This window comes from Aristolochia californica, unplaced genomic scaffold (assembly GCF_029961685.1).
Source record: "Aristolochia californica isolate CCGP_79_NKW_82.1479 unplaced genomic scaffold, dmAriCali1.0.hap1 SCAF_8, whole genome shotgun sequence".
Taxonomy (NCBI): Eukaryota; Viridiplantae; Streptophyta; class Magnoliopsida; order Piperales; family Aristolochiaceae; genus Aristolochia; species Aristolochia californica.
Window position 1 is genome coordinate 38733161 of NW_027182279.1, and position 66678 is coordinate 38799838.

Consider the following 66678-nt stretch of genomic DNA (forward strand, 5'->3'; position numbering starts at 1 on the left):
ATGTCGCCGACGGAGTCTCCTGCTTCTCCGGTGGCGAATCGCAGCCCGTTAAGCTCTCGAAAACCTGTTAAGCTCTGTTTCTCAGCCCCCCCGAATAGAGAACCCTTGCTGAAATTTTGCCGACAGAATCTCCTGCTTCTCCGATGGCGAATCATAGTCCATTGGGGCTTCGTCGCTTGGAGAGTTTTCGAGACAGCGTGCGGGGAGAGAGCAAGAAAAAAAGGAAAATGAGGACGCGCGAGAGAGGGGGGTGCAAGGAGAGAGAGGGGAAAAGGAAGCACCGCACATCCTTCATCTCAAAGAAGATTAAATATGCCCTTCTTTGAGATAAAGGATTTTAAACCATGGAGATGAAGGACTGCTTCATCCCCTGCATCTAGATGAAATGTCATCTACGCTCCACTAACGACTTAAACTGTTGAAGGGCGTCATGCGGTTGAAGGTCATCTCGGACTTCAAGTTGACTAACGCCCCCCCCCCCCCCCCCCCCCCCTTAGAGATGAGTTACGTACCCGCATCGTGCAAGGGAAACCAGACAAAAAAACCAAGCCTACCAATAGAACTTTAACTGAATATAAATACAACCCAACCCATAACCACCCCAATTAAGGAGCTATTTGAATTGAATACATGTCAATAGCTTTCACAATTAAAAAATAAAAATAAAAGGAAAAAGTATGCTCTAGTTGCATTTCACACCATTAATAAACCTTATCTTAAGGCAAAATAAATGATAAACAAAGACAGGTAGCCCCACGTAATCAAAGTTGATGTTTGTTCTATGATGTGATTCATTGACCCATTTGTTTTATACTAAACAGAATAAATTAATAGATAAAAGGATATTCCATATTCAATTATCTACTAATTACCCGTTTATTATAAGTGTAAAATCATAATTTAATCCACATAAGAACGTTTAGTTATATCTCTTTGATTTAAATATGGTAGAACACTCAATGTTGAAGAATGTTTAGTTAAAGTTGAATAAAGAATAAGAATGCAAAGACATAAAGTTTTAATTCGTTTAATTATATAGTTATTTTTAAATCTTTTAATTACAATTTAATGATTATACTGAAAATAAATTCACCCAATGGCTCCAAATCTCAACATGTCCGTTCTCATTCTCCCTGTTTTTCTTCCAAATCAAATTTCCAATTATAGGCTGGAATTCCATGTACAGTCCCGACAAAAAAACTTCAATTCTGACGTTTCCAAAACTGGGTCCTATGGGCGCTCATTAGTTTCAGAAGTTGCTTTATTCAATGAAAGCATCATCTGCTCTTGGCCCATCTCTTGTCAGGAAGACCTTGGACGTTGTCTCTGAAGTTCCTATGTATGTCTAATAGCCGATCAAGATTTTGAAGACCGGGGGAGATAGGAGGATTTTGTGTACTGGGTTGTTGACATTTGATCATTTGAATTTTCAGAAGTGATCATGTGGTTGTTTAGCTGGAAGGGTCCTTCGGGGTTTTCGGCTTGTTCCACAGCCGAGGAAGTTACTCGAGGAATTGATGGATCGGGTCTCACTGCTATTGTTACTGGTAAGATTTATTTGGGAGTTGTGATTTTATTTTATTTTAATATTGGGAGGAATTTTAGTTTGATTTTTTGTTATTTTGGGTTGTTTGAATTTCAAAGAGAGGCAAAACTAGCATATGTGCTTAAGATGGCTGCTTGGTCTTGAGATAGATGCACTCGGAAATAGTGTTCTTTGTTGTGCTCATGTTTTTTATTTTTGTGGATTTGGAATTTCGAGTTGGTCGACTTGGTAGACAACTAATTGATAGAATCGTGTTTCTGTAGCTCTTTTAGAGTTTGGTTTTCTCGTAGTTTGTTCTTTGGCTTTTCCTGGCTCTGGATTAGTCAGAGAAGGGATCACTTCAGTAAAAGCGTACTGACCATGCTTCAAAAATCAGAATAAAGTCTCAGTAATTAAACATAGCTGTTACTTTTTTTGCGAGAGGATGGTGTGATTAAACTGACAGCGCTGGGTAATGGTTTTGCATTTGAGTATTACATACTAACGAAAAAACATGATCTAAGGATAGTATTGTTGAAAGTATATATATTCTGCAATTGCTGTTTTCATTTCAGGTGGTATGATATGGTTTTTTCTTCTTATTGAAGGATATTTATACACCAACTGTGTGTCTATGCTGTCTTTTCTGAAATTTAGATGAAATTGTGTATTTCAATGAAATCTCCCATGATTGACTATTTCTTTTTTGCAAGAAGGAACAGTTTGCAGTTCTTTTCTCTGACAAACCAAAAAAGATGCAAGCTTGTGAAAGATTTGAATTATGAATTTTGCCTTCTCTTTGCTCTTAATTGACCTTCTTTCCTTTCCAGGATGATAATGGTTTTTGCACAATGAACATTTCTTTTTGTTTCGAGCAGGAATAATGTTCACTTCTTTTTTTCTGACAAACCAAAACATATACAAGTTTGTGAAAGATTTAAAATAAGAATTTTACTCTCTTTGCTCTTTACTGCCTTCTTTCCTTCCACGGCGATGATAGTTTCTGGATTGTGATGGGTAAACTTATATGACAATAGTTTAAGTAGGTGAGTCTACAGTCCTGCCATTTTTAATGTGGGCACCTTATTCTATGTTAAGTTTTGGATAACATATGGGATTATTTTATGGTTTGGTTTAAGGAATGTGATAAACCATCTTACTTGGTTTTGCTTTTCTTTTTTCTTTAATAGCAGTAGGTCTAGTAGACCTGTTAGCATTGTTGAAGTTTGGCCTTTTCTTTTTCTCTGGCAAATGTGTAGCTTATGTGTATTTGTGTAGCATGCAAGTAACTGTGAGATATTCTTTGCTAAAATGTTTATGAGAGTTTGTTATGAATTTTCACTAGGCATGTTTAGATAAAATATGTTTTAGTTTTTTTTTTTTTATTTTTTTTTTACATTTAAAAAAAAAATTAATACTATTGGACCCAAGTTGTTTTAGCCATGATGTATGGTTTTTTGTAGACAATAAACATTAAATTGTTTGATCTCGTGTTTGTGTCTATTTAATAGGAAAACCATGAAAAGAAGTGGGCATCTTATGTGTTTTTAAATTGTTGCCCTTGCTTATTGCTTTGCTGCTGCACAGGTGACTTCAGACTGATTTTTATGCATTTTGGCTGAGGCTGAAATTATCTTTTCCTTTTCTGATCTCTATCTTTGAGCACAGATTTTTTGTTATGGAGCCTGTTTTTTTGGATTGTATTGCACAATGCTATAAAATTTCTGCTCAAATCTCTTAATGGTTTCAACCTCCGCATTGGTATTGAATTTTGTTTCATTTATTTGTGTAACAAAAAGGTTAAAACCCTGCAGATGACAAGGTGATTCTGAAAAAAAACAAGAGTAAAAGTGTTCCAGACTAGTTATAAGCTGGATTACAGGCAAGACTCATCTCGTTGGATGTGTAAAGCAAAGCAATAGAGAAATTTTTGACATCTGCAACCAACAGTCTGTTGGCATCACCTAATCATGGCAGATCCTTCTAGGGATGACCCCAGCCCACTCAGAATCTCTATAGCATACGACTGTAAAAGTAAAAATCTTTGTGTATGTCTTTCTTTTGCGCTCTCAATAATAATTGAAGGGCTCTGTATGTCTTTCTTTTGTGCTCTCAAATTCATCATCATAGGAATACAATGGGAATATATGAAGGCAGTGTCTCTTGCTCAGGTATCTCTTCTGAATTTGAGCTCTGATCTTCTACTAACCTGGCTACATACAAAAATGTGAAGGCATTTGTGCTTCTTTCCTTCTTTATTCATGTTTTCTGTCTTGTCCTTTGTTTTGTTATTATCTGATTATGGTACAATTCATGTACCATCAGGAAATTGAAAATCATGTAGGTGGAATCTTTCTGGGACATCCTTTGACTTTGTTGGAATATGTAAAACAGATTTATCTCATTGGCTTTGATGTTCATCATATGAAAAATAGTAATGTTAATAATAATTAGCTTTGATGTATTCTGAACATAATGTTCATGCTTTTAGTACATGTGTTTGTTTTGGAGCGAGTTTAATCAAGTTTTACTTTCTTCCCAGTTTTATGGTGGGTCAAGGATAGGCTTTCTTTCCCAATGAATCTTTGGACACCTACAATAAGAGACATCTAAATTGATACAACAACAGTTGTGATTTTCTTTTCTTGGCCAACTTATTGCAGGAGCTTCAAGTGGTATAGGCACTGAGACAGCACGTGTTCTTGCACTTCGTGGAGTCCATGTTATAATGGGTGTGAGGAATATGACAGCTGCTGCAAATGTGAAAGAAGCTATTATGAAAGAAATCCCAACTGCTAAAGTTGACATAATGGAGTTGGATCTGAGCTCTCTGGCATCAGTGAAAATTTTTGCATCAAAGTTCAAGTCAAAGGATCTTCCACTCAATATCCTCATGTAAGAAATTTGCAGAAAGAATTTACTATAATAGCTTGTATAGTCTCTTTTCCTGTGATAACTCTTGGTTGTTCAATATGAACTCCATTTGCTGCAATTTAAAAGTTCACCCTTCAATGATCATCAATGCCCTTCATGCATCATTTGTCTTCAACTTACAATAGTCATTGATCGAGAAGAATACCATCAAAATCATGCAACATTCAATTTTGAATGCAAACTTATCATTTACTGGACTTTATTTATACACCTGCATGAAGATTTTAGTTATGTTCGATTTGGCAGCAATAATGCAGGAGTTATGGGAAACCCATTCACTCTCTCCCAAGATGGAATTGAGCTTCAGTTTGCAACAAATCACTTAGGTAAATTTTGACCTTTGTTTATCTGTGAACAATTTCTCTATCTTCATTGAGTGATTAGAACTTATTGTACCATATGATGCCAAACTAGCCCCTAGTCTTCATGTATATATTCATGTCTATCTGCACCAACTTTATCACATTCAGGAGAGGTAGGGTTTTGGTCCCACCAATAAACCTCCAGGCTTACATTAGTGGCCATCTGAGCAAATGGTGAGAAATGTAGAACACCTGTGTGTAATCTGTTTCACTACTTGAGATGAATTTGTTGTAGTTGACATGCAAATTGGAAAAGAGACCTGGGGAACATAACTCTGAATGTCTTTGATCAAGCTGCTGCTTTCTTTTCATCCTTACATTATACCCATGCCTTGATAAGAGAAGATATAAATATCCTGCTTCATTATTAGTAAATGTTGTATTATGGTATATGGAGCACAATATTAAACCAGATGATGTCAATCTTCTTTGTATTTTGCAGGCCATTTTCTTCTAACCAATCTCTTACTAGAGACAATGAAGAATACTGCATGCAACAGTAACATTGAAGGACGTATTGTTAATCTTTCATCTGAAGGCCACAAATTTACATACAATGAAGGAATTCGTTTTGAAAAAATTAATGAGGAATCAGGGTAATATAGCTGGAAGTACTTTTGCCTTATGCTTTGACTGTAAAGAAAGATTTTTTTTTTTTTTTTTTGAGTAAAACTGTAAAGAAAGATATACTTTCGATTAATCTGCTTTTCTATCACTAATTTTTTTCTGAAAAGTATGTGCAGAAAACTTTGAATGCTAAAGACCACTAACCTTTTTTTTCTTTTTTGTGAAATTGACCAATGACATTGATTGAACATCTCCATGCATTAATTGGTGGTAGAAGTGTAGATTGTTGTGAAGTACTCAAAGTCTGCTTTAGACAAGTTCATAATTGTCCCATAGGATTGTCAAAAAAAAAAAAAAAAAAAAAAAAAAGACCCCACTGTAGAGTTACAAGTGAGCACCTTAAACCTTTCATGTTTTAAAGCAAGCCTTACTATGATATCGCAAGTCACCTATCGCTTGTTCACATTTCTTTTCATGCAAAGTACATATATTTTAAAGTCTATATGAAGATGTGAAAATTGGATGAAATTTTCAAATGGGTTTTCCTGTCTGCTCTATCTTCAGGTACTTCGCTATCTTTGCATATGGACAATCAAAGCTGGCTAATGTATTACATGCTAATGAGCTGGCCCGGCGTTTAAAGGTATCCAATTTATTTGTAGGTCTCACTGTATGAAAATGATTACTGATTCATCAATGAGCTTTATTTATTTTTCCTGAAATTCATTTGAAGAACTGGCATCACATGCAAATTCCCTGTGGTACTGCTCTTTTAACCTCTTGCATCTTTGTGAATCAGGAAGAAGGGGTTTCAATAACAGCTAACTCACTTCATCCAGGTGCTATTGCTACCAATCTTCTGCGTTATCACAGCTTTATAAATAGTGAGTATGCGAATAGATATCTTTTTTGGGTTAATGTCGTATCGAGTTACATACCATTTCATGTTTTGGGCATCATGCAGGCATTGTCTCAACATTGGGAAGATTTGTACTGAAGGACATTCCACAGGTAAGATTTCATTCATGTCACCTGAGCAATGAGACGGCTGTATCGTCTTTTGGCCTGCATTAGAACCTAATGGGCCTCAAGTAAAACGAGGGTGACATTTTTTTTACCTCCAATTGATAACCCAGTCAGCTTTAGACCATTTCTCCATTGGCTAATCATTTGAGAACATGAGCCTCTGTTTCTGGACACAATCTTCCCTGTGTGTCTCGTCCCCATCACAGTGGTCAAGCTTTTGACGGCTTCCGACTCTTCTGATTGTGCATCAGCTGTAGACAGTTTCACAGCACAAGGAATGTAATCAAAATAGATTTCTTGAGCCTCTAACAGCATACTAATTTAAGGCAATACTCTAATGGTGATTTAAGAATAGCTAACTTCTCATGGAGTAATTGTATTCCTAGAGAGAGAGAGAGAGAGAGAGCTGTGTGTTAACGTTGTTTAAATTCTGCTCACAGGGAGCTGCAACAACTTGTTATGTTGCTCTGCATCCAGAGGTTGAAGGAGTCAGTGGAAAGTATTTCAAAGACAGTAATATAGCGAAAACAAGTGCACAAGCACAAGATGAGGAGATGGCGAAGAAGCTATGGGACTTCAGTATGAATTTGATAAACTAAAGTTTAAATTTTGCTTGTAATAAAGCTTTGCCTTCACATTCTGAAAAATATTAGTGTTACAAGTGACAATGGTGTTAAGTGATATGAAATTAATCAGGACCTTTATTATATAATACCCTGAGAATTCGCTACCTAAGGCAATTCTTCCCTTTTATTAGAATTCTAAATGAGCCTTATCACTCATGCCTTTATTTGTCTTAGATGACCTTATCTTAATACATTTGGATAGATCACAAACTCTCAAACAAAATAACAAGCCAGCCAATTGCATGGATGCTGCCTGCGCACACGCACCTCACCTTGCCCCTGCGACCACCTCCCGCACTTTGAACCCTTTGGGATTCTGAATTTGATCATTATTATTCCCTCTCCTCGTATGTTTTTCCTCCCTGTCCCATGTGTGCAGGTCGAAGAAGCTTCACCAGATCTGAAATTTTGTTTTTTTATTCTAAAAATAACATCAAGATAATATCATCCAATTATCAAATCAGATTGATCCAAATTCAACTGCCAGTGACAATGCTAGAATGGAACAGAAAACCACCATCTATTGGAAGTTGGATAATCTATAGGTTATTTTGGGTGTAGCTAGTGTTTGTGCATTCTATTACTTAGTCTCCGATTTTTTTTCATTTCAGAAACATTCTGCACTTGGACTTCAGGAGAACTTTACAATAGATATTGTTCAACCTGCAAAAAGAATTCCACCAAAATGACCCTAAATTTACTTGTGCAGATCTGTTCCCGGTTACTATGAAGCTTCAGTCGGAATCCTGAACAACAAGATTCCAAGGATTTCCTTTTACCAAAGGCAGCCTACTTTGTGGACAAAGCTCCAGTTTGCTGATTGAAAGATTTCATGAGATATAAAGAGTTCCTGCAAAAGAAAACCACCTTTGTAACTCTTTTAGGTTGACAACTGCATTCAACAACCATTCTATAGAAATCTTCTCCATTGCATCATTTTCATTTCCTACACTGGGGCCCGCAGTTTCCTGAGTTCAAGCCCCCACAGCCTTTTCCTGTAGGGGGTACTCGTTGATATAGCACTAGATAAGATCCAACTTCGGAAAGAAAAGACAGCTGAAAACAACAGAGGACAAGGCAGCTAGAATTTTCTTCTATTTCCTGCAGAGATGTACATACAACAACAGATCAAGAAGAACAGTCCATAACAGTTATAAATGAGCCCACTTCCTCTACAATAAATTACAAATCAGTTTAGGGCACCACAGATCCAGATGTGCCTTCTCTGCAGCCAAATCAGGAACCATTGAAATGCATTTCTTCAGCATCTGTACAAAGGCCACAGACCAGACACAAAAGAAAAGGTAGCCCAATTCCTACTAACTCCAAATTTAGTCGTTTCCTTTTCTTCTCTTCTGTAGATTTAAAAATATACAGTTCTTCAATTACCATGAACTGTAGGAATTTTTAATGCAAGAAATTTGTGGATTATGCATCATTAGGAGCCATTTCCTCCTACACAAACACAGATGTTCAAAAACCAATCAGTTAAGAATAAAAAGAATGATTTTTAAAAAAGAGCAGGGTTGAAAGGACATTGGCATCAGTGGGAAGGTATAGTTCAATTAAAAACAAAGCAGAATATGAGTTTCCCATCAAGAACCAAAACAAACCAAATACAAATAAAGAAGAAATCATAAAAGACATTTATAAACCAAAAGAAACAAATAAACCACCGATATGCAAATTAGACCATACACCAGTTTCAAAAAACCAAAGAAAAACCAAATAAATGCTTCAACTGACTAGTTCAAACTGAATGCTAAACATAGAAGTGCAAGTGCTTACCATATTGTAGAGATGGACAGGAAAACCACCATAGCTTCATATGATCCAAATTTATTCCACGGGTACCGCTTTTCTGTGGGTCTTTATTGAACAAAATGGGTTTTTCTCAATAGCCTTTGCCACTAATTGATGAAGCCAACTGCATCATAATCAACAAAATAATAAAATTATCCTCAAGGCCTGCTTCTGTCTGCTGGCTATTCAAAATCATATACCACTGGCACGACAGAGAGATGGTAAACTAGGACTGAGATCAAGTGAAGGGTTTGACTTCACATGATCCCTTAACAGTTGTTGAGACACACGATCAGCTAACACTGATTGCCCGTCATACAGCTCCCCATGGGTTGACCTCCCAAAATGCTTCCCAAGAATGTCATTTTCTGCTGTCATGAGTTCCCGAAAGGCATGAGACTGGGGCCGAAATATATCCGGATTGGGTTCATGATAGCTGGATCCATTAGCATATGGGCTACTGGGGGACCTGGGCATGCTGCTGAAGCCTTCATGGAGATATGCTGACTGCTTAAGGTGATGGAATGGAAGAGCTCCATTGCCCCCAGTCAGAGGAGTGGATGAACCAGAAGTAGTTCTGGGGCTTGAAATGGGTGAAGGAGAGGTCCTCCCATTAATCTGTTGAGCAGATCTGGACTGAAGAAGGGGACTTCCTGTAGGGGATACGGGACACGAAATATTCCTCAGCATGCCATTGTCACTGTTGGTCAAGACAAAATTTTAAGAACACTGTTTAGTAGAATAATTATGAGAATAAAGTCTTGTTTTGCAATCACCCCATACACAACCTTGACAAACGATTAAGAGAGAGCGAGAGAGAGAGAGAGAGAAACCTGAATGCTTGGTATGTTCTCCCTACTCTAGGTTGTTGGAGTGCAAGCCCCTCCATATCCAATGAGGAGAGATTCCTTGCATGGCTCCAGCCCTGAATAAAGATCACAATCATGGTGCATTACATTCCAACCAAAATAACCTTGTAGCCAGCAGCATAATTTTATAAAGCACATAGCCAAGAGTTTCTCATAAAGAACTCAAAGATCCAGCGTAAAATTTCTCAACCCTTCTCAATGAAGCAGGACAACATTGTTTGCACATCCTAGGTCTTTGGTATTTGCTTCATTACTTTGGCAGCAGGATAGCAATCAAAGGCAATTGGATGAGTAGAAACTTTCTCATACCATGGATTTAATTCCGTTAGAAACTGTAGGTGATACTTCTACAGGTTCAGGACCTGGAATGGGCCTTTCTAGTGGGGCAGCATTTTTCACAAAAGGGTGTTCCAAAAGCAGAGCAGCAGTAGGACGGTGGAGTGGATTGCGTTTTAAACACTGCCACACAAAATCCTTGCCTTCATCTGACAGATGATAAGGAATAGGTGGAAAGTCCTTACTATTCCCAATTTTAAACATGGCAGCAACCTACAGGAAAACACAAATAAACAGTAAAGCAGTAAGTTCTCACAATAGGCAGGAGCTAGACACACTCAGTACATCAAGAACCAACCATTGGGTATATCAACAATATTATACAAGAACTCTGTATACTGTAATCCATACAAATGAAAGATAAGCCGTGCTCCCAGTTTTACCATTTTGCCAAAAAACCAAACACAATAGTTTTAGATATTGCTGATCTACATGATGCTCTAACAAATAATGAGTTCATGCATTTCATCCCCAATTATTGTCTAAATATAGGGCAGTCCATGTTTTCAAAAAAACAGAGCATATGAAAAGTTTTAAACACTCAAAGTTTACTAACCCCTTCAAATTGGCTCCAAGGTGGTTTTGTTGTAGCCATCTCTATAACAGTACATCCAAGACTCCATATATCCACAGCAAGGTTACAGCCATTTGAATTTTTTATCACCTGATAAGCACAAGTCAGAAATCTAGAAGTTTCAAAGTGCAAATAATAACACACAGACAACAGCAGAAATAGTGCTGACCTCAGGTGCCATCCAGTAAGGGCTTCCTTTGAAAGATAATGGACATGATTGGCCTGTAATCTGATAAAGAGCCAAGAAAATATATGAGAAACAAGCAAGAGTACACAGATCCCAAAATGGCTCAACATTTGAATGCTAAGAACAATCCAAAACTTCTATATATATCATCTCGGACTCATACTCCCTAAATGATCAATCATTATAACCATTCACCTAAGTCTCATAACAGGACTTCTGGCACAGAAATCCATCCCTAACAAGGAGTCCTTTTTGGTTGTTATTTAAACCCACAGTAGGTGCATTATATTTTCTTTTTCTCATAATTCTCCCATACATCATTCTCCCTTGAGAGATTAAATGGAGCAAAAATCGATACCGTAGAAATCATGCACAACTAGCAATCTTGCACAGTCCTATAGTAAACTAAGTGTATTATATAAAAATCTGTAAGCAACTTTTCAAGATTCAGAAATCACTTCTACTCCATGGGTTACATTCTGGTCGAGTGACATAAGTGCTCCCCCAGTACAAGGGGTCACTCTCAGAAGTGGGAACTCAAGCAATTAGATCCACTCCCCCTAAAGCAAGGCACAGATGATTATTCATCAAAAGGCAAGAAAACTTACATGTTTGGCCATCCCAAAGTCAGCCAGCTTAACACGACCAATAGGATCAACAAGTATATTTGCACCCTTAATATCCCTGGATAAATAAACCAGGTAAAAACCTAACACTAAAACAAGGAAATCAGAATTTGAAGAAACCGTTTGTTTAACAACCTATGCACTGTATTTTTAGCGTGTAGATAAGCAAGGCCTGAGAGGATTTGCTGTGTATAACTACGAATTGCGAGTTCACCAAGCTGCCCATACTCTTGGAGAAGCTTATGGATGGACCCACCAGACACGTACTCCAAGTAAATATACAATTTGTCATCAACCTGTTAAAAAGTACTGATGCAATTAACTTACTACCAAGACATTGAAACTTTATGGCTTAGAAGATAAACTTTCAGAACAATTTTGAGAAAAAGAAGAAAAACATCCAAAACTTGAACAAAAGTAACATCAAAGAGATTGAATTGTTGAATCAAACTTGAGTAATAGCTTGATAAGGCAAGTAATACATGAAAGTAAGAAGCGCCAAGTCAATCACATCAAACTCAAATTAGGTAATTCAATGAAGCTTATGAAGCATACTGTTTCAGATCCATAATACTGCACAATATTCTGATGTCGCAGGCGGCTCAACAGAGATATTTCCTGTAAAATAACAACTAAATAAGATACAATGATTTCCAGTAGAAATAGATGTAGAAGATTAGCATAATTATGGAGGAAACTTCTAATTATCCAATTGGAAATGTCACTTACTTGCATCAACTGCTTGGCACTTTCTTTTGACTTAGCATCATCAGAAAATAGTGTAACCTCCTTCATTGCACACATTTCACCACTGTCACTAAGACCAATACAAAACAATAAGAAAGATAATCCAGCTGAACAATTGGAATGCATTGAAATCCCAAATTACAAAAGTTCCCTCTTGCAACCCCACACTTTCAAAATATACACAGATAAAGATACATGGCACACATAATGGTTATGTAAGAAGACAGACCAAATGCAAGGAATGAAAAACAGTGACTTCAAAGCGTTCCCCATGAATCCTAATCATTCAATCAAATAAAAATAACCATAAAATTTGATAACATTTACCAAAAATACAACTCATAACAATAACCATAAAATTTGATAACATTTACCAGAAATACAACTCATAACAAAATAACCAGAATATAAGTTTGTGCACTTCCCAGAATGTGGGAAGTTGCTGTTGTATATCCTTCTCTTAATCAATCCCATCATTTCAAAAAATAAAGATAAATAAAGCTCGTATCGTTTTAAATATTCCTGAACGAAATAAATAAGAGAAGAGTACCAACCTGTTAAAACCTACATAGACATGCCCAAAAGTTCCTCTACCAAGAAGCTTCCCCTTCTTCCAGCGTGACCCAGGGCTTGTTGGATTCTCAGCCCTTCCTGGACTACGTGGAAGCGATGGTGATGTCGTAGCTGCCAAATTTGATGGAGAAAAGGGAGAGGAATTGGAGACTGTGATTGGAGGCAGAGGCAATCTGTGACTCTGTTGCTTTCCATCATCAGGCCAGGTAGTGGGTGATTCAGGACCACCTGCCCGTGGATGCAATGGAGTGACAGCTCCACTTTGTATTCTGGAACTGGGGCCCGGACTAGTCATCCTTGGGCTTGGTATTGGAGAACATTCCGGACTACCCCTGCTGTGCTGCCAGAATAGTTGCCCAGATAAATCCCCACCCATGGAATTATGTCCAGAATTATGTCCTGAACCAGGACTAGAGCATTGACCAGACCCCAGTAGGCCAACATCAGGGTAAGGCTTTGATGACCAGAAAACACAGCCAGCAATTTGCTCAGGGCAAACAACTCTCATAGGGCTTCGAGATGGACTCGACATTGAACTGTCTGGAGCACTTCCAAGGCCAAATGTATTGTGAGGAGGAATATGTAGATTTGATGGGTAATGGTTCAGGCCTCGTTTGGGCGATGAAGAGCGGCTCTGGTTGTTGAATAGCATAGTTGGCTTCAGTGTCTCCTTTGAGTTCTTTCGAGTGATAACTGGAGATGGATCCTTGTGCATAACACTGCAGTAGAATAGACGAATCAGAAATAATACAGAAAACATGAACATAACAATGACTGAAAAAAAATTAACTCAAAACAAGGGACCACGACTTATTCACAGAATCCAGTGGACTCCTAGAACTGGAAGGAACTTCAAATGTCAATAAATTGCCACAATTGAGAAATACATGAAAAATAGAAAGCTAACAAATTTTCAAACACAAACTCCCTAGAAAATAGCATTTTTACACAAACCATTTGAAAACTCAAGAATCACTGCATGCCATCTTTTTCCATAAGTTTGACTTAAGACCAGCATGCTAGTTAAGATTAAAACACTCATAAAGTCACTGTTATGTCTCCTCTACAGCATGCAGTTGTTGTACACTAATGTAAAGTGCACATTCATCTGATGTGCAAGCCACTCAACCAGTGTCTTGTTGAGATGGCATGCACACAAGCCCCATACAAATGAATCAAACAGTCATTTTCATGACCAAGTCTGTCCTTTCAGCAAAGAAGTGTATACCCAACACACAGGATATATGAAAATTGAGTTCGATGACAAATATATATATCATAAAGCAGATAAATACAAAGAAATAAATGGAGACTTAGAATTTCTTAAGCCAAATTCCAAAGTATTTTTTCATCAGCTCACAACCCCTGAAAACACAAGCCCTTCAACATTTTCAGGGGTCTTATAAATATACGAGACCGAAGACACATGCACTGTAAGTATTGCTCAAGACTGCAAGAACCAATAGTAAGAACTCACCTTGTAGGACTATTTGCAACAGTCTTTATCACATTTTCATAATCATTTCCCCGAGGACTAGGAATTCTGGAATCAACAGGATCATCACTGTCGATGGAACTACCACTAGAAATGGAAGCAGTGGCTAAATCTCCATCCACATCTGTACCCTCAGGCCTCTGCAGGCTGCGATCGGGCTTTGGAAGAGGCAAATTCACCTTTCTACATTTCTCTGTGCCTGGTCTTGAGAGACTAATCCCAGAGGCAGTCCGACCGAATGTTGAATGGATCCCAGGAAGTGGAAGTGGCTGTGCATGAGGCCTTTCTGCAAAACTTTGGCAGCGAGATACTTGTGTAGATGGTGATGGTGACCTAGATTGTGCTCGCGAGCGAGAGTCCTTTTCAGAGACTGCATCGGCATTGCGTCTTCGGGAGCCAGCTGATTTGATGTTACCCTTGTCATCAGAAGGGATCTTGAACTTTCGGTGTAATGTGTCAATAAATGTTTCTTTGTTTGACTTTTTCTTCACTTCTTTGGATGAGGACTTGCCCCACCATGAAGGCATGATTTGTTTCTACAGGGACTGAAAAGTAGAGTGAAGACTTTCCAACTTTAATGCATATTTAAAAAAATTAAAGCAGACTGCATGAACAATGATCTTCTTGTGGCAAACCAACCCTTTAAAGTGGCGAGGCACACAAGTGTACAGACTTCCAAGTTAATCATGCATGCATTTCAGAACTAACAGCATAAGCCTCCACATAACCTGAAAACGAAGATTACAATAACATATCAAAAATAATAAAAAAGATTAAAAAAAAAAAGACCACAACAGTACTTCTTACTGCAGGCATATCCCAACAAAATAGTAATTGAAGGCATAAGAAAGTAAGTTTGAACAGGTAATCTAGAAGGTAAATGTCATGTCCAGACCAAGATAAAGTATACAAGGTAGCACTGCAGTTGTCAAGAATGTAGCACATTCTGCAAACACTGGCTCGGGTTAGATTTAAACCACAACAACATTATTCCAATATGGATATTGCATGTAAATGTAATCAATCCCAACAACCAACATGAAAAGATATAAGCAAGCTAGTTGGTGTCATCATGTATTCCTCTTGTTTTTTCTTTTTCTTCCTGCACCTCTCTTTTTCATCAATAAAATTTCACTTAATAAAACCCTCTGAATAGATAGATAAGGCAACTTTTTTAAGTAAAACACGTAACACCGTCTACTTGTATGACATCTGAACCCAAACCAAGGTATCATACCAACTGGATCCAAATTCCATAATTAAATCTGGTTTGTTATCATAACCTAGCCAAGAAATCAGGGAACTAGCTGCATCTTCACAGCATCCAGTACCCACTAACACATGCATATCAAATATGAGAACATGCTATACTGGCCACAACATTCTAAATATTTATAGCCATAACTCTTTCACAACATTCTAAAAGCACCCAGTCTCCACTGCCTAGGAAAAAGAATTATTTTTTCCTGGTCAAACGTTGAATTGCATATACTCTTCAAAGCAGGGCCTTAAAGATGAAATCTAAATTTTAAGTAACTCTTTCACATACCAGATATTTTTCAACTAAACAGGACTCTTTTGTTCTCAATTCCAAAAGCACTTATCAGCTCTTTCTTTATGAAATTCAAACAAATAATCAGCAAAAAAATTTTAAAAACAAAACAGTGTATATGTTTGGGTTCTAAATAAAGAAGTGGGTACAAGACCTAGTAAAAGATCGGGAACAGCTCCTAATAAAAAAAAGGACGTAAATTGATATGTGCAGACTTAGTAAAAACATCAAAACATATCACCTACTTTCCACTGACAGAATTTCAACATGTGCACATTCCACATGACAGTCCAAATTATTGTACCATTTGTAAGATGACTAGAGTGGAACCTAATAAGACCCAGTAACATTTAATGCCTTTTCCACCGATCATACAGCCCAGACAGTCATCACATTATCGCACCATTTAGCAAGAAAGATATTTGCACACGTTTCAGGATTCATCTTGTTTCCACAGTACACAGCCAAATAATATTTCACTCGAAAAAAAAGGAAAAATATAATACAAGGCAAGCAAAAATAGTAAAAAGCAAAATAGACAAACAGTGCGCCCACTTGGTAAGAAAATTCACTGTCTTTTTCCAATAAAAAAACGAATTCACCACTTTCACACGGTCAATCTTTCAAATGTACAACATTTAGCAGAACTTCCAAGCATTTTCAGAGAATCAAAAGAAACGGAGAATCACTCAACGGCGCGCAAATCGACTCCAAATGAGCCCCGATCTACAGCAAAACAAACACCCAAAGAAACCGACCTTCCATCCCAGATCTAAAAACGACAACTCACAGTAGACATCCAAACAAGAAAAAAAGAAGGACAAACAGCACTTGAAACGCCAACAATTACACGACAAGATTGCAACTCACCTTCCCATTACTGGACTAACAAAAGCTTCCAAAAAGCGAATTCCACCACCCTCTTGCCTCCACCAAACCCCACGAGTTACAAAATAGTACTCCCCTCCAAATTCAACTCCCCAACGACCTCAAGCTTTCAAAACCTCGTCACGAACATGAAATAAAACCGAAAACCGAAGGACAAAACAGGCATCACTTCCAGATTTCTCCCCAGCAATTCGAATCTCAGTTAAAGAGATCAAAACCCTAGAAACCTCACAAAATGGGGAGTGACAAACGGATGAAATTTCAAGCAACTCGCATCCCACTTTGAGGAAATCCTACGCGTTAGCTCTCGGGCCCAAGAGCACAAAGCAAACTATGTAGAGAATGAGATCGACAGCTCCACAGACAGAGGAGAGAGACGGGAGAGAGTGTCTGAGCTCGGAAGGAAAAATGGAGTTGTCTGAGAGTGGATTATAATATAATAAAAGAAGGGAATAAAATAAGTGGAGGGAGTAAAATATTCGGAAACTTGGTGTATGCGCTTTAGATGGTCTAGAAGAGATCTCATCACACGAAATCTAGGAAATGTGTCTCGGAGTTCGCCCGTGTAAAGGAGGCTGATAGTGGCGGATTGAATTTCCCATTTTACCCTCCAAGGAAGTTAATTACTGCGAAATCTTTCAAGGGTAAAAACATGATTTCCATGTGCAAAAGGGAAGGCTTGATTGAAAAGCCAGGGAATAATTGGTTTTAAAATCATGCCCACTTTGGTGTAGAAGTTTGGAAGCTAACTACTCTCATGAATGGGCAAGCCTATGGATTAAATTGAAGCAAACTAGATGAGTTTGATTAAAGAAATGTGACAGGGTTGAGATGAAGGCTACAAGACTTGACCCTTGTCATAGTGGGTGGTTTGATTGGATTTTCAGATGGATTGTCTATGATCAGTTATGTCTTAGAATTGTCGGGTGAAAGTGAATGTGGATTGAACTTTCAACTTGATCTTATTTTTCCATTTTTTTCATTTAACCCTTGTCATAGTGGGTGGTTTGATTGGATTTTCAGATGGATTGTCTATGATCAGTTATGTCTTAGAATTGTCGGGTGAAAATGAATATGGATTGAACTTTCAACTTGATCTTATTTTTCCATTTTTTTTCATTTATGTTCGACGTTGATTTCAATTTTTAACTTAACTTTACGTTAATGAATAATACAGGAGAATAAGGTAATATTATAGAACTTGGATTAGACTTGAACTAGGTATAATATGATTTAGTATCTTCTTAGAGTTAATATATATTATTATACCTCGATTCATAAATCAATTGACTTAACCTCCCCCTCCCTAAAACAAAGTGAAAGTGCTTTGGTCACTTATGGGAGAGGAGTCACCACCCCCTTCCCCATGGTTAATGCTAACACAAAGAGAGGGGAGTCACCGCCCCCTTCTCCTTCTATCAACAATGAAGAGGAATGAATCTACGACCCTTCTTACCACCTCTCAACAATGAGGATTTTGGGTGAACAATCCACTATCTTAGAGATTCTTCGTTTTTACTAATGGGGGAAGGGCCTCTACTCCCCTCCACTTTGTAGATGTTTTGCATAGTGGAGGGAGACTGAGGACTCTCTCTCTCTCTCTCTCTCTCTCTCTCTCTCTCTCTCTTAGCTTTTATGATATTGGAATGAGACAATGTTCCTAAACATCAACCTAATAAAATATTAATCAATGTTTTGTGTCATTTTGTATTCGTCGTTGTGTACGCATTAATATAAATTATGAATAACAAACCCTAAACTAATTGATTTTAAGTCTTTGTCTATGTTCATTAATTGGACTGACACAAGAGCTCGAGCAAAATGAAGAATCGAGTTACATTGAGAAAGCACCTTGGAGAAGATAGAACAATTGAAGGTAAAGTTTAAGTGCCATAGAAAATTTCAAAAATTACTACATTGTAAAGAGGATAACCATCAAGATTATTTGGGAACATAGGACATGCAAATAATTTCCAAAAATTTATTATTAAAGTTTATATAAATGTTTTGGAACCCTTCATTCAATTAGTTTTAACCTATATCATGCTTAGTGCTTAAAAGTATACATTCCAAACCAGTATGATCGACCATACACATAGCTGCATGATCGCTCATGTAAAAAACAACAAATCTTTAGCATGAAGCATGATCAATCAACCTTTGTACGCATAAATAATCATACAATATATGGATAAGCAGGCTTAGAATACATGATCAATCAATCCCCTTACATATGATCGATCACATAAAATACCGGAAACAAAAGCTATAAAACATAGGCATAATCGATCAACTAGAATCTTATTGGGCCAGTATATAAAGCATAATTGATCAATGTCATAGTAGGATGATTAATCATTCTACTAAAAAGAGTTCAACAAACACTTTGATAGATGCTAGATTAATTATAAAGTCATAAAAACTCCAAAATACAGTCGTGAAAGGACAATTAATCGATCAATGAAAAGGTATGGTCGATCAACCCTTTTATATAGTTTTTTGTACCACGATCTAAAATGACTAGTTTTACTAATAAACTTATAAGTAAGAACCCAAACTCATCCCTGTTGAATTTGTAGAGCAGAAAATAATGCATTGACTGTTATAAACTGAGTACATTGTGTCTCTCTTTGTAATAGAAAGAATACATACCATCGGAGTTGAATTAAACGACCTATGTCCAAGTTACACCCAAAGTACAACTCCTATAGATAAGTCCTAAAGCAATTAAACAATTGTAACATAAAAAAAATAATAATACTAAAAGTCCTCCTTGGTAAGACTTCCCCCATGAGACTCAAATAAAACTCCTCCATATTGATTCTTCCATTTTGATATTCTTTGTGTGAGAATCATGTAAGACTCTTTTATATATGTTGGAGTACTCAACATGTAAAGAAAAAAATTTGGTCTTCAAACTTCTTTAGCTAAAAAATTCTTCATCTTGTTCCTCCCTTAGATATTCTGGTCAAATAAAATTTTTAACAACATATGGATAAAATGCATCTTTCTTGTACTTTTTCTTTTTAATTTCTCCCCCTCAAGCTAGAGATAAAAATAACATAAAGACTTGACTTAGACAATACAAATATAAGAGAAGAAAAATCATCCCTGGTTGAACAACAAAACTCAATACAACAACCAAAAATTATCAAAGTCTAAAAAAAAATCTGCTCAATTTCAAAAGTCAAAAAATGGCCCAAAAAAAAAAAAACTACTCACAATTCAAAGGTAACTCAAGAAAAATCATGACTTGTGTGAATAAAACATTTGACACACAGTGAATGTCAGGCATACTCATGTTCTTTGTAGGTAGTGGGTCTATAAGTATTGTTCTAAAGTGGCAAAAAATAGAGGCAAATAAGACAAAATAGCAACACTCATACATCAGATACAAGGAAGAGCATAATGCAACACTCACACTTCCAAATAAGAAGATGAAGCAGATTATATGAATAGGTTAATGAGAATGACCAGTCTTGACACAAAAATAAAAATAAAACAACTTAGACCAAATTTCTATCATGTCTTTTGAAATTTTCTTAAAAGAGTGCAATAACATTAAGTGGGAGCAAAAAGTTTCCGACAATTAACCTAAAAAATAGAAAATTTTGAGGAAAGCTCAATGACACATAAGGGCAACAAAGAAAGTTGAATAAGAGAACTTGTTTTGTGGGCAAGAGTAGCAAAAATACACATTGGAGTCGGTAACAAAGAAAAATTTATATATGAAGAACCACAAACTATTAAATCCTCTAAGTGGAGCTAGAAACCTCACGATTATGTTCTGGTTGCTAAGTAGTATGGAAGCTCATGTACGTACCCAAGTGATCTTTTACGAAACTACTTATGAAGTTTGAATAGCTTTGAGAAAAAAAAGGTTTTCTCAAAAGAAGAACTTATTTAGAACTAGTGAACATATATAAAGTTTTATACAATGAAAAGAAGGTGTGTTTAAATCCATTATGAAGTTTGTGGGGGGAGTTAGAAGAAGTCTGACAATAAATAAGTAATTTTCATCCTAATGAGTTGGATCAAGCAACTGCCAAAGACCGTAAATTTGTCTCCCTTATGCCAGAAAATTGGCAATTGGAATGATGAAAACTATCTTAAGGGATTTTAGCAAGTGTGAAACATGGTTATGCATCGATTAAACATGATTTTGAAAATATTTATGCCTTAAAGCTCCAAAGCACTTGTGTACCTTAGGATTGAGATTTAGTTGATTGTCAATCATACACGGCTAGAATTTTGAAGGTGAATCTAATTGACTTGAATCTAGTCTTTAAGTCTTAAATCTTCTTAGAGGTAGTTCTTCAAGATGACTTGACATTTCTTATGGTTTGAGAGTTTGTAATGAATTTATCAATTCTTCTGCAAAGACCATGAATTTGCCCCCGGAGGAATTGCATATGAAATGCTTAATTTACAATAATTAATGTATTAAGTTATTTTATTATTATCAAAATATAGATCAGGGTCAACCTAGGTCAACAAGTATGGGGTGACTTGAGCTTGCTCGAGGTAACTCTACCTATTGTTCTACCAACTCCTAAGGTCCTAAAGCTAAAATTTCTAAAACGTGAATTTTTTTCTATTTTAAAGGTTCATTTAATCAATGTTCAAATAAACGTGTTTAATATGAATGGAACCACAATATGACATGTTTGGGTCATGAAAGATTGGTTTCTAGTGCAGGAAAAAATTATTTCTCATCTTCCAAATAGATTTATTTTTGCAAAATTTCATTTTGAAAGATCAAAATCTTTTCTACCATTTGACTTTTAACCAAAACCAATCAAACACACTTAGAATCACTCAACAAATATGCCTATGGCAGAAAAAGATCAAGGGTCCAAAGATAAATTTCTTCACCATTATTTGTCAATTTTTTGGTAAACAACCAATCAAAAGCTCAAAGAGAAGAATGATTGAAAACCAATGCTCATGGAAGATTCAATTTCTTGCTCAAAGCATTGAATTTCTAGTAAGATATTTATACTTTGAGATATAAACAGTTAACTAATATGGCCTAACACTCAAAGGTTGAGCTTGTTCGAGACTCAAAAGAGTGTCTCTGTGCTATAATTTTATCATTAGACTAGATTCATAAAGTTCATGACCTAATCATAGACCTACGTGCTTTCTAAAGATCTTCTACATACATTTATACTATTTTCCATTAAGATCTTCACTACTCTATGAAGGGTGAATTCCAAATTCTAATTTACATATGTAGGCAATTTTGAATTACAATTATTAAATTTAGAACACGTTTTAAAGTACTGTAGCCAACCAAACAAAGATTTCTTATGTCTAGGATTCTATAAAAGTATGACAATCAAACATAAAAGTCATGCACATAATCAAAATCTAAAGTGAAAATTGATTTATAGCTACGCAATGAGATTCTCAAGATCTTAATAGGAATCTAAAATACAAGCGTATTATGAAAAGACAATAATTTTTTCAATGTATTTGTCTTATGAAAATTTCAATATTAACTACCATATACAGGGCAAAAGGCAACACTTCTACAAAGGCTCTAGTAGTAGTAGGACCTTAAAGTTTTCTAATTATATTTTGGATTCTAATTCATTTCTATCACTATATTTCTTTGAAAGCAATAAAACGTATACTTATTGACAAGGGAGAATCGGGTGAGTTGGAATTGTTGTTGGGTTTTCTGTGAGTTGAGAAATAGGTATCAAGTTTTCATGTGAAAGAATTATATTGTTTTAACACAATTTGTTAAGACTTTAATGTTATAGAAGTTTGTTGAAGAAATTTGATAAACTCGTGATGATCATTTATGTTGATTTCGATAGTGCTATTTCTTAGGTTATCTATTCTCCACCTTGTCATCTTTTTATTAATGAAAATGAAGATTGACTGTTTTATATATTGGCTGGTGGTTTAAGTTGCTTTTCCTCTTCTAGGGTCTGGGTGAATCATTTTCTCCCTCCATTTAGTCTTATTTTTTTTAAATGTTAAATTGGACCAAGAGAAAATAAATTTCTATTTTTATTTTTTATTTTTTATTTTTTCTCTACTTTCTATGCTGCTTGTTAGAAGATAGGGCCCAAACCCACACGACCAAGGAAGACCCACATATCCAAGTGTATTAGAAGATGTACCTAAACCCATAAGACCAAGGAAGACTCATATATCTAAGAGATATAGAAGACAGGCTCAAGGTCCATAGATCAAGGAGAAGACTCATAAACCCACATACAATGATTACAGGATGGTAAATAAAGAGTTTTCTCATAGAGATGACATTGATGTAATTAAGTTAAAGTTTCAAGGTTAAAACTCTAAGTTCAGGAGTATTATTGTAATAAAGTAGTTTCATTAATCTATAAAGCGAGTTAGGACATAAAGTCCATATGGTTTTTTCCTAATGGGTCTCTCTCCTTTTTTCTCCGTGAACTAAATTCATCGAGTCCTGAAAATCAATACTGCCAAATGCAGTTCAGAGAGGGAAAAGATTCATTTAGCTTTTTATGGTTTTTTATCTTTAAAATATTTATTTTAATTATTAGTATTTGATGAATAATTATTTTTGCTCGAATCCTCTTGTGCTTTGGCTGCTCGTTTTTAGTGGTCAGTCATCGCTCGGGCGTTACCAACGAAGACACCAGCGTCATCCCCGGCCGAGTGGGCATATACCTGTTCACCGTTTCCACCGTTGATTTGCACGACGTGGTCACCTCAGATCTCAGATCACTTCCGGTGGGTCCACCGAGGACCACCCGGTGAAAAAATGCTTTTCTGTGGGTGCAAAACCCACGTCAACGGTGTGCACAGAAATCAGTGTCTCTCAGGAATCTTTCCGTTGATTCACAAGTCGAGACGACACTTGTCAAATCCTCAGCCTTCCTTCCTCCGGTATATAAGCCAACCGGCAACTGATTTGTTCCCGCCTCGTGAAACCAGTGATGTTCATGTAGAAAAACCTCCATTTTATCCTCTTCAGCGCGAATGGAATTCAGCTGAAGAGGAGCACTGAATTTTCAGAAGAGCCGGAGGTTTTTTGGAGTAAGCAATGGAGTGAGAGTGATGAGAAGTATCATTGCAGTAGTCCTTCGTGAGCTTCGGTCCCTTGGCTTCCGATAGATTTTCAGCTTTATTTGATATGCCTGTCGGAAGCTTGATTTCGAGCCGGAATTTTGGTTCGTTTCTTGTTTCAGGTGCTGTATCTGAATTTCTAATTCTTTTGGAATTTTTTGGTTTGGATTGGTGGAAATGTGACTGTAGTCTAAGGTGCCGGCTAGATTTTCTGCCGCATTTGTATTTACTTTTCTGATTTGGAAGCGCTCCGTCGTCTTTTTCGTGGTTCTGAGCTCAATTGTGAAGATTTGAACTAATAATTTGTACTGATTGCTGGATTTGCGAGTTTGAGTGGGAGAACCGAGTGCAATTTTACTTGTAGTTCTGTTTTTCTTTTTATGCTTTTTGGCTGATTCATTCATTAACTAGTGTTGCTGAATTTACCGATGGTGCTGTTTCTGTTGTTGTCGGCAAGTCTGTGTGGTTTTCCGAAATCAGTCTGGAACAGTTTGATGCTTTTTTTGTCTGTTTATGCGTATGACTTCAAGTTCTTGCATGCAGTTATTCGTTTGAGCTAGAGAGACTTGCCTCGCGCCGAGTTATTAAAGTAATAATTATCGTAATAATAACAACAATTATTCTTTTCATCATCATTGTAAAAAGAATTCTATTAGTGTTATGACTAGTATTATTATGAAGTTGGATAATCGACTAATATATTTAGTTATCTTTTAATGTTTCTGCTACTGGTGTTGTATACCGTACTCATTGATTTTGATTATCTGCTCTTGAGCCTATCTTAAATTTTGAAGAAATAACAAGAGTCAAGATGTGTTTCAATGGGAAGCAATTTGGCCCTCAGCGTACACTTAAACAGTTTGGTTTATCGGAATAAATTAGTGAAATTGAGCTAATTAATAAATAAATTTAGTGGCTTCTCCAACAATTGTATATTATATATTGCTTTAAATTTTGTTTTTTTTTTAAGCATGACTTGTATTCTTTCTTTGTAAGGATTCATGATCAGCTTGCTTATAAGGTGTTGCTGAATATGAGAATTATTTCATTTATTTCTCTTTTTAATTCTTTTTATTTTTTTTATTTTTTTATTTTTCTCAATGATTTGTTTTATTATGATTTTCTGGGTAGATCAATTTCTTATGAGAAATTTCCAGCACACAAGGTCCATTCTTTGGAGGGTCAAAAGTTAACATTCTCATGCGGATAAGGTTGCATTTCGACCATAATATGCTTTTGAACTTCAGCTATCCTTTTTGGAGAGTTCACATCCTACTTCTCATAAAAATTCTTATGGGAATTGATTTCGTAATCAACTTGTTTTGTCTTGTTCTTTCATTGTCTGAACTGCTCAGCATTTCTCATTTTTATTGATGACTAAGTGTGCTTTGATTGTATTGCTCCTTACTCTCTCACTAATACATGCTGCATTTGTTAGTTCAACTTTGTCTGTCAGAGTTTCTCATTGTAAAACCATCTGGTCTAACGGACCTTCTCCTCTTTGACGGTTTCAAATGAAAATGACAGGAAATGCTAATTACAAAGAACAAGCTTCTAGATACCCCAAAAGGGAGAATCCAAGTGTTACTAGAGCAAGACTTTTACATGGAAATCTGAAACACAAGGGCATTATTCCTAGAGACTACACTTCTTACATGGCTAGGTCTTTTCATCCCATTCAGCTTACTGGTCTGTTGAGTGAAAGAACAACAAAACTGAGGGTCCCTTTTCTTGGAGAAACGGACCATCCTTTTTCCAATTCTCTTCAAAAAGGATCAAGTGAAGGGCTGTATCGTGCTAATACTAAATGCAGGTTATCTACAAGATGTGTAAGCTTTCTTTCTTCTGATTCATCTGGAGGCAGTTGGCTCCAGCCAAGAAAGCTGGATAAGCTTGGTATATCTGATGGTCAATGCCAACCATCTGAGTTCCGTCTTGCAACAAGGACCCAAGCTGATTTCAAGTCAGAACCCTATGATATTACTGGACCAAAGCTGGAATCTCTAAATTCTTCCTATTGGTGGGAGCGCTTCCCAAAGCGCTGGGTGATTGTACTTCTCTGCTTTTCAGCATTTCTTCTCTGCAATATGGATCGTGTAAGTAGTGTTCCTGCTTTGCTATTTTAACTGATATCTAATTCATTTTACACCATTATGTCTTTTCTCTGTTTTGACTAAAAATGGTGCTTTAATGGCAATGCTATTCAACTTTTTGCTTGTATCACTGATTTCTAAAGATGATCCATGTTTAGTTGAACCAAATTTTAGCTATGTAGGTCAGCAATGAGATTTCTACATTATATAATGGGGTTCTCAATTCCCATTAAGTACAATGATATAAGAGAATCCATATGAAACTACTACGCCAAGAAGGAAAACGGAGTAGTGTAATAATAGTAAGGATATAAATGAATGATAAGAACTTATGATGTAAATTGGCTCATCACAGTTTTATGATGCTATGGAGCTTGTGCTCCACTCTATGAAAGCTAATATAAGAGTTGTATTGCAGGTAAATATGAGCATTGCAATCCTTCCTATGTCACAGGAGTTCAATTGGAATCCTGCAACAGTGGGCCTAATTCAGTCTTCCTTTTTCTGGGGTTACCTGCTGACTCAGGTCTCTCTAGAACTTCTTGCCTTCTCTTGTTAACTAAAAACTTTGTTATTTCTATTGAACGGTGTGATTTTGTGAATTGAAATTGGACTATCATGTATCTGATGATGAGACAAGTTTGAACATAAGCATTTGACAGTTCCATTATGATATTTTTTTGGGGATTTATTACATTTTCTTTTGGGATTTTCGAGTCAAACATTACGATTTTGAAGTTGGTTAGCAGTGTTTAGTTGTAGCCAAATAGTTTAGTCCTAAGAAAGAAATGAGCATTTGCAAGTAATGACATTTTTCAACATTTTTAAATGCGAGCTTATTGACGTGGGTTTAGCTTTTGCCTACCACAGAACAAGAGAAGGCTTCCGAGAAATAAGTTGGTTGTGGTCTCCTGAACAGTTGGCACACAGTTAGCCATTTCAAATGCATGTGCACTTTGTGCTGTTGTCATTTTCTGATGTTTACGCTTAGCATGGTCTAGTAGATTATTTAGTTAACATCAGGTTCTGTCAAGGATCTCATGTCTGATATGCACACTTTCTTAAGCAAGGATTTCGTGTGTTCTAGTAAACAAGTAATAAGCAATTTGTGGAAGGCACAAAGAATTAGTCTTCCATTTAGATTTTTTTGTGGAAGTTTGAACTTCTGTGTCTATTTCTCCTTCAGGCACAAAGAATTAGTCTTCCATTTGGATGTTTTTTATTCTCTCTCTCTTATTTTTTGGTTATCGCATCTAATAATAATTGTCTTTTGTTGGGAATGTAATCACTTCTAGTTATTTACATGGAAATATTTCTATACCATCCTTTGAAAGCTTAAATTGTCAAAGTTAGTTGCCTGGGATTTCTGCAGATTGTTGGAGGGATTTGGGCCGATAAACTTGGTGGAAAGTTAGTTCTGGGATTTGGCGTTGTCTGGTGGTCAATTGCAACGGTTCTCACACCTATTGCTGCAAGAATGGGACTTCCATTCTTACTAATAATGCGGGCTTTCATGGGTATTGGTGAGGTTGACTTCTTCTCTGTTAGTAATTTCTTTTAGTGCTTCAAAATGGTCTATGAAAGAACCTTTTGCATGTTGTTCTTGTTATAGAATAAGAATGAAATACTTAAGCTTTTTCATGTACATTTTTTAAGACACAAGAATGAAATACTTACACTTTTTCATGTACAGTTTTAGGGGATAACTAACAGTAGTGCTCTATGATGTTATGTTTTAGGCAATTGCCCTTATGATCATATTTGCTGAATGCTGTGGTTTTTCCATGAAGCCTCTTCCTCCTTCCTTGTAATGGACATATACAGTGTACAAACGTCCAACTATAGTGTGATATATTTTATGCACATGCATATATATACTAGAGAGCGAGAGAGAGAGAGATTATCTTGTTAACACTTGTTTGGACAACATTCATCGTTTGATGAATGATATGATGATGATACATACGATAATTGTTCAACCAGAGATAGTCCAAATAATGCCCATTTCATGTGAGTCATTCATGTAGGGATCCAGTTCACGAGATTTGTATGTGAGCTTCACAAGACCACTCGTAGATAATATATATACAGGTATTGGAGTCCAGCATGTATCTTATTACACTTTAAAGTTACTTATTGATATGTTACGTATTTATCATACCACACATTAAAAAAAATACTATTTTCTTTCTGAAAGTTCTACCAGATACTTCGAGAATTAAATTTGATTTCCATCAAGACCTTAGACCTCATATGTTGCTCAGAGATGGTTTATTATTCTTCCAGGGAGTAGCTATGCCTGCCATGAACAATATTATTTCAAAGTGGGTTCCAGTGTCAGAAAGAAGTCGATCACTTGCATTTGTGTACAGCGGGATGTATCTTGGTTCTGTCACTGGGTTGGCCTTTTCACCAATGCTAATCCTCAAATTTGGTTGGCCTTCAGTATTTTATGCATTTGGTTCTCTGGGGACTATCTGGTTTGCCTTGTGGTTGAACAAAGTAAGTGAAGGCCTTGCTTTCTGAATTTACAATATCATGTATTAAGTCATCTGAATCCAGTTATTCATAGTACACACTATTTTTAATGATCTTCATATAAGCTGTTCATCACATTGTTTGTCTCAATTTATTCCCTTAATATCTTGTCTCAAGTTACTTTTTATGCGATCAGGCTCGCAGCTCTCCACAAGAAGATCCAGAACTTCAACCTGAAGAAAAAAGGCTCATTCTAGGGGGCGGTGTAGCAAAGGAACCTGTTTCAACCATTCCCTGGAGAATAATTTTGTCCAAGGCTCCAGTTTGGGCTTTGATAATCTCCCATTTCTGCCACAATTGGGGGACATTTATTCTTCTTACTTGGATGCCTACGTATTATAATCAGGTTTGAGTTATGGAATTATGTCAGTTTCCTTGTAGCAGAATACTTCTATAAAGTACGCACACAACTTGGTACACTTCTGCTGTTACACTAGCACAAAGTTATCTTATTTCCCATTCTTATGCAGGACTTGTATTCATAGTCTGGAAATAGTTTTTGAGGAAAATTTGAGACAAAACTATGAACACATCCACGATAAAACTACTCCAGTCATTTTAAAGGGAAAAAAGAGGAAAGCTGTTGAATTTAAATAAACTACCAAAAGCATGGGTGTCCTGTTGTTAACTCATTTTGCAAGTTTTGCAACTCCCAGGAAGGGTCATTAGATCATCTAAAGATCCACTGTTCTGTTAGCTTCAAAATCTGGAGTAGAGTTTTCAGAAAATTCGGAATCCAGTTTTGCTCCCTCTCTTCCTTCCCTGACTTATTGCTTAATGCTACACATGGAACTTGCCATCAACAGGGAGAGTATTATGGAAAGCAGCAGTGGCTGCTGTCCCTTGGTTTATGCAGGAAGAATGTAACAGCTGAACATTCAGCATAGGTCCTCTTCTTCCCCAAAGCATTCTGGAGAGGCTATTTCGGACAACCCTAATCTGGGAAAAAGTTTATTAAGGCCTTCACCCAATTCCTCTCCTGTTCATTAGAATGCAAATGAGCTTTCTTTCTATATTCTCCCTCATAATCAACCCGTCCAGTTTCCTGTCTGGCCTGTCTCAAAATCAATTTTTGATGGTAGCTCGCAGGGCAACCCAGGCCAACAGGTATTTGGGTAGTGGTCAGAGGCCAGAATGGCTCCATCCTTCTATCCAATTCAGGCCCTCAAGAGAAGCAGAAATCAAAGCACTACTCCTAGGAATCAAGCTATACCTGCAGAAATTCTCAGCCCCCGTCATAGTCGAAGGAGATTCAACCACAGTCATTAGCTGGATGAGTGGATGTATATGTGATGAAGTTAAAGCTCAATGTAATTCTTTAGTGGTATCATGGAAGCACACACTTCATGCCACAAATACTCTCTCAAATGTGCTAGGAAGGCGTCTCCAGATCTTCCTTACTAGTGGGGGGCTCTTTCCTTTAATAGCTTAATTATTTCCTGTATTCTCTTAGCTTATAAGCAATAGAAGCTTCTACTGTTTCAAAGATAAAGCTTGTGGCGAAATATATTTTGACAGCGGCTTTCGATCAAACCCATTAACAAGTAAATTGCAATAAAACCACTGGAGCAGATTGCCCTTAAAAGGATTATTCCTTATCACAAACTGAAGATGTTGTATATGATAAAAGCAACAAAAAAGTTGCATGTCACTCCATATGATGCAGATGGGCACTTAACTCTTTGGAGCTTATGAACACTGACTGCTCTCTTTTTCTATTTATCACATCCATTTTGTTGCTTATATGTGTGGTTATCTGGAATTATGCCGTTGATCCCTAATCCCTATTTTCTCATTTTGCTTGCTTGAAAGGAAAATATCTATAGAAGATTTTGAATAATACAGTTGGGAGAAGATTTGCATAATTTTTTACAACTTTTAAATATCCTTGACTTGATATGATGTGTACACGAATATATTTTATTTTTTTTAGATTGAAAACTATTGCCGATTCTGGTCTAAGATCTATTTGTTTTAGTTTGGACTCTTTGTTATATGAAAATTTAGTTTCTGAATATTGACAGATTGCAATGGGTGTTTTAACAACTAACTCTCTCATTTGTCATTGGTTAGGTGTTGAAGTTTAACCTCACAGAATCTGGATTATTCTGCGTCTTACCCTGGTTAACAATGGCTGTATTTGCAAATTTAGGAGGGTGGATTGCTGACACTCTTGTGAGCAAAGGGTTATCTATAACAACAGTTCGCAAGGTAGTTACTTTTTCTCTGTCTATATCTATTGATGGCTCTTTTGAAATCTGTCTTTGTGTCACTTTTTGGTTTCAATATCTTTTGAATATTGTCTGATGTGTGTTCCATCTTGTTTTCAAATTTTTTTTTCTTCTCACAGTTACTTGTGTTAGCAAAAAAACAAAAAAAGTCACCCAGATCGATTGCCAACATTTCTAAGCTCAGGTGTCATTTGTTTAACTCGGCAGAAAAATGCATGTTTATATGAGAACTATTTTTTAAAGAAAATATCTTTACATCTAGAAAATTACAAGGACAAGTTCTTTTGGGCCAATTAGAAACAATTTTTTTTTCTTGTACTCCCTCTCTAACATCATTTATAAATTATTGGGTCTTGCGGATCCTTTAAAATATCTAAACGATCTATATGTAGAACTTTAATAACCCAAAACTCATGAAATATATCATTGTCTTTCATGTGTAAGTTTTGAGTATTATCCAGTGTTATAAAAGCTGGATTAAAAATGTCTGGTTGAATTTGGATCAATTAGACCTGGTCCTTCCATGGTGGGGTCATCTATTTTCAAGACCCTGAATTGGGTCAAAACCTTGTTGACCAGTTAACCGATGAACCGACTGATCCAGTCTGATTGACCAACCCAATGTGACACCAATTGCTCCCTTCTCCTCGCTTTGGACTCCAGGAGGGGAGGAGTCCTCGCCCTCTTGCTCCCTGCAAACAATTGCAGGGAGGGAGAGGGTCTGACCGCCGATATGGGGGGGGGGGGGGGGGTGGGCGGGCATGATGTGATACGCTACCCCTCTCCTCCCTGTGATAACTGCAATGATGGGGGAAAATACCCTGCCATCCTCACTGTCTTGTGATGGTGGGGAGTGTGATCTTTCCTCGTAGAAAAAAAACTTCCTTTGATCTGAATTTTTTATTTTTTACAAAAGGAAATGATGTCATGGTGAGGGGAAGGGGAGAAGTGCCAATGCCTCTCCCCTCTTTCAGTGTTCCAGGGTGGTTCTAGTGGCTGGTTCGGTCTGTGCTTTATAACATTCCTCCGGGTCTTATGGACTAATAACTGGACAAGAGACTGGGTTCAATTGAGGCTGATTCTGGGTTTTATAACACTTACATTGCTACACTAATTTATTCCAAGATAGAAAAACAAGATTTCATCCGAAAAAGTGATCTAATTTTAATATAAAGTAAATATAGTGTTACCTATTTTATTTTATTAGTAAGTATATGGTATACATCCCTATATATTCCAGTATATTTGGAATTAAAAAATTTTTGTTCATGATTTATATGGTGAATATTTATTGATTCATATGACAATTTGAAGTATTTTTTCCTTCCAATTTTTAGTTCATTTTGGTAACTTTTTGAGTTATATAAATGGAATTTATTGCAATCTATCGGGAAGAGATTAAAGGAAAAGACTTGTCCTTCAGTGGGCTTGCTTTAAACAGAATATGGATAATGGATATGGAAACTTTGTGAAGGGTCTTTTTGATATTTTCCCAAGTAATAAGGTCACTTATATAATCCCCTATATTTAGTGCTGCATATGGATAATGATTCCTCAAAAATCTTAAAATCAGTCAACTAAAGCTTCTTTGCTGGCAGGATAGTATCTAGGATTTATTGGCCGAGGAAGGTATCTCTAGGGCCTTCCTAATTGGTTGGAGACTCCTTCATTGTAGTTTATTTTATTTTTACACTTATACTTTTGCAAAGAAATAAAATCCAGCCACCGTTTAAACGAAAACCTTCTTTGCTAGCAAGTTTATAATTTCTTAATGTTTTAATATTTCGTTCTACTTATCCATAACAACTTGATGACTTTGTCATTCTCGTAGATTATGCAATCAATAGGATTTCTTGGACCTGCCTTCTTTCTGACACAGCTGAGCAACATTAGAACTCCTGCGCTAGCTGTGCTTTGCATGGCATGTAGTCAGGTTTGTATTATTAACCTGCTATTTTTCTTTGTGAGTTGTATAAATTTAGCTGGTCTAGTTTTTTCTACAACTAAGTTGTTCTTGGTTCTGTGCATGTCAATCATTAGTTTAAATCAAACTTCAGGATTTTCTGGTAATGGTCCTACCAAAGTTTTGCCTTTATATCCTGTTACTCAGTTGCTCTTGGAAATTCCTGATGTCTTCTTGATCATTGCTCTCGTTTTCAACCTTTCCCAGTTACCAATATTTTAAGATCCCGTTTATTAGAGGCTCATGTTCTGTTTCTCCACTGCAGGGCTCAGATGCATTCTCACAATCTGGACTTTATTCGAACCATCAAGACATTGGTCCTCGCTATTCAGTAAGTTGTTCGTACCTGTTTCCATAAACAATGTGTGGTTTATGTATGGGTGATTAAGGAAGTTGTTCCTACCTGTTTCCATAAACAATGTGGGGTTGTATGCATGGGTGGGCGTATTGTAGCACATCAGTCCATACATATTGGATTTTGGCCTATCCGAATCACATTGTATTGGTCAGTACAGGTGGATACAGGAGGGACCTGTAAGCCAATACGTCTGATACATCCAATACATCTGATACGTATCACATTTTGAGATCCCCGATATGTATCAGAATCCAATACACCCATCACTAGTTCTAAGTTACTATCAAGCAACATTTGTATAATTATATTCAGAAACTTGTTGAAAAGGATTGTATTGAAACGTAAAAAGATGATTTAAATATCATATAGACAATGAAAGTAATAAAGATGAATTATTTTATTTACTGATTTATTTTTACTATTTTCTTGAATGTTGATTACAACCATTCAGGTTCTAAACCTACATCGCAAGCTTTAACTTCAAAAGGCCCCCAAAACTGTTATGGTGAGTCGAGCCCTACAAGCTACCACTCTATGCGGAAGCTAACTGAAGCTTAGGGAAACCATCCATACAGGCCTAAATTCCTGATTACTTAGGCTATTTGTCAGTCAAAGGTGCTTCAGAGGTAGTCTCTCCATGCCCATAGATAATGAAGCATTTGGGCCTAATAAGAGTAGGCAAACCTTGGCCATGGTTGTTAACATACCGGCAAGAAGTGATAGAGGTACCAAGTGAATCCAACTTATCTGAGTATTCTATTCTTATCATAGATGCCTCATAGCGGCCCGTGAACAGGTCTCTAGCAGAAATTATACAAGCTTGCTCTGAACTCTCTTAGTTAATAAACTTCAGACTTGTTCTGAGGTCTAATCTTTATTACATTCTCCAAAGAGAATGTCCTAATGGAGTACACAAGGAAGCCTATATCACTTGGTCTGGGACTAAGAGGTACCAAGGAAGATTATATGATCTGGACCATGATTTAAATTAATAACAAAATCTAGGCAAATATGGTTGCAACGTGACTGATTTTATTTTTCTTTTGAAACTGTTGCCTGATGTTCATAACACTCCTCAACATTATTCATTACAACCAAATGTTTGTGTATTTGCTAGCTTATTCTTTCCACCCGTGCATACATGAAATGTTTTTGGTGTTTTCTTTATTTCCTTCTTCTGATGAACTTTGCTTCCGAAATACAGGGAGTACTACTGGGGCTATCAAACACTGCAGGTGTACTTGCTGGTGTTTTTGGCACTGCTGCAACTGGGTACATTCTCCAGCGTGGTATGTCCAGCTTTCTTAATTGGGGCGTCTCCTGTTTGTCTAGTATTTAGATCTTCATTTTGAGTGAAAGTAAACCTCCTAACTATATGGTCCAATAGAATTAGCAAAGCTCAATTATTTGACCCATTATCAAAGATGGGTAAAAGTTGACCAACTTACTAGTTGATAAGTTTCAGTTCACTAAACCGATTCAGAGGATTCGATGACGTTGCTCATGTTCCCTGTGTTGTTTTGAGTCTGGCTAGGCTGGGGCCAAAAAATACTGGTGTAGATTGTTGGTCTCCTTACCAAGTCATAGTTCACAAAAAAAATCTACCTATTCTCTCTCTCCTGGATTACCTGTTCAGTTTATATAATTTCAAAATTCTACATTGCAGGTTCCTGGGATACCGTCTTCAAGGTTTCTGTAGCCTTGTATATCATTGGAACATTGGTTTGGAACTTATTTGCAACTGGAGAGAAGATCCTTGACTGAAGCAGGATATCTAATATGCAGTAAGTGGTCAACATACACAACTTCTGCTCCTCTATAAATATACAATGCTCTTAGTTTTGAGGAGAATCTTTTGGAGAGAAGTGAATTATTGGATAACTGAGGAACCACTTCTAAAAGCGTCGCCACTCTACTGAAGTATCCAGGAGAAACCAGGTTCCTAAAACTATCACATAGAAGCCTTATTCTGCTAAGTTTTGCCTTAGAGTTGTTATAAGTGGATTATTCCTGTTGGCATGTGCCAACAGGAATAATCCAAATATACTCATCAAATGTCAAGCTAAAGGTATTTAAATCAATTCATCCCTTGTTTCATCTACAAAAGCATTCAGAGCTTGCTAATGGTTAACTTTTCTATTGCTAACCCCTTTTTCCTGTATTTATTCTCATGGTTTCCTATTCGTACAAATAAATTTTTTGGTTTGATCATTCTTCTATTGACTTTTTCAAGAAAAAAAAAGCTCCTTTTGACCACTTTCTCGAGTTTTTCTGTTCCTGATTGGTTTTTGTTACTTTTAGAGTAATAAAAACTCATTTTTTAAATCCTTTTAACTTTTGGTAGGATGAAAAGAATTCAGGTAATATTTTTCATCAACTACAATTAGCACAAAAGCCAATTTGTTTTTAACAAATGAACATTTTTTTTTAATAATTTCTCTTTGGCACAAATATGCCCTATATATCGTTATGGTTTAACCTAATCGTGTAACCCTAGTTGTCAACGATTTGTCTTTTAATCCGGGAGATGTTAAGTGGGTTATTTATTTTCTAAGAACATTTTAGTGTAAAATAGTGACATATAGTTTGGGTACTTTAGAAGGTGGAACCTTGGTTAAGAAATAGTGAAGTGTAGCTAAGTCTAATGCTTATTATCAAAGTCACATACCAAACTTCCATTTTAGCATATTTTCCATGAAATGTTTATGACATAACTTAGTGTACAAATTAGGTTAACATCATTTCACAGAGTCAAGTAAAGGAGTTTTCATCGAGGTCCAAACCCCATGAAGACAACAATGACATGACCCTTAAATAGGGTAAGCATAATTAATACCTTGAAAGCTCAATATATAGGCTTGAATGTTTTGCTCATTTTGTTAAAACCCAACTAGGGCATAGTGCTTTGAAAAAGACCAGGACCAGTTCAATTTATTCATTAAAGGGAATCAATCAATTTAAAACCCTTAATTAGCAAAAGTAAGGAAAGAGAAGGAAAAAAAAAAAACACGAAAACTGCAGGGAGCGTTGTTGAATGTTGAACCAAGTGGAATGGGCTGCTTCCCTGCTTTTATGACTCGGGTCAATTTTGACAGGCCGATCTGTTGTCTATTCTTGAAAGCTGAAGCTGTATTGATTTTAAACATCATAGATCCTTAGGTCTGTGTAATAAATATGCCAGCTAGATTACATTCAATATCCAAAATAATCTACAACAGAGTTTACAATACTTAGGTGTTAAAATCTGAGACGATCTTGAATTCTATCAAATAGTATTTACTCCTACTTTTTTCCCTTATTAACTCCAGTAGAGACAGTCAAACAAACCCTTAAAATATCTTCATCTGGACCTGAAAGTGAAACCTTGATCAACCCTCACAAAATGCTTCATTGATTCCTTCAAAGAGGACCCAATAATTGAAGGAGAGGAAAAGAAAAAGAAAAAAAAAACAACTTAGTTCTAGAAACCAGTCATGGTAGCCATTAGAAATGCATGGCTTATTGTAATCTTCGAGTTGCTTTCGGAGATAGACTTCACTTTCTTCATCAATCTTGTATCACATGGGAGCTATGAATGAAACCCATCTCTCTCACTAAAACGATTCCATTAAGTCTCCTCTGTGTCTCAAGAGTGGCCCCCTCTTTCTTTTTTCATGGCTTATTATTGCTTGTTTAAACAAATTGTAAACTCCTCCATGCATGGAAAATTATCGACTCATAGAGTTACAAATGAGGGTTTACGTGAGTGACAGTGTTAAAGAATAGTGTTTTTGGCTAGTTTGTCGACATTTTATAGACACTTCCAATAGGCATGTACCTGCTTCAACTAAACTTTTCTGAAAACTACTATCATCTTCCTCATTATATCCTTTTCCCATATACAATAAAAACTTGCCAGTAAAAGATACAAGAGATGGAAATCTAACAATAGTATGAGTAATAGAAACTTCAGTGAGTTTTTTTTTCTTCTTCTTGTTTCTATATAATGAACATCAGTAGAGCAATGTGGCTGAATTGCCAATCCATGTAAGGCAGCCGAGCAGTGTGTTCAACATCTAATAAAATATATATTTAGGTGGACACATTCTTATCAAACAATAGTAGTGAGATTGATTAAGAAAATTAATAAACCCAGCACAAGTGTGCTAATTATTGCCATAAAAGTATAATCTCTGGTAGAAACCCTAGAGAACCCTCTTGAGAGTTGAAAGAAATCCACAAAAATTCTTTTGAAAAGCCCCCCCCCCCCCCCCCACAAAAAAAAAAAACACTGCCCCTTGTCTTCTTCCTCTTCTTCCTCTTCTTTTTTCCTGTTTTAATTATGCTACCAAACCCTATTCTTACCTTAGGCCAACACAGATATTCACAAACACTAACAAAAATTACCTCTCAAGCTGCCCCTACCACCACCTCGCCGGTGCGACAGACGGCGGCGAGATTCTCCCGGCCGTTGATCACGGAGGCGTTCTGCCGCTCCTGGCTGACGTTCCCCACGTCGCCGTTTGTTATATGGTTCACGGCGTCGTCCGCATTTCGGAGGCTGGCTGCGACGGGTGCCAGGTCCCGATGGAGCACGTTCACCTTAAGCCCGTACTTCATGAACAGTGTCAACGACATCTTCTGCTCGACACGGTGGCCAGGCGCCACCATCAGGCGGTGGCGGAGTAGCACCGCGGCGGCGATGGACTTCATCTGCAGGTATGCCAAGTCCTTCCCCAGACAGATCCGCGGCCCACCGTTGAACGCCATGAACCTGTACGATTCCTGCATTCCGAATTTTGTCCCGTCGGCGGAGAGCCACCTCTCCGGCTGGAACTCCGTGCAGTCGTCACCCCAGATCGTTTTCATCCTCCCCATCGAGTAGATGGAGTATGTGACAGACGACCCGGCCGGCACGTTGGAAATCGTCTCGGACGACATGTTTCGAGTCCTCCGGCACGGAAGGGTACAACCGTAGCGTTTCTGACAACGCGGCCCTCAGATAGATCAATCGGTCCAGCTCCTCGAACGCCAGTGGGTCCGACACCCACTTCTCCGGATCGTTTCCACGTGTCAGATTCAGAACGCCGCAGATCTCACCTACGATCTTCTGCTCGACTCGGGGGTTCTGAATCACCAACCAGAAGAACCAACTCAGCGCGACGGACGACGTGTCGCGACCAGCTAGGATGAAATTGAGCGCCACGTGTTGAAGGAACTTGTCCGAGTAGGATTCCTTCTTCTTCATGAACCGGGACAGGAGGTCGTCGTGGGCGTGGTGCTGATTCAGCAGCTCGAGCTTGCGAGTGTTGATGACGCTGGACAGGTAGCCGTCGATGTCCTCGAGGCTCCGGCTCAAGCTGACTTCTAAGCCGAGGCGGAGCCATTTCTTGATCTTCCAGATGATCTCAGGCAGGATGAAGCGTTGAAGCGAGGCCTCGGTGGCCCGGTCGAAGGCTGTGGCGAACTGGTTGTCGGGCAGACCGGGGGCTAGGGTCTCCGGGTCTTTCCCGAAAGCCAGGCCGCAGATGTTGTCGAAGGTGAGCCGTAAGAGAAGGTCCTGGAGGTCGACCGGGCGGTTCTCCTGCTGGGCAGCGAGGAGGATGGGGCAGAACCGGTTTCGGATGGCCCGGCTGACCCACCGGGCCATGGCCTGGCGGAGAGTCCGGGTGGTGAACTCGAGCGCGGCGGTTTTGCGCTGGAAGAGCCAGGTATCGCCGTCGGAGTTGAAGATGCCGTCGCCGAGGAGGTCGTGGAAGACGGCATGCCAGGTGGGGCCCTTGGGGAAGTTGTCGAAGCGGGTTTTGAGGATGTGCTCCACGTTGCGAGGGTCAGAGGTGACGGTGACCAGGCCCTGGCGGCGGGTTAGGTAGGGGAAGGCGAAGATGCATGTCTGGTAGGTGCCGCCGCAGGTGCGGAGGTTCTCGGCGATCCAGTCGTGCAGCCGGTCAGCATTCTCGATGAGGCCAGGAAGGCTGCCGAGGAGGGGCCACACTCGCGGGCCTCGCAGGTTCCTGACCATGAACGTGAACCACAGCAGATAGGAGGCGATGGCTCCAAACACGAACGTCGCCCAGAATGCCTCCATTCTCAATTTATTTTAATGAAGATCCTTCCTTCCTACCCTCCGCCACTCGCCGGAGCAAAAACGAAAAAAACCCAGTTGAATAGCCGCTTGCCGTTTAAAAGAGTAGAAAAAGAACGACAATGCTGCTTCCCCAGCAGCTTGTTGGGGGAGTAATACTCGCCGGCGGACAGAGAGAAGATACCTATTTTCTTAGTCGTCCGAGAGCTAGAGAGAGAGATTGGGTCCAACTGAAGCTTGCAGCTGGAGGAGAAAAGGGAATTAAAAAGCTGCAAATGGGTCCCTTCTTCGGATAAGAAACCAGGAGGAGGAGGAATTTTTTCAGGAGGCAGACTCGACGATCCTCTCGATCGAGGAAGATGACCAAGTAGTGAGATGAGAGTGCAGAGAGCAACGGAGGCAATTAGTGAAGGAGGAGGCAAGTAGAAGACTATATATACAGAGAAAAAGAGGAAGAGTTTGACGTTCATGAAGCATTAAGTGAGGCCAGACTGTTGTTGAGTCGCACCATCTCTCCCTGTGGAAATCTCCTGTCCATATGTGAGCTCCCATTAAATGCCGCCAGAGGTCGTTGGGGAATTTAAGGAAATCGCCGACGGGGCATCAAAACCAGAAACTACCTCCACCACTGCTGCTGTCGCCTTCCGGTTCCATAATTCATTGCCCCGGGCGGAGAATTTTTCCTTCACCCCTCTCTGTCATGTCATCTTTTTCCTAGCTCTGCCCTCCCTTTTTTTTTTTTTTTCTAATCTGTTGAAGATTCGAACTTACATAATCTGATCATCTCCCTTGTTTCTGGGTTTCTTTCACCTCGACGGAGGAAGACCGTAGTTGCAGTACGTGGGAGAGAGGACTTCCCTGGTGCTGTGCGTCGTCGATCGATCTCACCTAATCTTGCTGCAAAAGGCCTTTCTCCTTAAATTCTGGCATTGAATGGGAAAGAGCAGTAAATGAGATTGGTTGGGAAAATAAGTTTACGAGGATGACGAGCCGGTGACCAATTCTCAGGCCCCTCAGGCTTTTCTTCCCCCTCCAAAATCGCTCCTGGAACGAGGGCTACCTTTCTTTCCTGCACCCCCATACATGCTTTTCTTTTTATTTCTACATAATCTTATATACTTGTCACATTTTGAAGCTAGCCCTCTAATTAATTGATAGACCAACACATAAATAGCCTTCACGAAACTCGCAATTACTCGTGCTAATTTTTTATAATTCATGATATTGGTATCCATAATCATGGGCTTATCATATACAACACTTAATCGATCACATGAATGAGATTTATTTACGTGTTTTTACTCTTTCGTAAGAGATCTATGGGACCTACATCTTTCAATAAGTCTACCAAATTTTTTATCTGATGTGTGTGAGAGCAACCTTTGTTTAGTAGAAAAAACTCTAACAGTTGGGATCATGGCAGAGATGGGCAGTGGTTAAGGGGAAAAGTGGGGTGTCTCAAATTTTCATGTCCTACCCCCTTGCATAATATTAATGTTATGTAATGTCATATGTGACATAGCATATAAGAAAATCTGCTACACTCACCCTCTTGTGTTTTTTTGTTTTATAGCAAAATGGTACCTTTGGTGGTCCGAGGACTACTGGACTAGAGAAGGGCCATATTTAAATGTTGGATGGTGAGAAGCGGTTCCCCTTGTGACCGTTTAGAGGTTCGGTGAGCGACACTCCAACAACGAGAAAAGGGGCGTTCGAGTTAAGGTGTTTCTTTTTTCCCTCTCTTATGCTTCTCTCTTCTAAAATAACCAAAAAGATACAGTCTTGAGTCTCTCTGTCTCAGTTTTTCTATGCTACCAAGAAACCTTTCCAACCACCGCCCATTAATCTCTACTTTCTCTCTCCAGACGCAGTGGAAGATGAGCCACCATATACGTATTAGGTGGTCCCACTTCTACATTGACATGCAACGGATCAGGGGGGGCACCCTATCGTCAATCCCAATGGCCAATATCTGTAGTGGATGAAAATCTGGGATAGGGATTTGACCCTGTTACTTAAGAAAGCAACCTTAGTTGTGGGAGATGGGAATGTTTAAGGTTTTGATTTGGGGTAGTTTTATCAGTTGATTCGTGATGAGGGATTTGACCTGTGTTAGTTAAGAAAGCAGCTTTAGTTGTGGGAGATGGGGAATGTTTAAGGTTTTGATTTGGGGTAGTTTTAGCAGTTGATTTGTGATGGCTTAACAGTTGAATGGTGATAGCTTTAACAGTTGATTTCTCATCAATACTTACTCTATTGAGAACTCGTGATGGTGGAGGGGGGTGTTTGATGGCCACCATCCGTCTGATGAAAAAGGTAAATGAGGTTGTTGTGAGTTTTCGTGCATTTCTTCTATCAAAATCAGACAGTTGAGTGAGTTTTTTTCCCTTTAATTTCCTTCTGTTGCGAGTTAGAGTTGAAATGGACAAAAAATGAGGTGCTTCCTTACACGCCAATTTAACTTTTGACTATAGGATGGAAAACAAACTTATCTTACTTTAAACCTAATGAAGGTCATGTTTTTCTGCGTTTCATATTGTGTATTTCTTCTTTGTTTTTTTGTTCCGTCCTCTTGTGCTTATACTTGATTTTCTGTGCCAACATCCAAATGGTTCAATCTGGTTGAACTCACTCTTTTACCTGGGATTTTTTATGTGCTGATGTGAATTCAACTGTTTGTTTTTCTTCTTGTGTGAATCAATAGTTTTCATGGGTTAATGAAGATGGGAAATATTATGAGAAAGTATTAGCATGGAAATATCAAGCATCCTACGCTTGTAAATGGTTTCCGGTTGATTTCTCTTAAATATTATCACTACATTCCCTGTCAAAACATGTCCAACGTTCACTGATCTCAACAGGAAAGATGGGAATCAGCTAACCGAAATGGATTTCCTTGGCAGAAATCATTTCCAGTGAATGCATCCTTAGCTCCGTAATTGTACTTTTGTAAGTTTGTTCTTATGAACAAAATTTAAACCCATTTCTCAGTGTTGCAATTGTGTGTTTTAAGGGTAAAGAAATCAACCTGAAGAACATAAGTTTTCTATGCACACACTGATTGTGAAGCTATGTCTGAATGTGATGGTCCTGAAGTTGACGACATGATGATTTAATCAAACTGCAGCAGCAGTTCCTTTTTATTTATTGTTGATGGACCATATGTTGATGCATTGCTATGCATCATTTCATTTACTTGGATTTATGATTGTGATTGAGGTTCTTCAGTGTCCTCACTGGTTGTCATGGAATTGCCTTGTCTACCATATTTACATCACTTTTTTTTTTTTTTTAAAAAAAAGGAAAGCACAAGTACATCATATAGAGAAAGTTATATGTATGTATGTTCAGTGAATCTGCAAAATAGTTGCCAGTGAAAGAAGGGGGAAGGGTGACTTATCAAATTATATCTCCCAAAAAGAGAACTCAGAACCAGTGCCAGTCATCTAATATCTTATAGTTTTCAGAGTCAAAATTTAGAAAATTGTATATAGATGAGCTTAAAGTTTCTCAATCCTAATGAACTATCCAAGCTGGTTCTTCGATACATATTAAATGTTTGAAAGTTAATACTTCATTGAATGTTATCAATGTTATTGAATGTATGTAGCTAGAAGTGCTTTGGTCTATTTACGCCCATAATATAGTTGAACTGTTTGTCTATTTTATTTATATATGTACTCACAACTTGCAACTTTTGGTACAAGAGAAGAACTGAAGGCCCCCACAATTACTCAATTGTTGGAAGTGCCCACCTTGGGGTTGACTGATTCTTTGTTTGGACTGATATGATGGATGAAAGCTGAACAATGCAAACTTCATTCAGAGAAAGTGAGCTACATTATATGCAACTAGTTATCCAAGGGTCCTTGGAAAGACATTTGGGGATTATTTCAGCTCATGGGCATTTATCACCACAATTTGCACATACTCTATGAGCAGTAAGTACTTTCTGCTGGAGCAGAACTGACTAAAGCTGTAGGAAAAAAATCCAAAAAAATCCTTCAGAAATAGGTTTAGAAATTATGATAATGGCCTGCAATGCCAAAGCTTTTTCTCTCCAGCATTTCTTCAAACACAGTTGTGAGCTTCGTTTTTGGTTTCTTTGCAGTGATCACCCATATAAACTGATATGTATTTCACAGTCTAGGAAATGAAACATGCTGCTATTATCTTAATTACTGACAAATGGGTTGGTTTCCATGGGTTTCTGTAAGTTATCATGCGTTTCCCTGCGTTTCAACTTGTTTTTACTGAAATTGTTCTTAGTTTTCACAGATGATGAAAAAGAATAAAACCCACATAAAACATAGAAGAGAAATGACAAATATGTGGGAGAAACATGTGAATTCAGAATGGAAGTCATGGATGGAGTAATGGAGTAAGCAAATTTGGTTATGAAAGTATTTCAGTCTTACATAACCTAGAGGAGTCGCTTTTGTATAATATCTAAACCAGCATGCCCTACCCAGAAAGTGAAATGAGATCAAAAGTTGAAGAAGACATCTTCATTAATTGCTACACTTACGGGTGTGTGGGTGGGTGAATATCACCAAGACTTCACATAAAGTAACAAGTAACATTACATAATATTATACTCCAGATGTTTACATGGCCTCAAATTTTGACATAGGTAAGACGTCTTGAAAAACTGAGATTAGGATGCTTATATAGAAGAAGAATCAGAAGGAAGATATTTTACATTCATGAAGACAAGTATTTACAGTTTATAGATAGAAAAGATTTTGAATTACATGATAAGATTTATTATGGATTTGTCATCTCTATCATACAAGATAAGAATTATATTTGAGGTTACAAATAAGAATTATCCGTTATCTCTATCACGCCATTGTATTCGAAGAAGCGGTCATTTGCTAACTGATTAACAGAGGAGACATGAGTAACCTGAAGAGTGTCACTCTAAATTTGTTCTTGAATGAAGTGGTAATCTAAAACTATATGTTTCATGCGAGAGTGAAATATTGGATTTGAGCACAAATTTATAGCACCGACATTGTCACAATAAAACACTAATTGTTGTGGTTAAAAATACCAAGTTCAGTGAGAAGAGAGTAGATCCAACGGATCTCAACTACAATGGTTGCAATAGAGTTATATTCTGCCTCAGTAGAGGACCGACCTACAATCCATTACTTTTTAGAACTCCAAGAGATAGGATTGCAACTTAGGTAAACAAGATAGACACCTATGGAAGTAAATCATCCTTGTTTCTTGCATAGTTAGCATCAGAGAATGCATGGAGAGACAAAAAAGATTATCGATGTAGGACAATACCATGATCGAGAGTCCCACAAAGATAACACAACAATGATTTGACATCATCCCAATGGTCAATAGTAGAGCAATGTATAAACTGAGACAACATATTTACTAGGTAAGCAATGTCAGGGGTGCGAAAGAGACAAGTATTGGAAACTACCAACAATAGTTCGCTATTCAGATGGATCAAAGAGTGTCATGCCAATCTGAAGTGTGAGTGTAGATGCCACGTCAAGAGGCATAGTTACAGGCTTTGTATTTGTCATGTATGTGTAAGCAAGTAGATCAGAAATATATCGGCGTTGAGACAAAAGTAATCCTTGAGAGAGGAATAACTTCAATTATGAGAAAGTAAGTCACGGAGTCAAGATCCTTGAGTGAAAATCATTGAGTAAGAAGGTGGAAGAACGTTTCCATAACTTGATCATTGTTTCCTATAATAATAATGTCACCCATATAGACCAAAATATATAACACAATAGTACATGTGTGAGAGATAAATAGAGAGGAGTCTACTTGAGAGTTGGTGAAGTTAGAATTGATACGAAACTGGCGCAATTCATGATACCAAACACGTGAAATTTACAAACATGGTAGGGATGATCAAGATCAATGAAGCTCGGTGTTTGTGCCATAAAAACATCCTCAGACATGGTACCTTGGAGAAATGTATTATTGACATCAAGTTGTCGAAGCGACCAACCACGACTTATGAAAAAACTAAGAATAATGAGAATAATGGTGGGTTTGAATGACGAGACTAAATATTTCATGATAATCAACCCCAAGGCATTGGTGAAACCCTTTGACTAAGCGAGCTTTGTACCTATCAATAGATCATTCAGATAGATATTTTTTACGAAAAATCCATTTGCAACCAACTAGATTCTGCGAGGCATCCGAGGGAATTCTGAACAAGAGCATCATACTCATCAATCACAACCTAACGCTATTTGGGATTGGTGAGAGCTTGAGTCACAATTGTTAGTTCACGATCGACAAATGTAGGAAGCTGGGCTATGAGTTTTAATTTTTGGATGAGCTTGTAAATGTTGTTCTTGGATTTGGTGACAATAACACGGGGAGGGGAGGAAGCAGGTAGGGATGATGGGTGGGTTGGCCGATGAGGGAGGTGTTTGAGTGGGGTTTGGTGCTATGTCTTGAATGGAGCTTGCAAAGGGGTCATGGATCGAAGTTGTGGTTGATGTGCCGATAATTGGAAGTAAGGACACAAAGAAACACCAATGGGAGAATGTGTCAAACGAATGACGGTCGAGGTGAGACTGAAGTGTAATTAAGGGAAAAATAAATTCAACGAATTTAACATGATGTGACACATAAAGACGAGAGATAGTAAATTCAAGACATAAATAGACACTTTGAGTGGTAGACTAGTCAAGAAAGACATAAGGGGAAGAACGTGGAGTGAGTTAGTGGGAAAAGTATGGCCTGAGCCACGAATAACAGAGACAACCAAAACTTTTGAGTTTAGAGTAGTTAGGAGTACCAAAAAATTTGGCATATGGTAAAAAAAGATTAAACATAGTAGGTAGAAGTTTGATGAGATAGAGAACAATGTAGAAAACAATTGACCAGTAAGATAGAGGTATTGATGCATGAGAAAGAAGAGACAAACTTGTTTCAACAATATGACGATCATGTCATTCAGAGTATCCATTGTGTTCGGGTGTATGTGGAGGGGACGTGAGATGAGAAATGCCATTAGTAGCCAGAAAAGAGGATATTGTTTTATATTCCCCTCCATGATCAGAATAGAGTGTTTTAATCCACTTATGAAAGAAGTTTTCAACAAGAGATTTAAACTAAACATATGTATCAAACATATGTGATTTTCTATGGAAAAGTAAAATCATATATACTTTGTAAAGTGATCGACAAAAATAACATGATATTTAAAATCATCAATAGAATAAATAAGAGAGGTCCAAACATTCGAGAAAATAATGTCAAGAGGGGAAGATGAGACATGAGAGGAGTGGGAGAATGATAATTTTTACTCTTATTCCATTGACAAGAATTGCAATTGAAAGTAAAATTCAGAGGATGTGATAAGTCTTACTAAAAAGTAGAAACAATGTGCCTTAGAATTAGAGAGGATAGACGACCTACACGATGATGTCATGCAGACAAAGTCGTCTTGACACTAGAAAATGCTACTAATAGTGAAGACTGGGCTGAGGACAATAGCCACTTGTACACACCATTCTTAGATCGACCTTAAAAAAGTGTTGTCCTCGTGCGATGATCCTTCACAAGAAAAGAAGTAGGTAACAATTCAATAGAAGTGTGATTAGATTGACAAAACTAAAAGATAGAAATAAGATTCTTTTGCATGATAGGAACCCAAAAAATATTATTTAAAAAAATATGCGGGAGGGTGTAGAGAGAGATTTTGAACCGGAATGAGTAATAAGGAGACCCGTGTCATCACCAATCACAATGTCATTAGTACCGTCATAAGGAGTGTGAACAAAGAGATTATTCAAGTTGTGGAAACAGGGTGTGATGCACTATCCAAAAGCCAAGTAGAATAAAAAAGAGAGGTGGTGGTTGCAAGATGTGCTCATGGTTGCCATTTGTTAAGTTATGGAGCTTAATCAACACCCTACATTGAGATGGTACGTGGATCGACATTCGCTGTAAGGTTGTCACCCCCCTCCCGATGGTGTGGGTGCTGTTTGGGAATTTTACTCTTGTATCGCGGTTGCCCTAATTTCCTCTTTATATTTGGGGTGCCACTATTAGGGTTTGATCATCCGAGGAGCTTTATAAGTTGTAGTCCGCGAGGTTAGAAAAAAATACTTGTAAGTGTGTGCGATCTCTCTTGTAAACTATTTCATTTTCATATTGGATTATTACAGTGGCAGAAGACAGGACGTAGTCTCACCATGAGGTGAACCTGTATAAATCTTGTTTGTTCTCGTGTTTGCTTTTCCTTTCTTCCACGATTATTATTGTTGCTCTCGTTAGTTTGGAATTATGACATCTAATTCCTATCACCATTGTGCCGAAGGGCGTGGTTGCCATTGAGTTGGGCAAGGAGCTGGCGGTGGTGGCAATAGTGGGTGCATCTAACGAAAGATAGTACATTATGGAATAGTGTGTTCAAGTGCACGACACCACTGGCAACATTCGAGGTAGGTCGAGGCCGGTATTGACCATCAGCCATGAGCACAAATTCAAATGACAAGGAAAAAATAATTTCTTGTTGACAAGTTGGAAGACCACTGAGAGAAATATGTTGTATCTCGTCGAAGTGGAACTTGCAACGACGACGATGAGCCTGCAGTTGTGGCTGTGGTGGCTTTCCTCTGCTCGACAATGGGAGAGATGATGTTGAGCGTCGTCGGTGGCGGATCGGTAGTGAAGGAGTGGTCGCCAGAAAGTTCTCTTGACGTTGGCGACGAGCAATAGAAAGGGAAAGAGAGAGTCAACTTGGCGAGTTAGCTGGCCAATGGTTCCATCGACGACAACGTTGGTTGACCGAAGGTGACGATGTCGAATTTGTTTGACAACGATCGGTAATGACGGAGAGAGACATCATTGACCTTCTCTCTCTAGATGTAGAAGAGGTAACAGATCAGATGAATAGCTAACATCGACCATAAGGCTAGGAGAATAAGGAGAAGCCATGGCAACGATGATAGAGGTGTGGATTGGCTGCAATGATTGATTTAAAAGATTGATTTGCTTCGATACTATATAGAAGAATCAGAAGGAAGAAGAAAATATTTTCACTGGGCTTTACATTCATGAAGACAAATATTTATAGTTTACGAATAGATAAGATTTTAAATTACTTGATTAGATTTATCACTAATATTACGGATTCGTTATCTCTGTCACCTTAGTTATACTAAGAGCATGAATGGAAACCACAAAATAAAAACAAGAAAAGAAAAGGAAAGGGGAGAGAAACACCCATTTTTTTCTCATCTTTCTATGATGTTGTTATGTGACTCTCCCACCAAAGCATCGTCGCTCAATGGAGCCTTCAATGCCTGAATACAGATCATAAATGGGTTAATAGCAGTTGGTCTTTCGAGTAGGAAGAGTAGTGGACGTGAATGAAGCATATTGGCAGCCAGCCTAAGTAGCAATTAGAGGAACGGATTCGCACAATTTTTTTTTTTTTTTTTTTGACTGAATGGGATCTGAACCTACCTAGTGGCGTCGTCGTGATGGGAACTGAGCCAGTGCTGGTTCAGCACCTCATTTTCAATTAGTTGGAAGAGATTGTCATTTTTATTTATAATATGACAGAGCTGGTATCTTGTCTATTTGAGACATGGGATATCCTATTGTCTGTTTCCTAGGATCATCCCGCAGCCCTTCCAACAGGCTCAGAATCATCTAATCTTTTCTCTCTCTCTCTAGATTCAGTTTTATAAAGTTTTTTTTCTTGTGTTAAGGAAATTACTTTTTGCTCTTTAACTACATATAATAAGAGAAGAAATCAAATCTGTTTCCTAGGATCATCCCACAGCCCCTCCGACAGGTTCAGAATCATCTAACCTTTCCTCCATCTCTCTCTCTCTCTCTCTCTCTCTCTCTAGATTCAGTTTTGTAAAGTTTTTTCTACCTTTTGCTCTTTAACAACATATAATTTATAACATAAGAGAAGAACTCAAATCTTTTGGTTTTAAAATATGGGAAATGATCATTGCTGAAATAACAAAAAATGAAGTTAAAACGCTTAATGAAAGCTATGGCCTATGGCAATGCCGTCTCTTGTTTAGATCTGTCTATTCCATTAAAGAGGATTTCTTGTCCTTTCTTTGATGAGGAAAGAGTAGAATCTCGTCATTTTCCATGCATTTATTTCCATCTCTAACCATTCTTTAGGTGTGTTTGTACCTAAAGGAAATAATAGGAAAAAAAGCGTTTCTGTGAATTTCAGGAGATGAAAAACTTTCACTCCAATTCCTCCTAACCCACAAGAATTTACTGGAAATACGAAAAAAAAATTTCATTGCAGAAACGAATAAACTGGAAAGTAATCACGACGAGTGATGGCAGAGATTGTTAGAACAAGGAAATTCGATTTCCTACTTGACCTGGTTCATCGTCTTCTACAATTCTTGTTTTCAGTACAATAAAGATCACTCCAGTTTGAACAGGTTTATTGCTACTGTCGATTCTTTTTAATTTGAAATTAACACCGCTGAAGTGGTTGCAAGACGACCCTCATTGTCTTCCATTAATGCTAACTTCTACCGCTCTGCAGCTGCCTGCCCATTGTCGTTATTTGAAGAAGAAAACCAGCATTAGAACACAAGAGTCAAGAGTGGCTACATTGATGTCGTACTGGGTTTTTGAGAGATGCATGCAACTAAAGACTTGAGCTATGGGAAGCACAGGAGTAATTATAATCCTTAAAGCTGGTTTAATGGAAGATTTTCCCATTTGTTTTTCTGTGATGGCACAAACAGTCGTTGGGTATCCACTCATATCTGGGATTCTCAGCAAGATAAAAATTTAGATCAACACCATGCATGGTGGAAATCCACCATTAAAGTAGAGCTTGTTAAGCTAAAAAAAGTTTTTCTTTCGAATTGCTCAATCTTGGAGATAACAAATCGATAAAAGTACATAGAATTTTAAGTAGAAAAATGTCGATAGAAATCTTTGTATGCAATGGGATCTTAAAGCATCAAAGCCATGCACATATGTTCGAATCAAACTGAAGGAACAACAAAAAAGGAGAAATCAAAGAGAAAAAAAAAAAAAAAAACTAGGGAGATAATAAGAGATTCATTGTTGTTTCTTTTTATTAAAGAATTAACAATGAAAAGTAATCCTTGTGTCTACTATTACTTAGAAAGGTGCCTTTGTTCTTCTTATTTGAATGAAATTAACACCGCTGAAGTGGTTGCAGGGTGACCCTAATGGTCTTCCATTAATGCTACCTAAAGAGGAAACTCACCATGAGAACACAAAAGTCCTAGTGGCCATAGTGAAGTTGTACTAGGGTTTTGGTAGGTGCATGCAACTTAAGAATCGGTCATGTCAGCACCAGAGTAAACTCATCCTTGAGAATTAGTCCAGATTGAACTCATATTTCGAAACATGGTTTTCAGGAGGACAACTATGGTACAAATAAGTGGTATACTAAGGGCAAGATTTTTTTTTTTTTTTTTTATCTTAACTCTTCTTGCAAGTCTTAAAAGGTTAAAACGGAGAAGAAAATGAGTTTTCTATTATTTCAATATGAAAGGATGAAAAAAACGTTGAATTTATATATTTTAATCTGAGTACATAAACCCCTATTTATAATAGAGGAAAGTAGTAGAGTCCAATTACAATTAAACTACTCTTGTTCCAATTACACCCAAACTCTAACACTTAAAGATAAATTCTAGTATAATTAAATAATTCAACATAAATAGAAGACTAATATAATTAAAACACCTTTAAACTGAGATTGACAGGTCACGCCAACAAAAAGTACTCCAAAAAGGCACATACATAATAAAATGATTAAGATGAAGATTTTTCTATAAATTTTGTCATGTAACAACATAAATGGTCCCTAATATCAACTAATAACTCAAATCTTATTTAGAAGTTTTCACGCTAAAGTTTAGCTCACAAATAAATGTTGTACTGAGAAATTATAGATCAAACTACCAAATCTAAAAAATGGGGTGCTATCATATAGACCTATTTTGGTCTATTTTTTTAATGACAATTGAAGAGAATTGCTTCCACATACTTTGATTTTGATTGGATCCACAATATTTGTTTTCTATCTACACTCTATTACAAAATTCTTAACCAATTTTTCCTACTCAAAATCACAATTAACCTCTTTGGTTTGAATTCTAAATAGGGTAGTGAAGTTCTTTTTTTCTTTTGAATTTGATCTAATCCTTTATTCTAATTAATTGCTTTCTATCTTTTTTGTATTATAGAGGATTATTTTTCATCCCTAACTTATGAACTCAATTTGAAACTTATTTTTCATGAGGAAATGTTTTATATTGGATTCATGGAGTAGAGATGGATTTTCAAAAACTTGACTCGAACTCGATCTGAGCCCACACCCCTACTCATGAGTTTCCCTTCAAATTAAGCAAAACCCAAATCATCATGAATCAGATAACGATTAAGAGTCTTAAGGGATATATGTTCCTTAATGATTTCAATTTGGGTATAATGCATCATATCCACAAATTTTACTTCCTAAGGTGGGCTTTCGTTCAATTCCTAGGATTTTGTGTGTTCCCTAGTTATGTTTATCAATTAAGGTTTCTTATTAGTTCTTTATTTCTTGACAAGCTCCAATTAAGGTGGAATGAGAACACTTGTTTTCACATTGTTTATACAGATTGGGCATCTTGGAATTGGGTTTAGGGTTTAAGATTTAGGGTTAGAGGTTCTAAACAAAGACCTATAAAAGCTAGTTCGAGTATATGATACACCTATTAACGTTATATCGATCATGTGTTGTATAAAATAAAAAAACAGTAAAAATATTACTACCCCAAAAATCTCATTCATGATCTTTGATATACAACAAATTGTTAGTGGAATGGGCAAATTGCACGAATCCTTCTTAGAAAACATAATTTAATTATTGGACATGAAATAAATTTTCTCTCCCTTAATCTTAATGTGACTATAAATATGTGTGATATTTGGTAGCACAATTTTAGAGAATGCTACAAGATCATCTCAAATGTTAAAACACTCAATGTTTGACCTATATCGAGTTTTGGAAAACATAATACCTTACAAATTTTTAAAATGCCCACGCCTACTTTAAATTACAGGTATTAACGTGGTGACGAAGGGTATTTTTGTAAATTTAAAAGGATATTTTATTAATTAACATAAAATAGAAGCAATGGAAAATTTTTATTCTATAATTGATTAAAAATTATAATAAAAGGGTATTTTAATCATACAATATGACATTGTATTTACAATGTTGAAGCAAATAAAAAAAGGGTTTTATTTTTTATTTTTACTATAAATTTTTTATTTTCATAATATATGTATTAAAGAGGAGATACATGTATTTTTTTATAATAAATTATTCACTAAAGCATGTAAGAAAGGGTATTTTCAAAATTTTAAATTAATAAATGGAGTACATAAGATTAAATTATCTGCTTAATTAATTTATAGGAAATAATATGTTAAGAATATTATCAACAATCACATTTTTCTAGTTGATATTTGATCTATTTAATTACCTAGGTCTAGTCTCAGTATTTAATTACCCTTCACCTATTTTGGTCTTCCTGCCATTTCTGATTCTAATAAGGTTGAGTTCATGGCCATCCTCAGAAGCATTATTTTCACCCTTTTCTTTCATCTCCCTTCTGGTTTTTCCTTATGTAAGCTTCATTAAACTAAATTTTGATGACAGTTCTAACAGGATTTGGGAGCACCAATGGATTGTTTCATTCCATTTGAGCTTTTCAGTGATCAATAATTGGATATTGAAGCCCTTTACAACCTTCATTCAACTCATAAAATATAGAAATGTGCTTGCTTTGGTATGAAATATGTAGATCGGTTTGCTTAAGAGGGGACAAAAATGGTGGATATCATTTGATCATTTTATTCTTTTATTTTTTATTTTTAAGTGAAAGTGTAAATCCATAATTACACTCCTTTGTTCTGTCTGTCTGATTAACCCCTTATAAGAGGTAAGCCCACAGCGATGACGATGAGTGCTGATGGAAATCCAAACCAGAGATGGCTCCAAAAGGAGAGAGTATAACTGGAGATGGCCCTTCGAGCTTGCTCACAAACAATTAAATTTGCTGCAGAACCTAGCAGAGAAAGGTTTCCTGCAACTGTGCTCACCCATGCCAATATGAGCCATGCCTTCTTTTCTTCAGCTGCAGAAATGGCCGCTGCAGATGCTGCAACTCGCGTACCAAGCAAAAGAACTGCAAACGGAAAACAATATTTTTCAGTTGCATTCACTGGACATGTCCCCCACGTATGTGATAGAGATAAGGATTAAAAATAGACTCAAACTCAAACTCTGAAGAGTTGTAATCTCTACAGTCACTGTTGTAATTCTATAAATACCTGTCTCCTCATCAATGAAAATCAAGGCAACTATTATTCTCAATTCCTAAATTCTATATGGTATCAGAGATTACAACTCTTCAGATTTTGAGTTTTGAGTCTATTGGTATTTTGTATTTCGATCTTTATCCTTATCTCTATCAATATGCACTCGCATATACACAATTATTGGATCTAATTAGAGGTCAAGTAGCTTTCTTTAAATTTGGACTTCCCTTCAAGCAAGGGCAGACATGCATTCCACAGACTAAACCAGAAAATGATCTGAAAGGGGTAACGATCAGCAAGCATTTCAACTCCAAGAGCAAAAACATCTAAATATTGGGAGAGGAATACTTATAACCAGGCATATAACACACACACACACACACACACACACACACATATATATAAAGCGATACATTGACTTCTTTAGAAGTGTTACTCTATTTATAAGAATACCATTGACTTCTTTGCATTTATAATAATAGCATTATCTCAAATTTATTATTCAAATTAAAAAATAAGAAAAATCTAAAAAAAACATCAATATGAATATATAGGACAATAAAAAATGTAAAATAAAAAATAATTTTTACGTCATTCGATTCAAATTCGATAATAAAAATTAAACTGGGTGCACCTTGCTTATATAGACTGAGGTCAATACTCCTTTTCTCAATATGTATATATATGACTTAGGACTGCTTTTCAATCATCCTACCAACCAATAAAAGAGATTTCCTTTGCAGCAGAAAGAAGGACAAGAAAACTAGAATGGAGAGAAGTACACAAAATCAGGAGAAATCCAACATGAGATGGCACCTCACTGCCAAGATGCACCAGGAAAACTGAAACTAACCAGCTTTTCTTTACAATGATACTTCCAGTAAATTTTTACTAATTGTGAACTGGGTCTTTGGCTCGATGGCCGTGTTGACTGTTCTACTGTAAGGTCTTGAGTTCAAGTCTCACAAGGGGTAATGGGGTAGTCTGAGTAAATGACCCAATAGAAACTGCCATAGTCACTCATGCTTCTCACTAGGATAACACAGCTTTGACCATAAAACTTTTTTGAGAAGGAAAGGTCTAAAACAGGTCAACTCGGTAACGAAATGTATCATTATCCTACAAATCAAGCCTTGAATTCCCTCCAGCAGTTCTTATCTAAAAGAGCACCAAAATAGAAGCATGTTGAGAATGGGATAAACTGGGCAAGTTCTACAGGAGATGATCTCTTTCTTACTTTAGTATACTAGGACCAGGCAAACAAAGTACTTCAAGATCCAGACCTAAGCATTCTGCAGCTGATTTTAGCTTTTGAAATAAAAGTGGTTTTTTATATCTTGAAATTTGCTTTTGGTCCATACAATAAGACATCACAAGCAAAACAACAACAAAGAATAATGTCGAAAACTGAAATATTCACATATTTGAAACAATCTCAAAAGAAACTCAAATGGTAAATGAAAGAAAAACAGGGAATATAAAGCAAAATAGAGTTCAAATGCATTTGAGTTAATACATTCACTTACCAGTAGGAACATTGGAGGCAATGTTTGAGAGAATAATTATCACAAAGGCAAGCACTATGACTCCAGTAGCACTATCAATTCGTGCATGTGGCTCCATTAAATCCCATACAGCACCCGGTATTCCCGTCTTGTTGAAACCATCAACAGTTATAAACATCCCGCAGAAAAATAGTAAGAGTGAATATGAAACCTGGAGGAGCCAAATATATATCATCTGAACTGATCCAAATAGCTCAAACTAGGAGAACAGTTTTTGTTTTCCTTTATTAAAATTAAATGATTAGAATGCAAACCTTTTCCAGACATGGCCCTGCATCCTTGAAATCAAGAACCACAAGAGCAAGAGCTGCAGTAACTGCTGTCCACGACATATTAAGCCCCATTAGCAATGCAACTAGCATACCAAGAGTCACAAGGTAAACAGATGTCTTCCATGACAACCTCTTCCATCTATTAATAAGAGCTTCCGTCTCTTCTAAGGAATTAACAGGGCTCGAGTCACTTGAACCATTTTCTGTAGGATGGGTTAAACCATCTATCCCTAGGCTCCTTCTAGTTCCTTCATCTTCCCCACCATTCTCTCTTGACGCATTTGAAATCCTCATGGACTCAATCCTATCACTTCCTACTCTCTGAGTGTCATTTTCATGCAAAATTATTCGATTCCTTAGAGTCTCAGAGTTCCATGATTCCCCAGAAATTGATGGGCCATGTGCCACGCCATCGATTATGTCACTCAACTCCAGGGAATTGAATGAGTTCACACGGGACATAGTTGCAGGTGAAAACCTATGGGAGACCATATCATCCTCAGCTACCACCTCAGACACAGCTTGTTCTTCGTCCTTATCTACAGACAATAACCTCCAATACAAGCATAAAAGAAAAATTATATTCACCAATACCCCCAATAGCATAGCAGGAATTAGACCTGCCAGGAACTTGCCAAAAGAAATCTTACCTTGAACAGCTATAATCAAGTTTTGTGGATTGCCTATGGGGGTAACGGCAGACCCAATATTCGCACTTGAAGCTAATGCCAATAAGAAAGGTCTTACCGGTAAATTATTCTGTCTAGCAACTTTTAAAACAAATTCAGTGAGGACAACGCAGGCGGTATCGTTAGTAAACAGGGCACTTGAAATGGCTGAAATCAAACAGATTCGACAGAGCAAGTCCTTACCACCTTTGCTCTTGTATGTAAGCAATCTACCCAAGTACTTAAACATATCAGCTCGTTCAAGGTAAATGCTAACAACCATCGTGCCAAAAAGGAGGCCAAGGATAGGGAGGTCAACTGCAGAATATGCTTCCTCCGGACTTATGACTCGAAACAGGACCATGAGCATCGCTCCAAAGAGCGCTCCAGCAGTTCGGCCAACCGGAAGGAAGGGAACGGCAGGGAAAACAGCGAGGACCCAGAAAGTTGCAAATGCAATTGAGCCAAGAACTATGTCAACCGTACTAGCTAAAGCCATGTTTAACTATATCAAGAAACCAAGAGGAAGTGACAGAGAAAATCAAGACGAAACTTGGGTCCTGGAATTGAAAGTATACAGTGCAGAGAACTGAAGATTATCCACTTCAGATACAGCAGAAAGCACCCAAATAAACAATTTTATTTCGAGCTCCGGACCCCTAACCGAGTTTTGTATAAACATAGAAATCCAACCAGAAATCTATCATTTAAACATATGGAATAGCACAGAAACTCACCTTGATTGGCATCTACCTTATCGGATATATATAGTCGTTGGGAATTAAATGAGATGGGTTAACGCTGTTCAGTACTAGAAACCACGACCACGAACAAAATTTTTTACTCTTTCCCTTGTGCTTTTCACCACTTTCCCGCTCTGCTTTCTGGGTAACTCAGAGTGTTGATTTTTACACTTATCTTCCTCGGGTTTCTCTTGGGGGGGCCAAGTTTTTGTCTGTGGATCAGTCACCTCAGTCTTTGGTGCTTCCCTCACCAGGGAATCTCCCCAGCAAACACGTTCCTCCTTATTTCATAGATTGAACAGTAAAGTGCAATAAATGAGATGGTGGAAAAGCAACGAGAGGACACCCTCGTTAGCTTATTTTCCAAGAAAAAAACAGGGGAGATGTCGACCCATTTGAAATACTTCCCACCGGGGAGCTCCGTACCCAGGTCTGCTCATATTCTGTCATACAATCTTCCAACCTTACACAAGAACGTTGACAAAATGTTCCTCAGAGTTTGAAATTTGAAACCTACAACCAGATTCGCTTTTGAAAGCCCGGTGTTTCTGTCGGTAGCAACCAGCGAAGACCACAGAGATGCCAACCTCTCATCCACCGGCTATGTAAAATTTCTAATTCGAGTTATGTTTAAGTGGACTGAGAGCTGTTCATTTCAAAGTTTTGTTTACTAGATATTAATCTCTGGTTTGATAGAGAAAAAGATGATAAGGATTCTCTTACCCTTATCTTCTTTATCTCTGTCATGGTTAGGTGCATTAAAGGAGGATTACAGGCTTCATCTATGCAGGTAACATTAGTATTATTTGATCTCAATTACAGATATTTTCAAGTGTGGCCAAAAACTTCAAGCAAATGGGCATAACATGAATGTTTTGCATATGATACGCATATTAATTGAAACATATTATTTTTTTATACGAAATGGATGTAATAGATATGAGAGGATATTGGCAGACACACACACATATATATATAAAAGGTAATTTGCTATAACTATTATTTAATGTTACTTATATTGCTAATACATGTTACAAATCGAGTTTTAATTATCAATTTTAAATGAACCCTAGAATATTTATATAACAAAGAAATGGGTTTAATATTTTCGTATTACTCATTTATTCAATATATCAATGTAGAATTTATGGAAAAGAGAAATACTTCATTGACTTTATTAACTTATTATAATTAGAGTACATAAACTTCTATTTATAATAGAGGATGGTAATAGAGTTTAATTACAATAAAACTATTATTGTCTGAATTACACCCAAACTAACACTTAAAGATAAGTCATAGCATAATTAAATAACTCAATATAGATAAAAGACAAACATAACTCAAACTAGAGCTCTTCTAGGACGTGACCATAAGATAAAAATGTTTTTGTGAGTCCTTCTTGATCTTCCAACTTATGTGATAAGGATATTAGTTCTGATAAGGATATTAGTTCGTGGTAATCATGGTGGGTCTTATTTCTTATGAGTTTGGGCCTATCTTGTGGGTCTTCCTTGGTCGAGTGACCCATCTTATAATACTTTTAGATATGTTGTCCTTCCTTGGTAGTGTGACCCATCTTATAATACTCTTAGATATGTTGTCCTTCCTTGGTCGTGTGGGCTTGGGCCTATCTTCTAACACTCTCCCACAAGTTGGGGGTGACAAAACATCATGAACTCCCAATTTGCTGCAAATGATGTATAAAATGGCAATCCTTTCATATGCCTTCATCTTCCAACACTCTCCCTCACGCTGTTGCGTAATTCTATGAGACCCTGCTGGCATAATATAAATGAGAGTAAAAATCGCTCCTAGCCGATAAGATATTGCTCTATACTCTAGTCCTAATGTTGGATGTAGGGCACACTCCGTCTTCTATAGGTAGTGTATCTATCGGCATTACTTTGAAGTGTCCACCACCGTGTTCCTCCGTAGGACAACGACTCTCAAGTGGTAGGAGAAATAAAAACTATTACAGGGGGGTAGTGGGTTTATTTATAATGGTGTCCCAATCCGTACAACGGCTCTCATGGTATCCCAATCTGGATACTGGCTTTCATGGTATCCCAACTGTGATATTTTTTAGAGTTAAATTTATCATAGTGTCCCAATCCAGCATCGACTTTCATGGTGTCCTAACAATGATATTTTTTAGAGTCAAATAAATTATGGTATGAGAAAAGGTACTAAGGCTACCTCTTCTTCAATAATAATGTATCATCCAAAGAGACATAATACCAGCAGATGTAATGTAACACGAGTTACAGGACCATCTTCCAAAACATATAATACGAACCAAAATAATAAACCTTGTAGAAGGACCCACAAAATAATCATAATCCGATATAAATATTTTTTCTTAGATGCATAAGCTTCATCTTTTGTGTTCCCTCTTTCTTGAATATTTTGGTCACATAAACTTATTTACAACATATGGAATAAAATACCTCTTTCTTGTACTTCTTGTACTTCTTCTCTCTCTCAAGCTGGGAGGTAATGATAGGGATCCCAGCTTGAACCAAATATCATAGATGTAGTAATAAACCTAAATAACATAGCTGTAGTAATAAGCCCTTAAACTAGGGAGAAGTGAGATCTTTTCTTGATATAACAACTCAAACAGTGACACAAAACAAAGGGCATAAATTCGGATTTTTCAATATAACAGAATACCAACATGACCTTTGATTCTTTCAATGTGAATATATATTTAAATATAGATAAGATTGACATGAAAATTTCTTTTTCTTAAACTAGACTTAAATACATTTCATCCAAGTATAACTTCTCTTCATAAAATATAATTATCAGAAGATAAATAATCTGATAGATTTCGGTCTCTATCATCTGGCCGAACTAAGCATTGTTTTTTTTTTTTTTTAGCATGACCATTGACTCTTCCAAAATTAATATCTCCTTATAAAAAACTCAGATCTAGAATTGGTTGAATAGATAAAAAAATATACTTAAAAATATTTCTTTTGATATATAATTCTCCATATAAAGTATCGATCCTGATAATATAAAATACCTCGAAAGTTGAAGCTTTCTACTGCTGGTCGCACCTTTTTTTCAATCTGACCTTTGCTGCTTCAAATATCGATTTCTCTTTGTAGATAAATCCGATTGAAAATTGGTTGAATATGAAGAGAATATACTTACAAATCTTTCTTTTGATATATATTTATATATACATATAAAGTCTTGTTCTTAATAACATAAAATACTTCAGAAGTTGAAGTTTTATGCTGCTGCTTGAACCTCTTTTGCAATCTAAACTTTGCTCATTCAAATATCGATTTCTCTTTGTAGATAACTTCGATTGAAAAAAATCATTTTTCCTTGGAAAGTTGACTCAAATATCTTTTCATCAATATATAATTTACTATATAAAAATCTCAGTATAGAGGTGAAAAACTCAAATCAAACTATGGGTGTAGGGATTGAAAAAAAATAACTACAAACCTAGAATTAGGGTTTAAGGTTTAGAGAAAAGGATCTCATTATCTCTGTGGGTTGACCAAGTTAACTCACAGAACCTGCTCTGATACCATATTGAATTTATGGAAAGAGAAATATTTCATTGACTTCATTAACATGTTATAATTAGAGTACATTGAACTTCTATTTATAGTAGAGGAAGGTAGTAGAATCCAATTACAATAAAATTACCTTTGTCCCGATTACACCAAAACTCTAAAACTTAAAGATAAGTCCTAGCATAATTAAATAACTCAATATAGATAAAAGACAAACATAACTCAAACTAGAACTCTTTTAGGATGTGACCATAAGATAAAAGATGCATTGGTGAGTCCTTTTTGATCTTCTAACTTATGTGATAAGGATGCCGGCTCGTGGTAATCGTGGTGGGTCCTACTTCTTATGTGTTTGGGCCTTTCTTGTAGGCCTTCCTTAGTCGTGTGACCCATCTTATAATACTCTTAGATATGTTGGTCTTCCTTGTGTCAAGGGGTTGACTAATGCAACCTAAAAGACTAGTCGTTTAAGTGTAGAAAACCAATCTACTCAAGAGATGTGGACCGGAACTACCTCTGATACCCACCCCGCCCCTTACCGCTCCCCGCGGGATTCGGAGGTGGGACGTGCCGGACCTAGCTCTGATACCATATCAAGAGGCTAGCCAATGTAACCTAAAAGACTAGTCGTTTAAGTGCGAAAATCCAACCTACTCAAGAGAGGTCCACCGGAACCACCTCTGACACCCACCTTGCCCCTAACCACTCCCCACAGGATTCGAAGGCGGAACTTGTCGGACCTGGCTCTAATACCATGTCAAGAGACTGACCAATGCAACCTAAAAGACTAGTCATTTTAAGTGCGAAAAACTAACCTACTCAAGAGAAATGGACCGGAACCACCTCTAACACCTTGGTCGTATGGGTTTAAGCCTATCTTCCAACAATCAAAATGAAGGCGGGAAGCATATTTATGTTTTGAATTAGATTTTAAGGGTCCTAATACAATACATGATATGAATATAGGAGCCCTACCTTTTAAAAAAATTGTTATGTATATTCCCTAACGACTATTATTTAATGTTACTTATATTGCTAATACATGTTACAAATTGAGTTTTACTTATCAATTTTGAATGAACCTTACAATATTTATATAACAATGAAATCAGTTTAATATTTTTGTATTATTCATTTATTTATAATATCAAAATTAAGACAAGAATCATATTTATGTTTCATATTAGATTTTAAGGATCCTAATATGATACATGATACGAATATGGGGACCCTACTTTTTTTTAAAAAATGTTTTGTAAATCCCTAATGACTATTAATCATAAGTTGCAGATTTTAATTGTGCAACCATGCTCATTTTATCTAATAAATTATTCTAATTAGTATCATTAAAATGCCATTATGTCTACTTTTATTTCAAAAAGTAAAAAAAAAAAATTAATTCAAATGCATAGGGCTTGATTTAATTCATTGGGATGAAGTAAGGCATGAATTAAAATTCTTGGAAGAGAGACGTTCAAGTGTCTTTGGACCACTCTATGTCATCCATAATGTATGTTAAATACTTAGGTTGTATTTGAAACACGAAAAGTGGAGAGAAAATAAAGAAAGAAAAGAGAAACATAAAAGAAAAGAAAACAAAGAGACTTATTTTCTCTTGTTTGGATGCCTATGAAAAATGAGAGAGAAGATGAAAGAGAAATCATGTTTATCTTGTTTGGATACACATGAAACCCTAAACCCTAAACGTTCAAGCGTCTTTGGACCACTCTTATGTCATCCATAATGTTTGTTAAATACTTAGGTTGTGTTTGGAACACGAAATGTGGAGAGAAAAAAAAAAAAAGACAAGAGAAACAAAAAATAAAAGATAATAAAAGAGGCTTATTTTCTCTTGTTTGGATGCCCATGAAAAATGAGAGAAAAGATGGAAGAGAAATATAGTTTCTATTGTTCGATAAATAGATAAGAAAATATATAGAATAAGTTATTTTGTATATCGATATACATTTATACATGAAACAATATATGAAATAGCTTATTCCAATCTATTTATACAACATTTACACCCTTAATGACCGAAAAAAAAAATGTCGGGTGGTTCCAGGAACAACCTCACATTTTATTTCCACAATGCTTTTGTTGGCACAAAAATACCATATCATTTATTTCACCATATTCTAATAATTATTTCCCAACTTTCTTGCTTTGTGTAATAAAAATTGATAAATGTTAATGAATTTTTTTATGAAATAAAATAAGGGCTCTAAAACCAATTTAAATAAAGCCCTACCGATAAAAAATAATTTAAATAGAACCATTTACATGGATCCAATATCGTGTATTTGAACATAGAGAATCGTTTTTGTATCGATAATATTTGCATTTATACAAAAATATTATCCTAGATTTATTTGGCATCAATTACTTAATTAAGTGAATAACTTTTGACTGTCCCCATGTAAGTGTAAAAATGCTTTATTTTTATGTAAAATATATTTTAATTTGAAAATATTTAATTGGAGTGACTTAAATATTTTTTATTAGTTTTTTTGTATTTTTTATATACTTTTATAATGTTATCATGATTTTATTTATTATATTTAAAATAAAATAAAGCAATAAAATGGGTTTCAAGAAATCCAACTCCACCTCATAACTGTAAAGGCACTCCTTCTGGCCAACGGGCCTGCCTCTTGCTTAGTCCAGTCGATTTCACATTAACGAGACCCATTTCCAAGCCCACTTCCCCTTGGTCAGGCAATTATTGATACAACTTGAACTAACCTTATCTGTACAAAAATTTAAAATTAGGTCAGGCTGATTTGATCTAAAACCATTAGAGTTCAGGATCTAATGAGAAGAGAAATATGAAATGTAACAGGACCTTCTTTCAATCTATCCCAAAAAATTAAAACCCATCACCTCAAGATTCGATGCCAGCCACCTGTGATACAGACAAAACTGTTAGGTAAAACCATGGATGATGATTGATAATGGCAAGAAGACCTTACCAATGTGAAACAGAGAGATATCAATAGCCTCAACAACCAAAGAATTTTTTGCACATCTATTATTGCTACCACTCTGTGAGTCACCTCTACCAATTGCAGTTCTCAGTGGTCATAATTCCAAGAGTTTGGTTGAATCCATGTATGAACCCATGCATGTCTCTTTATGAAAGAGAAAGAAGGAGAATTACACCCAAATCCCAATATTTGACTTCTTTTTCCAAGAGACCTGCATTCAGGAAGAAAATTTTGTAAAGATAAAAGGCTCATATAACTCCTAAATTCAGTAAATGGTGGGAGCATTTGGATGACCATTTCTAAGATGTCTTGTTTTTCTTTCTGTAATGCCTGTGCTCTCATGTGATTTTCAATACAGATATGTATTGAATGTTGTTGCAGTTGTCTCAGCTGGTTTGATATGTCTCAAAATTTACAGAACCTATGACATTTCATAACTCCAAAGCACCCATCATTCGTTGGAAATGCATCCTCAATTTTCAAGTTATGAGAGGAGCTTCTAGGATCCATCCGAGTGATTGCTTAACTGTAACCAAATATAGCACCATTTAGCTACCAACAGTAAGAGTAGCAGAAACATGAGACCTACTCAGGATTTTCACCAGGTCCTTTCATGGAGCACAACACAATTTGGTTATCCCTGTGGAGGCCATTATGTTTTTTAGAGATCATTGCATAGCTTACACATGGAGAAAAAAAAATATCACTTCTACAACAAGAAAACAGAAGTGACTGATTGAATCAAATGTCTGGGTATTTGAATCCCACTGGAATCCCACCAATACCCATAAAGAGTTGCATTAGGATCTCACTGACATCTTGCTCTTCTAGAGCCTAGCTGCTCACTTGGAGCTCACCCACTATACTAGATTCTTCATAGAGGGGTTACATCAAAATTTAATTTTGTGAGATAATAGCATTTTCTTCCTGTGCTAGAATTTTCTCCTTTTGTATTTCTTCCTTATTAAATGAGCGATAAGACCTTGAAAGACCTGCTTAGCTTTAATCTATGTTTCAGTTTCACCATAAAGAAAAACTCTGGTTCCAGTCAACAATTGCATCACCTAAACTCTTCATCAAACAGCTGGTGTCACTGTGAGATCACAAAGAATATTAGAGATAGACAAATAGATAGATAAATAGATACAGAGAGAGAGAGAGAGAGAGAAGTACTTAACATTGCTTCCATGAGCTCCTGCAATTCCAAAAGCTTTCTAGCCTTAGCCTTTTAATGAAACAAATTATGCAATTGCTCATTTTGCAAGCCTTTTGCTCAGTTTTAACAAATTACTGTGGGTTAAATATCATCTGGCAAATGTAACTCTTCTTGAGTAATCTCACACCAAATCTCAGAGAATAGAAGTGAATATAACATTTGAATCAATTCTTTTAGAGGATACGAAAAAAGGTCTGGTTTTGCCCCATATATTTACAGGATCTATATTGATCTTGTACCAAACATTCAAGAGCATGTTTTTCTAAGAATACACACTCCAACTTCTTATGTTCTTTGTTATTAAATGTTCATTTGAACAACTGTCTCAACTTGACTGCTTGCCCAAAGGATGAACTCCTGCCTTTCAACATCTCAAATTTATGACATGTCTTACTCCATCTAGGGTGGTACTTAGTAGCAATTGTCCCCAAGAAGGGCTTTCCTGTATATTCATTCTTGATAACTTTTCTTATGAACAGTAAGTTACAATCATCTTGATTCGTTTTTCTCATTTTTCAATACTTCCTCTAACAGCTCATTAAATGAAACCCCATGTCTTTTAATTGTTTCCAGTTTTTAGGACAAGGAATATTTGAATGCTTTTAAAAGAAAGATAAAATCTGGCCTTGAAAGAACTTCCCGTTTTTATTTATGACAAGTTTCTATCTTGAAGTGGAGGTGTAATAGTAAGACTATAACAAATCATCTTGATTTTTTTTCTCATTTTCAATGCTTCCTCTAACAACTCATTAAATGAAACTTCCTTGTTCTTGCTCTAAAGTTTCCGCCTTTTAGTATAAGGAATATTTGAATGCTTTTAAAAATAAGATAAAATCTGGCCTAGAAAGAACTTCCACTAGTTATTTATGAAAAGTTTCTATTTCAAATTCGAGGTGTTCCTTCCATTCCTACTTCTTTTTTGACTTATGACTTCATCAATAAAATAGAGCTGCCAAGAGCAGCCACACCACACAGTTTTACCCACTAAGATGAATATACTATAGTGTTCTAAGTTTCTAAAGATTAGGTAGTGCTTCTTCATGGTCATTAAGATCCACTCATTGAATATCCTAGCTTAATTAAAATCTAATCAAGGATTAGTGGGTAAACTTTCCCCATAGTTTAGGGGGTTCCAGTAGTGGGAGTTATCTCAAAGGCCTTGAATCCTTACTAGCAGACCACTCAGGCCACAGAGGCTCTCACATGATATCAGTCTTTGACGAATTTACACAAACAGCTGCAGGGCATTCGTTTAATGAAAAGATACCCTAGGTTACTGCGTAAACTTTCCTCATTGTTTGGCTGTTTAACTTGTGGAAATCGTCCCAAAGGCCTCTGCGTCTTTAAAGAAACGCACCACTAGGGCCATGATCTTAGAGGAATTTACACAAACAGTATGAACAGGAAGCACAGAATGACAACAATATCGTGTTCCTTCCTCAACCATATAATGGTGGGTACCAATGTTTGGTAAACTGTATGCCAAAAATCCCAAGCATATTTACTGATGTGACACACCATCAATGGTCTATTAGCTTTGATTACTACCAATTAGTCCTTGCAGCATATCTAGAGAAAAAATGGAACTTTGGGTAGAGTTCTAGTTTCAGTACCTCTGATAACAGAATAAATGACCTGTCGTTAAAGCTTTGACTACTACCAGTTGGTAGATGCAATTTGTCAGTAGTACTGGAACCTTGCCCCTAGACAGTATCAGAGAAAGAGAAGGAAAGATTTTACCTAACAACAGCCACACTGAATTGTACTGGACATCAGCTTTGAAAAAGGTTTGCTTTCTAGGTGAAACACAGTTCTCAGGAAATAAATGGCACCAATGCTGCATAAGCTCCATTTCTACAAAGAAGAGAATTCCCGGGATTTCAGCCACCATAAAAGACCTTAGAATTTTTGTCACCAATTAATGATCCCATCACCCAAAACTAAGGGGATCCCATTTGAATGTGACTCGTGGCAAAAGCTATCTTCCCACTTGATCTTTCCAAATCCTACTTTATCTTACTTGAGGCACAGGGAAGAAGTGAGAGAAAGAGAATTCATGAAATAAAGAAAAATAGGCTGCTAAAATAAGTTAAGGTCCCATTTGTATTGGCTTCTTCTCTTCCACTCTTCTGGTTCTATCCAACTTTTCCGTTTTTTGAAGCTTGCCATGGAAACAGAAAGGACAAGAGCTACCAGTTTCTTTCCTTCCTCTTATCAATATTTCTAGTTCAGAGAAGAGTGCCTTAAAAAAATCACTCCAATCACAACCCTATATTCCCTTGGGATTTCTTACAGAAACAGTAATACATATAATTTGAGGAATTTGCCATATGT

General features: G+C 36.9%; 5 protein-coding genes across 8 annotated transcripts; 2 read left to right on the top strand and 3 right to left on the bottom strand.

Moving 5' to 3' along the window:
• The first annotated feature begins 1276 nt into the window (after positions 1 to 1276).
• LOC137939468 (short-chain dehydrogenase TIC 32, chloroplastic-like) lies at positions 1277 to 7802 on the top strand. Its single transcript, XM_068784739.1, has 9 exons — positions 1277 to 1547; positions 4189 to 4420; positions 4706 to 4785; positions 5264 to 5417; positions 5953 to 6031; positions 6188 to 6272; positions 6353 to 6399; positions 6855 to 6993; positions 7750 to 7802. Exons 1-9 carry the CDS (start codon positions 1442 to 1444, stop codon positions 7788 to 7790), a joined length of 963 nt encoding a protein of 320 aa, XP_068640840.1. The 5' UTR covers positions 1277 to 1441; the 3' UTR covers positions 7791 to 7802.
• On the bottom strand, positions 7475 to 17094 carry LOC137939467 (mitogen-activated protein kinase kinase kinase YODA-like). 2 transcript variants are annotated; one of them, XM_068784738.1, is made up of 14 exons: positions 16673 to 17094; positions 14890 to 14978; positions 14233 to 14795; positions 12737 to 13474; positions 12165 to 12252; positions 11991 to 12053; positions 11571 to 11731; positions 11418 to 11493; positions 10792 to 10851; positions 10605 to 10712; positions 10022 to 10261; positions 9677 to 9768; positions 8829 to 9543; positions 7475 to 7890 (listed from the first exon to the last, which is right to left on the bottom strand). In XM_068784738.1, the coding sequence occupies exons 3-13, from the start codon at positions 14775 to 14777 to the stop codon at positions 9036 to 9038; spliced, it is 2679 nt and encodes an 892-aa protein (XP_068640839.1). In that variant the 5' UTR covers positions 14778 to 14795; positions 14890 to 14978; positions 16673 to 17094; the 3' UTR covers positions 7475 to 7890; positions 8829 to 9035. The 2 variants fall into 2 exon arrangements, with proteins under 2 accessions (XP_068640839.1, XP_068640838.1); XM_068784737.1 differs by lacking the exon at positions 7475 to 7890 and adding an exon at positions 7899 to 8495.
• A 6538-nt stretch (positions 17095 to 23632) lies between these two features.
• LOC137939073 (ascorbate transporter, chloroplastic-like) lies at positions 23633 to 43143 on the top strand. Its single transcript, XM_068784252.1, has 12 exons — positions 23633 to 23883; positions 25289 to 25857; positions 26273 to 26380; positions 27227 to 27382; positions 28141 to 28356; positions 28529 to 28738; positions 30466 to 30603; positions 32455 to 32556; positions 32852 to 32917; positions 34149 to 34233; positions 34611 to 35012; positions 42721 to 43143. Exons 1-11 carry the CDS (start codon positions 23829 to 23831, stop codon positions 34706 to 34708), a joined length of 1803 nt encoding a protein of 600 aa, XP_068640353.1. The 5' UTR covers positions 23633 to 23828; the 3' UTR covers positions 34709 to 35012; positions 42721 to 43143.
• LOC137938754 (cytochrome P450 86A8-like) lies at positions 37191 to 39399 on the bottom strand. Its single transcript, XM_068783784.1, is given in 2 exon segments — positions 37191 to 37847; positions 37849 to 39399. Coding segments are annotated over 2 exon segments (1677 nt in total). The 5' UTR covers positions 39012 to 39399; the 3' UTR covers positions 37191 to 37333.
• A 9631-nt stretch (positions 43144 to 52774) lies between the features above and the next one.
• LOC137939217 (silicon efflux transporter LSI2-like) lies at positions 52775 to 56581 on the bottom strand. 3 transcript variants are annotated; one of them, XM_068784444.1, is made up of 4 exons: positions 56061 to 56581; positions 55171 to 55910; positions 54878 to 55067; positions 52775 to 53218 (listed from the first exon to the last, which is right to left on the bottom strand). In XM_068784444.1, exons 1-4 carry the CDS (start codon positions 56353 to 56355, stop codon positions 52956 to 52958), a joined length of 1488 nt encoding a protein of 495 aa, XP_068640545.1. In that variant the 5' UTR covers positions 56356 to 56581; the 3' UTR covers positions 52775 to 52955. The 3 variants fall into 3 exon arrangements, with proteins under 3 accessions (XP_068640545.1, XP_068640544.1, XP_068640543.1); XM_068784443.1 differs by having other exon boundaries at positions 55171 to 55727; positions 55839 to 56581; XM_068784442.1 differs by having other exon boundaries at positions 55171 to 56581.
• Positions 56582 to 66678: the final 10097 nt, after the last annotated feature.

What these genes read in the sequence shown, in the direction of transcription:
- LOC137939468 (XM_068784739.1), top strand. Translation starts at nt 1,442, where the DNA reads ATGTGGTTGTTTAGCTGGAAGGGTCCTTCGGGGTTTTCGGCTTGTTCC. An exon ending in AAAATTAATGAGGAATCAGG is followed by an intron (nt 5,418 to 5,952) that starts GTAATATAGCTG and finishes CTCTATCTTCAG; the next exon opens with GTACTTCGCTATCTTTGCAT. An exon ending in TTATCACAGCTTTATAAATA is followed by an intron (nt 6,273 to 6,352) that starts GTGAGTATGCGA and finishes GGCATCATGCAG; the next exon opens with GCATTGTCTCAACATTGGGA.
- LOC137939467 (XM_068784738.1), bottom strand. Translation starts at nt 14,777, where the DNA reads ATGCCTTCATGGTGGGGCAAGTCCTCATCCAAAGAAGTGAAGAAAAAG. An exon ending in GTGCCAAGCAGTTGATGCAA is followed by an intron (nt 12,054 to 12,164) that starts GTAAGTGACATT and finishes GTTATTTTACAG; the next exon opens with GAAATATCTCTGTTGAGCCG. An exon ending in GCTAAAAATACAGTGCATAG is followed by an intron (nt 11,494 to 11,570) that starts GTTGTTAAACAA and finishes TTATTTATCCAG; the next exon opens with GGATATTAAGGGTGCAAATA.
- LOC137939073 (XM_068784252.1), top strand. Translation starts at nt 23,829, where the DNA reads ATGCCTGTCGGAAGCTTGATTTCGAGCCGGAATTTTGGTTCGTTTCTT. An exon ending in TTTGCATGGCATGTAGTCAG is followed by an intron (nt 32,557 to 32,851) that starts GTTTGTATTATT and finishes TCTCCACTGCAG; the next exon opens with GGCTCAGATGCATTCTCACA. An exon ending in TGGGTACATTCTCCAGCGTG is followed by an intron (nt 34,234 to 34,610) that starts GTATGTCCAGCT and finishes TCTACATTGCAG; the next exon opens with GTTCCTGGGATACCGTCTTC.
- LOC137939217 (XM_068784442.1), bottom strand. Translation starts at nt 56,355, where the DNA reads ATGGCTTTAGCTAGTACGGTTGACATAGTTCTTGGCTCAATTGCATTT. An exon ending in CAGGGCCATGTCTGGAAAAG is followed by an intron (nt 55,068 to 55,170) that starts GTTTGCATTCTA and finishes TGGCTCCTCCAG; the next exon opens with GTTTCATATTCACTCTTACT. An exon ending in TGCCTCCAATGTTCCTACTG is followed by an intron (nt 53,219 to 54,877) that starts GTAAGTGAATGT and finishes TTCCGTTTGCAG; the next exon opens with TTCTTTTGCTTGGTACGCGA.